The 72,089-nt window shown below is 45.2% G+C and overlaps 1 protein-coding gene across 1 annotated transcript; it reads left to right on the top strand.

Annotated features, from left to right (window-relative positions):
* Positions 1–19,471: 19,471 nt before the first annotated feature.
* On the top strand, positions 19,472–57,633 carry INF2 (inverted formin 2; the record flags this gene model as incomplete). Its single annotated transcript, XM_080345640.1, has 22 exons — positions 19,472–19,510; positions 38,448–38,856; positions 40,383–40,498; positions 41,036–41,195; positions 43,505–43,538; positions 44,596–44,737; positions 44,841–44,982; positions 45,507–46,358; positions 47,560–47,705; positions 47,792–47,853; positions 48,459–48,561; positions 48,646–48,731; positions 48,909–49,009; positions 50,295–50,365; positions 50,479–50,586; positions 51,566–51,636; positions 52,270–52,390; positions 52,957–53,121; positions 53,810–53,912; positions 54,759–54,917; positions 55,356–56,117; positions 57,575–57,633. The coding sequence occupies exons 2-22, from the start codon at positions 38,463–38,465 to the stop codon at positions 57,631–57,633; spliced, it is 3,957 nt and encodes a 1,318-aa protein (XP_080201766.1). The 5' UTR covers positions 19,472–19,510; positions 38,448–38,462.
* Between the last annotated feature and the right edge of the window lie 14,456 nt (positions 57,634–72,089).

Below are 72,089 nucleotides of genomic sequence, written 5' to 3'. Positions count from 1 at the left end.
ACTTCTGGGTTATAAACAGGTTTTCGTAGACCCATGAAAACCCACACAGACTAGCTGGTTCACAGGTTACCTCCTGACTTTGCTGCTGCTTGCAGAAGGACAAAGAGACTGCAGGAGGAGAGAGGACCGCCCCTCATTAAGCATTTGAACACTGTTCCCAGGAATTAGCTTTTCTCCATCCCCTAGCCATGCTAGGCCACTGAAGCACAGCTTTCAATGAGTAGTCACTAACTGCACATCCCTTCTTTTCCGGGTGCTGCCTGGGGACCCTGGAGCCTGATGGGCAGAAGAGCTGAACGCTCGCAGCTGTGCTCTGCAGCGACGCCAAACAGCCCAGCCAGCTGCCAGGCTGCCCTCCAAGCACAGACACGCTTCCAACAGCAGAATCCTTGCAGACAGCTGCCTCTGAGCATTTTGTATTGGAAACCCAAAAATAAGAGGTTTTAATCTCCAAGCCTCCCTAGCCATTCAGCCTTTCCTCACTCATCATTGTAGTCCCTCACTCTAAGCAACCTGCTGTCCAGAGGGAATTTCAGCCTAAATTAAGCTCCCAGATTCACAAGCTGACCACAGAGTGGCCTAGGTTATTAAGGGCAACTCAGTGAGAAAAGGAGCACTAGGCTGACTTTGCAGGGTAATGGCAGTGAAGTCTTGTGCTGCCTATCAACAGGTTGCTGGCTTCCCTGGGGAAATTCTCCAGGTCACTGGCCTTATCCCAGAACTATTCTTTGCTTGCCCTTAGAGCTTCTTAAACCCTAATTGAAGATGCAGACACTGCTGGATGGATGAAACCTAAGTTCCTGGCTAAAAAGATCCAAATTGGCAGGATGGTCTGTAGGGATCTGGAAGAAAGCAAGCAGATTAAAGACCTGAAATCTCTGCAATCTCCATACATTTAGGAGGTATTTCTGTTCAAAGAGGAGACAGCAGAAAGCTGAGGAAATGTTATTACTGCAGACAGAGGGGAGAATCTGAATTAATTGCCCAAGCACTCGCAGTGAGCTGTTACCCTCACTTTAAGCAACCCTGAGAGGTTTGGGATGTCAAAGAAGCAAAGAGACAGGGAAGTCTACAAAGTAGGAGCTATTAGCAAGAGCAATCAGCGACCAGATCTTTTCTTCCTCTCACCCCCCAGGAAAATGCAGTTTATTTACCCCACTAATCCATATTTCCAAGTAGGAAAAATGTCTCCCCAAGCAACTGAAAGCTTAGTTTACACAAGCTGGGCACCAAAGCCAAAGTTTTATTAGGAATCTAATCTAAAAGCTGAGCACATGCCTTGTTGCTGCCGATCAGTTTCTGGTAGAAAGACAGAAATGTAAAGATATATACATGTGTAAAATACCTCCTTACTGAAGTTCATATATTTGTTGCACTAAGGGTACATGCACCTAAATAGGAGAGAGTTTGGAGGATGCATGTGGGTAACACAGGGAGGACTGATCCATCTCTGATGCCTTTAGTTCCTCCTTCTGTGTTCAGAGGAGTGCAGATCAGGTCTGATTCATACCTATTTCAAGTGAATACCGATTGTCCCCAGTGCTGCCTGCACAGGAAGGACATTTAGCTCGAAGGTATCACTTCTCTAAAAACCACCAAAGAACACAGAGCTATATCTGTGATTCTCAAGAAAACAAAAAAACAAAACAAAACAAAACAAAACATGGAACCAGAACTGTGCAATATGAAGGTGGCATTTTGTCACCAGGCTGACTCACAGCAAAGGCTGGTCACCAGACCCACCCACGCACAGCTCAGAGCAGAACCTGACATAGATCTAGAGGCTTCTCATTCACCCTTGTCAAGGACATTTACACTGTCAATGCCCAAACACAAAAAAGTCTGAAGCTTGAGCAACAAGTGAGGACTCTGAAAAAAAATGGAATGTTCCTGTCTTCATATTCCAGGAGGGAAATGCTATTTTCCGGAGGCCCAGCTTTCAGTGTGTGTTCATTTAGTATTTCTAGATAAATGCAAAATGACAAATGCAGTACTCACAGCTCCTGCTCTGTATGTCTGCAAAAGGCACATCCCTTGCATCTGATAGACACTGCCTGTTCCATAAGCCTCCCTTGGAAGGCCCTTACAAAGCTGAAAGCTTGGTCTTCTGCCAGTGCAAATACTCTTCAGCATAGCCTGATTTGTGTCTCTTCAGAGGATTTGGTCTGGTGAAATCAAGCAACAGGATGAAATGCAGAAAAGGTAAACACAGTGGCTGGACTAAGTAGTGTAAAGGAGCAATGTTCTGATCATTATAAGGAGTATATGGTCTTGCATGGTTGTGGTGAGTTCATTGGCATCCAAATGGCCTGAGAAGAGGCAGAATAAGTGTTACAAGCCTTGTTTAAATGGGATCTCAGTCTCAGTTGGGGATGCAGACACTCAATGTTGCAGACCACCTAAAGGAATGCAAGACAGGCAGGCAAAGCCCATCCAACACTGATAAATCAGCCCCTACAAGGCAGGCCATCAGGGATTAGAGCCTCATAGCTGCATCTCTTTGGGATTCAGAGGAAGCCACAAAGACATGGTCAGAGCAATGCAGTCTCCAATGAGGTCATTTCACAGACAGGGTGATCGGAAACGGAGCTGTTCCCCCATGGCTCCACCACGCGATTTCCCTATAAAGAGCAAAGAGTACATGGCAACTAGAAAATGCAAGTCAATTTATAAACTAGAAAATCAAACAGCAGTGTCATCTAGTGTGATCAGCGTCATTCACTCCCCATGCACCATCCAAGTGCAAAGGATATAGATGGTAAAGGTCTGTTACAAGATATTCCTATTTTGAAACTGTCCAGTTTTGATTTAAGAAGGGAAGAGATCATCCTCACCTACATGCTCTGCAGCACTCTGGGAAAGGGAGATGGTCTGGAGATGAGGAACACACTTGGTTCTTGAATGCTCAGCCCACTCAACCTGGGAAGTCTGGGGATGTTAATACCGCCCAAAACCTAAGGAAGCATCATCTTGTCCAAAATCAGCACTCTAGCCCATTGCAACAGAAGCCTGGGTAACTACCTAGACCTCCATTCATCACTTTAACAGAGCTGAGTTTAATGGATCTGTGCCAATTTTGAGGGGTTCCACCCTTCCATGGAACAAACACATGGCAAGCAAAACCTGAATGAGCCTCTATCTATCTGACAGACCAGGCACTTACTGTTTAATTATACAGATGAGTAACACCAATGAATGGGTGTTTTTTCTTTGTGAGTTTGTTGCAGGGAAATGAACAAGAATCAGGCTGTAAAACAAAACAACTGTGGTGTAAATAGTGTAATTGCTGTCTTCTCATCTGTGGCAATCAATGATCTGTAAGCCATTTTATTAATACATGGCTGCCACAAGCCATTTCACCATCTTGCAGTCTGGGGGCAATAAATAACTCCTTTGCAAATGAGAGAGAAGGAAGATGTACTCCAGTGTGGTACCCAGCAAGAGCGCTGCGCTACATCAACGGGGACACCAGCAGTGTGGAAAATGATGTAGGCACCCACTTGTTGACACAAAGAATGGCTGGACAAGTTGAGGCACACTTAATATGGGCAGGTCCTCATCTGTCAGCTCTACTTAGTAAAATGTCTGGAAGAGATGTTTACCAGAGGTCACAATTTGTGCAAAACTGCCATATATTTAGAAGACTTCATTCTTATCTTCAGCAAAACACTCCAACTCACAGGTATGACAATTAACCATGAGGCTGAAGTCAAGCTGAGGCCAACATGTTTTACTTGCTCGTGGGTCACAAGGGGACTTAGGTGATTTTCAGGATCTAGAGGAATATTTTGGAAGTGGAGCTGTTACTTGATGACAGAAAATCATCTGAAAATCCTGAAACCCCCAAGTGCCGTGTCTCTCCATGCAGCGCAAGATGTCCTGGCCCCGGCTGCCTTGTGGAGCTCTAGATATGCCCTAAATTGCAAGTGGGTGATTTAGATAGTGATTTCATGACCCCTTTAGTCCAAGCATTCATCCTGATTATCCTCAGTGTTTGCTGGTGAGTGGGGTTGGGGCTCCCATCCCTCTGGCACTACTCCAGTCCCCTCACACCTGCACAGCCACATCGCTGCAGACATGAGGGGAGACAGTCAAACCGAAACCCAGCTGCCCTGCAGAGCACTGTCCCAGCAGCAGAGAACAGCAGTGCTTTTTTGACTGTTGCCCCAGGGTTAAGGGACCTCACTTGGTCCTTCCTCAGAAAATGGGGAAATGAAATAGGGCTGTGGCTGGTTTGTCCCATAGCGCTTTGAGGTGACAGTGCTGATCCAGACCACAGAGCAGCACCAAGGGTCCCACAGGACCAGGCTTTCGTCTTACCTAGTTGAATGTCTGAGCCTTTCCAGTCAAATTAATTGTCCCATGCAACATAATTTTGATTTGAAAGCCTATGCACGGTTCTACCCGGGCCAAGGAGGTGGTGCTGTCACACCGTCAGCATCACAGGCAAGTGTTCAGTCATTCCCATTCAGGCCTAAGACACCCCGTCCTTCATCCCCATCCTCGGGGGAGGAAGAGTTTTCACCCAAAAGTGAGAGATATGGCCCTTCTTGCCAGCTACATAAGCACGGCCTCCTCCTGCAGCTCTGACTCCAGGTGCCCTTCCTAAAGGGCAGCTGGATCTTCTCAGGGTGCTCGTAGTCCCCAGCAAGGTCAGCCCTGCATGAGAAATCAAACCACAGTTGCAAAAATGGGAAGTAGAAAGAAAGCACTTGGTCTGTGGTCACTAGAGCACAGATGGGTAGGACAGTGCGGAATGAGCACCTGCACATCTCTGTCTGGAGGTTTCTCAGCCCAGACAGGTTTACCTGTGCTGAACAAGAGCCCTGGGTGTCCCATGCCAGCCTACGCATGCTGCAGTGACCTCACCTCCAGCCCAGCCCCATACACACTGGATCTGGCCTCAGGAAAGGCATAAACCTGAACCATGAGTACCCAAAGACAGGCACAGTTTGATGTAACTCACTCAGCACCTTCTCACCTTCACTCACCCCTCCAGCAAAGCACCCAAACCTGTGCATGAATCATGTGCTTCAAAGTAAGGTTGCTCTGCCTTTGCCACCCCTGAGTGCATGCACATGTACACACACACATATACAAAGCAAGTGTGGGCAGGAGCTACATGGCTTCACAGTGTGAGTCAGTACCTGAGACAGGTTACCGATCCTCAGGTCTCACCTTTAGCCTCTTTGCTTTGGCACAGCAATGTCCTCCAGGGTGCGACTGTATCTGCTCCTTCCACATCTGGACACACTCACCCCAGACCAGGTCTCACTGCTTCAGTGTCCATTTACAGTATTACTGGCTCCTGCACCATGACCACAATGAGAAAGAAGGAGCATCGCAGCCAGACATGCCAGTCTCCTGACAAGCCTGGCACAAGCCATCCTCTCCCAATTTTAGTGCTATTGATTTTGCTCCTGGCTGTACCTCCTGCAGGCCAAGCACTGGGCCCCATTCCCCAGCACCTGGGGCTGCCCTGTGGTTTCCCTGTCTCCTCAGCTGCCCACAGTACTTGCGGAGCTTTGCAGAGCAGCAGAGACCTGGAAGCAGAGAGGACACAGCTGCCTGCTCACCTCTAACCCCACGCAAGAGCTAAATCAGCTGGCAAAACACATTTTCATCTTGTTCATTGAGGACAGCAAGAGGAGGGGCTTTTTTCCTCTAAATTAGCATGAATTCAAGAAGGGAGCTCACATCCAGTTACAGGCACAATAAGTTCATGTTCTTGCTTCTCAGCTCCAAAGGATGGCCCAGCTCTTCCCAAGCTCACTTTTCCACCTGTGTCAAGAAATTCCCATCTGACCTGAGGCTAACCAGCATGGCTGGGGTTCCTGCTGCTTTCAGATTGATCTCAGAGGGGAATTCAGTGGAGTCTCTGCTGATTCCATCACCTCCATCTCTGACCTGCACAGTGCAGAGGCTGAAGGTGTTGCTTAAGCTCTCCCTAACTAGTATTTGCTAAACACGAAGGGGGAAAAAAAAAAAAAAAGCTGTTTATTTTGTAACTGCCAGCAATCCTTTTATATCTTCCTGGAAATAATACTCATTCATTTGTCCAAAGTGCACTGCTCTCTGTGATCTTTACACCAGTGCCTGGTGCCTGGTTTGGCAGGGATAGATGCTCACACTCTCCCAGGGCCAGTGATGGCTTGAGCAGAGTGGTCACAGTCTCAAACAAGCCCCTTTCATATCCCACAGAGAAGCTGGCAGGGATCATAAGCCAGAGCTTAACAGCCCAGAAGATCTCAAAGCATTTAACAGAGGCAAATAGAATGTCACTCCTTAATGGAAGGGCACCGGAACAAAGATACACATCTCCAAAGGCTTTTAGGCACATAACGGGCTCTGAAACCAGAGTCACACCACCATCCAGGTACAAAGTATGGCCAGATGTTGACTCTCTGGGTTGTTTCCTGGTTGTACCCATCATTTCCGCAGTGGTTGCACCACACTAATACCTGCTACAGGAAGGAGTGTGATAGCGCTTCCTCCACACAAGGTGAAAACCTTGAAAAACTTCTTAGACTTCTCTGCTTTTGATCACTATCGGTGTTTTCTTACACCCTCTCAGAGAGCACCACAGCTTGCTGGCAGTGCACTCATTTCAAGAACATCCTGTCATACCCCTATCTCTGGGTCACCAGCATGTCACGTACCTGAGTGTTGCACTGAGTCCCTGCTCCCACAGGCTCTGCAATTCCCTGGTTTTAATCAAAGCCCAAATTTCCTCCTCCCTATACTGACTTCTGATTCTAAAAGTGGTCAAGATTCATAGCTTCCTTTTTGGCTTCTCAGGGGTATAATCTCAGCCATGGCAGAGAAATCTAATAAACCTCATCAACCTCAGTGCAATGGCATTGCCTTTACCCAGTGGTAACTCCAAACATTCATTGCATACCATGTTTCAGAAACTTCAGCATATATCTTTGTTTCTGCTTCCTTTTTTTTTAATTATTTGACACAAATTAACCTTTTTTCTATGTCCTGTTCACACTAAAATGTGAGTTTCAGCAAAAAAAAAAAAAAATAATAAAAAAAAAAAAAATAATAATTTTTTTTTTTTTTGGCCTGAAGAAGGCCAAAAGGGTTGAGGTCCATGATTCCACCTCAAGCTGAAAACTGGAGCCCTCCACAATTCCCCTGACCCTGGGGTGGCAGTGAAGCCTCCCACACTGCCTCCCACTCCTCGCAAGCAATCCCACGGGCTTTATCTGCCCCCTCCCATTCCAAGTGCCTGACTCCTCGGGCATTTCTGCTCACCTCCCACGTTACAGGCGACGCAGACCTTTCTGCGCTGTCCTCGTCTGCTCCCGGAGGGAAAGGCAAGACTCTCCTTTCTCCATCAAAAAAGCACAGCCTCCACCTCTGGTCCTGAGGCTTTCCAACCCCCCAGCCATGGACTTCCAGGACATACATAACAGCTCCCAGCCAAAACCCTCTTGTCTCCATGCTGGGTATTCAGAGCACACAGAACCCTGCTGAGCTCCTGTAATCAAAAATCACTTGCCTTCTCTCCCTTCTCCCTTCTTTGACCATCAGAAGATCCCACAAAAAAACCTCCAAGACCACTCGAAGTTATCAATTTGGAGATCATCCTTGTAAAACAGAGGTGAGACATCAACCTAGAGACCTCCACCAGCTTTAATCCAGCTTTCTGAGGAAGCAGCTCACCCCACAGCCAAGCCATCAGATCCCACACTTCATCTGGCTTGTGCTCTGTGGACAGTGCCTCGCTGTGTCTTCACAGCTCACTTGACTGCCACTAGATGACAAAAGCTGACCAGTGTAGATAGGCACATTTGCACACTGCTACACTGGCTCTCCAAGGGTCCAAGGCAGCCCCCTTGCTGGGGAAAGCCTCCAGCTGTCTCACTTGGGCAAGGGGTCAGGCCATGCTCCCAGTAAACTGCAAACCTGCCAACTGCAAAGGGCTTCTCTGCAGGTGAACATGGAGCATTTTCACAAACCGTCAGAACAAAAGCCAGCACCTCAGTAAGAAGCTTTGCATGGGTATCTCCAGCAGTAGCTACCTGGGAAATACCAGCTATTTCCAGACAGAAGGCTGAAGGCAGCTATCACTGCCAGCTTGTTATCAAGTTCCTTTAGTGCAAAGAGACTGCAGTAGTTGCATGTTCCTGATGGTCTTAATTTTGATGAGGTAAAAGAAAATTATCTTTTTCTTCTTTCTCTCAGGCCCACAGGAAGCTGAGCTCAGTGCAGGAGCGGCTTTTGCTTCTTTAGTTATGAGTAATGCAAGTTTAAATTCAGCTCTCAAAATATATGTCTCACCAGCTAGGAGCTGCTAGACTCTAGTTATTCTTAGCCCCTAAGTCACTGTGATAAGAAGCTAAATGAAAGTGATTCCCAGCCAAAAAAAAACAACAACAAAAAAAACCATATTGAAGTGAAAATATTTATTACACTGCTTCTGGAAATGAGAAAAGGCTCTTCATTTTGAGGCAAACATGCTAATCTATAGGAAACCACTCCAAGGCTCATCTGGACTTTGTGGAGTGAAAGATGAGTGCAAGGCGTTTGCAAGGGAATTTGCCTCCATCCTCCCATCTGGGATATCCTCTACACATTTGATGGGGAATTCAAGTGGAGGAGCTGCATCAGGCACATGGGATCCCAACACAGAGGAGCTACCACAGTACAATACTGCCCATGACCATGCTGCATCTGCAAGTGAGGGAATGTAAAAAAGTCGTCAAATGAGTAAATCCCATGTTCAGCATGTGAGATCAGACAAATGTGCTGTTCTAACCACCTCTAGTAGGGTGAGCTCAGTGGAGAAACAGTCTGTTTTCTGGCAGAGATGTTGATGCAGGTAGGAGATGTGAGCTGCCCTTTCCCCATTCATTTACAGCTCCATTCATGGAGATGGAAAACAGAGCTCAGCACCTACACACTTCCCTCTTACAAATTTGTCAGACAATGCCAAGCTGAAGCTTTTGGGCTTATCTTTTCAAAAGCTGATGACAGATTTAAAGACCAGTTTTCCTAAGCCCTGCACAGATTTCTTAATAAATAAAAGAAAACTGAAGTCAATATAACAAAAGATATCTCTCTCTGCCTGTCTCACACTGCTTACATCCTTAGAGCATCACAGCTACAAAAATGCTTTGCTGCATGAATATTCAGGGAGTCTGTGGCAGCTTTCAGCAGCATCGGCAGGATCTCGTCTGTCTTCCTACAGGATGGCCTTCGGGATTCAGGTCTTCCTCTGCTCTGGGGAAGAGTTATTTGTCTCCAGCTTTCCCTAATCCAGCTCCTACTGCTGGTGAGGCAAGGTGCAAAGCTCCCTCAGCATCCACAGCCATACTACTCCCTCCTGTTTTCAGAGCCCCCTGCAATGAACCATCTTTCATTCTGAGCCTGGCCTTGTGGGGACAGGACTGATTTGTCCAGCCTTGAAGAAACATCAAGGCCACCAACATGATTTTCACTCTTTATCAAAACAGTGGCATGAAGGACAAGGCAATACAGCACAAATGAAAGAAGTACAAGGTAGCACAGACTCTTAACGGCAGAGTAATGACAGCTAGGCAGGGACTTGAAGGCTTGCCATGAAGTAAGGGGTAGGGTATATCCTGCCCTACCCTAATATAACCCGTGCAAGCCTCATGACTCAGAGGTTCACCATGAATCACCACTCCCTTTCTGGTTTCCTCCTTCAACGGACAGAAGCATTTACTGCTGGCCCCTGGCAATGTTAAATAACAGCCTTTCCCATGCTGGCCTGGCTGCCTGTGCCCATAGACATGGGGTGGAGACATGGCTTGTTCCTCACACAGCCCACCTAGCCACAGGAAGGAACATGTCAGTCCACACATGGTCGAGAACACAGGCAGGCAGGCTGAATACACTGCTTTCTGAGGTGAACACAATCCCTTGGGGCTCAGTGCAGCTGTTGTGTGGCTGGAAGGAGGGACAGGTTTATTATGAAAGCAGAAGCTCTCACCAGCACCATGCAGAAAGGTGGCGGTTCTCCTTACCCCATCTTACCACTAACCCCATCTCTGAGCCTCAGCCCCAGCTCCACCATTCAGACGTTTAATCAAATTCAACTCAAAATTAGTCTCTTCTTCAAGTAGCTTTCTGATGAGTAACCAAGTCAGACCAGTGGCTGAGTCATAAGAAGCAAACCTTTGTGCGGCGAGAGCAAGCCATGGAAACTCCCTGTCACATCAGCTTTGTGATTGCTGTCTTCAGATGTTTTCAAAAAAGCAGCTTCTCTGTACCACAATTAGCTCAAAATCTGTCAGTGGCAGGGGATAAATGTTTTGAAAATGATAGGAGATGATTGGTAGCTCAGTTGCAAAGAACAAAAGCAGAACTGTACATGAGGAAGAGGGCTGGTTTGTCTCGTCTTGTGGTACATAATCCCATGGGGACATGGGACATTTGAGTCATCCGTTGCCATCTCCCTCTGTAACCTTGGAAAAGTTGGAGTTTCAAGGTCTAGCACAAATCTGAAGGTCAGTTTTCCAAAGAAGCATGGCACTGAGTTTACTAAATTCCTTACAGCTTAGGGAGAAAAAAATGCAAGAACACTTGTTGTGGGACCACACATGCCCCAGCTATGGTAATGGGACTGTATCTCACCTTTGACAGCAGTGAACAGTTAAGCAGCGATAAGGACATGACATGTTAATCCAAATATTTTCTAATCCATGTGCAATTTATGGGCTTTCTGATCCACAGTCTGTATTGGATCTTTATGATGAATAGCCTCAATGGCCTTTTCTCCCTTGAATTTCTCTAATCACTTTTTAAAGCCCTTTATTCTTTCACATCTACAGCAGAACAGTGAGCTATACAGTTTAATGCCAGACTGTGTAAAAAAAGTACTTTATTTTGTTTGTTTAAAAACTGCATTACTGAAAAAAATGAGTTCATTTTAAGACCCCAGGTGCTCACTTGGGGTGAAAAAGTGAATTTTGCTTTCTCTTCACCTTCTCCATTGCACTAGTGACTCTGCAGCCTCAATCACAGACTCTTTCAATCATCCCTCTTCCTAGTCAGTAAAACGTCTTCTCATGAGAAGCAGTTACATTCCTTTTACTGTTCCTCTTGCCTTTCTCCACATCCTTTCTACTTCAGCTAATTTTTTTTTTTCAACAAGGTAGTTAAGAACGAAATACGCTCCCCTGGGTGTGTGGCATCCCAGCCATGAGTGCAAAACATTTCTAGAGTAGCTTGTTATGTTTTCTCTTTTATGCTCTTTTCCTGTTTGAACAATACCTAACTGCTGATTTGCCACTTTCCCTCTGCTGAGCATTGAGTTGACATTTTCATAGAGTTATACACGATGAGTTTATGAGTGGCAATAGCTAATTTTAGACCTCACCACTGTGCATGGTTAAGATTGTTTTGTTTTCCTTAAGTACATGAATTGCATCTGCTATTCTACCATTCAGCCAATAATCATTATGAGATCCTTCTGTTAATCTTTCCTGTCAGTTTTAATTTTTATTATTCTCAGTAAACTCTGTATCATCAGGAACTGCTGTCACTTCCTTATTCATTCCTCTTCCAGATCACTTATGAATACACAGAAAAGCAACCAAAGATAAATCACTGTAGCAGTCTATTAGTCCATTCCTCTCAGTTGTGAAAGGTTTTTCTTTCATTTACTTTAATGAGTCATTAATCAATGGAAGCAGCTTCTTTTAATAGGTTGGTTGATTGTTCCTTTTATATTTACCACTTTTACCAGTAATTTAATCTTCTGTTATTTTTTTCTGCTAATTTTCCAAGGGTAGTCTGAAGTTTCCCGTGTAGATTTCCTATACTTTTCTAGATCTCCATCCTAAGGGACCTGGCTGCTGAGTTCTCCAGAATATCTGCCCCTTCATCACCATGTGTCTTCACAATACTTGAGGAATGCAAATAGTAAAGAAAAAAGAAAAAGTAAATTTAAAGGAATGTCACAAAGCCTCAGAGTAAAAGCTGCTGGTAGTCAAGTGTTTATGTATTTAGAGGTAATGCCATGTACTGAGTCACACATGCCACTAGCTCTTCTGCTGGAACAGATCTCTGTGTTCTTGGCCTCAATACTGAAACATACACAAAGATTTTGATGTTATTAGAAAATGTTTATGTGTTGTTATGCCATGTGACATTATGCCATAGGATATGAATCATTCACACCAAGCTCTGAAAACTGCCACTGCAAAAAACCCTTGCCTAATGCTAATCAATGAACTAAATGTGATCAAAATGTCCAAGTAAAAATTGTTTCGCCCAGTAAAAAACTGATGACTCTGCAAAAGTCTCATTCTGGTTGCTTTCTTCTCCAGTTAGTCAATTACATTAACAAAGGCTCAAATGTTTACATTGCAAACACACTGTGGTTTAAGCCAGTGATTTTTTATGTTTCCAGTACAGCAACTCAATTTTTTCTTGCATTATAAGCGTAACCACAAATTGAACTGAGCAAATATGTTACATTGCCACAGAACTTTGAGGACAACTTGTAAAAACTATCACTAATCTGTATACTGCCACTGTTTTACATGCTTCAGCAAGTGTCACTATTCTGTTTTCAGAGTATCTCAGGCATCTGAGGATCAGCTGTAGAAGTTTTATCTTCCTTCTTTTACACATGAGGAACAGGAGTGCAGAGAGTTAGTCTACACCTTTATCACAGCATGGGTCTCAATTTACCTATAAGGCCCAAGTTCTTTTTGCACTATTTGTTTGTTGGCCATGAATTCAGCCAAAAAAAAAAAAAAAGATTCTCAAGAGAAATAGAAGTTACAGAGTTAGGAGACAGAAGTGATTAATCAGTTTCTCATCACTAAAGGACTTTCCTCTAAAATGTTGGCAAAATCTTTTGTGTCTTTGCTACTGAGCTTGAAATTGAGGTCCTTTGGTCTCTGTAGCAAGATGGACTTAGGTTGGCCAGAACAAGGCAGAAATGCAAAAGCAGCGTTTCCTTGAAACCAGAATGGTAATGGGAGACAGGCTGACTATATCCTCATAGTGGATCCAACCATGGCCCTATTTATTTACAGCCAAGCATGATGTATGCATGTACAATAGCCAAATTATCAAATATCCCAAGCTACTGTTGAGTACAGACTAGGGTATCAGCCTTTGTTCTGCTGCATGCAGAAACAGCTTTGAAAGAGAGCCTTTGTCCAGGAAAATGGGCTGCTGTTTGTATCAGTTTCCCTCCCAAAATGAATTCTGCATTTCTCACAGAGGCACACACTAGGTCTAAGTCTCACTGTCACAAAAGGGCTCTGTCTTGGTGCCTTTGCTAAGAACACAGGTCTTATTTATCTAAACTGTGCATGAAATTTGTTGCCATGTTGATACTTAACATGCAGAAAATGCTGCTTCTTGGAAGGCTAGTGATGATCCTAAAGAAGCAGCCATGCCTTGCCCTGCCATGCCACTTCCATCCTTCCACCAGCTTAAGCAAGCTGGCTAAATCACTGGTAGTTTAGCAGCAAACTGACCCTGCAAACAAAAAATCCTGTGCTTTGCTCAAAGCCAGAACAACAACCTTCTGGAAAGAAGCAAGACAGACTTTTGCAGATGTCATATCTTTTTAATTAGTCTTTGACTAAGTCACTTAGCTAAGACTTTTGCAGACATTGTTTCAAAGAATGGATAGTGAACTGAGCTCTGCAGATCATGGAGAGCTCCCTCTACCTATGAGGAGCAGGGTAGAAGAAAGCCCAAAAACATAAGATCATCTGTACTGGGCCATACCATAGTCTTCATCCAACTAGCCCCACATTTCATCTTTGTAAGTGGCCAAATCAGATGTCTCACTGTTGCCAGCCCTGTCTAAGTGCAGCATATAATGACATTCACCCACAACACCTCCTCAGCCTCCAGCATTTTGCATCTGAGGAACTTCCAGAGCCACAAGTATTATCTTCATTGCCCTCAGTCTATTTTTCTTCCATTAATTTGTCCCTATGATTTTTAACGTCCATAACATCTTGCAGGAGAGAGTTCCACAACTTATGTCACATTGTGTGAGGAATCATCTCTTGCCATTTGCCTTGAAATTTTCTCTACTAGTTTTTTCTAAGGTTCTAATTCTTTTGCTGGAGAAGTCACTAAAAAGCTGTATTGTGTTTTGCAGGATCCAGCCATAGTGCCCGACAACTTGTAGGGCCCAAGTATTTGTAAAAATTCTTTCCCAGAAATGTAACTGTATTTATTTTTATTCTGAATCTCCAGTATTCCAAAGAAGGGGAAGAGGTAGGAGTTGTGTCATTAATGTAGTAATTTGGCTATAACTAGCCCTGTAACACACATCTTAAGTTGGATGCTCTTTATTCCTGTGGCTGTGGTCATCCAAAGATTGATGAAGGATTTTCCATTACAGAAGACAATCAAACCTACAAACCTCAAAGTACATGAAATGCACCAGGCATCCAGGGTGTGAAGGGAGGAAGCCACCAGTGAACCACAACCAAGGCGTGAGATGTTGGCTAAGCCTGATGTGATTATCTGAGGAACAAGGAGGAACCTATACAAAAGCACCCCACCCTACACTGTGAGAGCAGTTATCCCTGATCATTACCCAAAATGGGAGGGCAAACTTGTCTATCACAACCTTTCTTCTTTCCTTCAGTCTACAGAAAGATGTTTAAGTAAAAGCAAAGGAGAATTTAGGACCAAACCCCTTTTGTGGTCACTACAACTGGAATCTGCTATTGCAGGAAAACCCCTCTTCAATCACTTTTCATAAAGCAATGCTGGTGCCTTTTAACTCAGCCTAGGATTTTTGGCCTTTCATCTCCTGACAGAGATATGACTTTTTTGACCATTAAAAAATCTGTTTTCTTCCACGTAAATGTGTTAATTTCTCATTAACACCCATTTGTTCTTGTGCCAGTATAGTTCACACGCTTAAACAGCTTGGTGGATTTTGCTTCTATGTGGCACTGACACCTTTCCTGAAATACTCAGAGACAACCACATCCCCGCTTAACCCTCATTTTGTTACGCTATATCAGCCAAAGTCTTTTAATCTCACGCTGTAAACCACCACTAGCATTCCCCTTCTCAGCATCTGTTCCACTTTAAATCCATCATTCTGGGAATTATTGAGAATTGCACACAGCATTTCAAAGGATGCTCCTAGCTGAGTTATTAGCAGTGGGGACCTGAACTCAAGCAAGTTCAACATAAAAGCAGAAGGCTTTCCTGCCAGAGCTGGAAACATTTCCAAGCTCTGGCAGACTTAGAAATCTTCTCACCATCTGGACAGGAGATAGGGGCAGGGAGCCACACATCACATGTACCCCCAGGCTGGCTGACAGATGTTTATCCCACCACTGAACACGATACCTGGATTAATATTCTCTCCTGAGTTTGTAACCAGTTCCTTTCTCCATGGCAAAGGACAGCAAGTGTGGCTTTGCTGTGTACCTGGAAGAGCAGCAGGCAGACTGAGAAGCGAGAGATTGATAGAAAATCCAGAGCACTGAATCAGTACAAAATTACGTCCCGTTAGTCCATGCTTTGAGTGTGCTGAATAATCAGCGCAAGAACTACAGTGCTTTAAAAATCAATTACACAGAAAACACAGCCATTAATCTTACATTGCGATTAGGTAGAAATCTGCGTGTGAGGGTAAGGAGACTTCAGCTTCTTCTTTAAATGCAGTGGATGTTTGTTTTGGAAGCTTTTAGCATCTTTGAAATTGTGTTTGAGATGCAATCACTGTTGCTGGGGAAATAAACACGATGGCATATGAAGAAAAAACCACTCTCAAGTGGGAAGTAGGCAAGAGGCACAGATGAGCCCTTATGAAACAAAGGACTCTCTTGCTTTCCAAGTGTTGTCTCTAACAAAACAAAATATGAGGCAGAGAGACTGAAAACATCTTAGAAAAATTGACTGTGCTCAGCTGCATTATATAATAGGACATCAGCAAGTCTTTATCTAAATTACACAGTCTGAGGCATTTCACCCATTTCATGTCTCTAGGCTTCATATATTTTTTTTTAATCTTCTTCTGATTACAACAACTGAAAATGTGTGTCTGAATCCTCATGTACGTATGCACCATTACTGACTTACAAACACTAGATTGCTCCCCAGTGTTCTTACTTAATCTCTTGTGGTTCAGGGAACGCTAAAGCACAAATGTGACTGTGCGTTTGATATTACAGATAATATCCTCATCTTAGAGGTTCTTAACTTTCTCAGGACCCCTCCCTCAGGAAAATTCAACTGCTGCTAGCGCTTTGTGGCTCAAAACTAAAAAGCACTTTCCTTCTGTGTTCTGACCTTCACTGTAAGCATTGCAAAGGGCTGAAGTGAAGAAACAAAAGATCAGGAATCCTTCTGTGCAGTACATGCCCTTCACCTCCACCACTGCTGGAAACGAGTCCTGATTTAATCCAAGCAGGGACAAACACAAAACCAGCTCTCGTCATCAGACCTTGGGACAACAATTGCTGCAGCTGTGCAGTAATGACATTCTCAGTATGGCAGATCTCTATCTAAACCCCAGCTAATTGGTAGGAAGAGGAATGTCTACACAAACAGTCATGTCTCTCAGACATTCCTGAGCTCTACTGCAGCCCTGCCTTCGTGTCATAAGCCGCAAATAAAGGTTTTTCAGTCCCCCTGAGGGGCAGGGCACAACTGTAGGTAAAATATCAGGAACCTGACATGGATCCCAATCCCAGGACAGGAAAAAAAAAAGAGATCAGAAGAAACAAACTTTGATCCAAATATTTGGCATTTGGACTAGATGATCATTGTAGGACCATTCCAAATGAAATATTCTATTCTATATTGGTGAAGGTAGTGGCAACATAGACTAGTACAAGCTAAGAGTGATTTGGAAGTAGCTTGTTCCACTGAAAAAGTTGCTTTTGAAGAGCTCAACCCAGCCAGAGAAGCAGTTCCACCAAAATTCAAACCCCCATCTTCCAGCTGCAGTGATGTTTCTTTCCATCCCATTTACTGTGGGACTGAGCAACCAAGGAGCAGCACAAGGGTGGTGTTGAAATAAACAGACTCGCCATCAGCTCTTTCACCTAAACCAAAACAAAAAAGGGGCCAGCTGTGGATTAGAGGAGAAAAAGTGGCTCATGATGTATCCAAAGAGTTTGGTCCATCTGGTGGACTTTCATTTACGCATTTCTGATATAATTGGCAGTGATCACACCAAACAAATGGCAATTCAGACATTCAACAGCACCTTCAGTGATTACACCCCCTTCAGGCAGACAGATGAAGAGCCCAGGGAGAGCTGAGCCTGCTTTTCGAGGAGGCAAGGTGTGTGCAAAGCACATTGCAGACACAAGTCCAGGGAAGAAAATCAGCTCCTGCGTCCTCTCAGCCACATCACGTGCGCATCCAGCTCTGGACACACATGCACAATGTGGCTTTATCCCAACAAAGAAGCATTTGTGTGTTCGCTGTTCACCCCCACGCTCATATCTACTTTGGTCAAAAGGGATCTGGGTGAAAATGAGGGGCATTTACACAGAATTTCCTTTTCTTTACTTGCCCTGTCTTTGCTGAGCTTTGCTCCTTACTCCTACATGATGCTAAGAGCCTTCATAGCCCAGCAGTTAATTTATCTTCCATAAGCAATTTTTAGGACCATGTGTACTATCCCACTCATATCAAGGTCAGGCAGCATGACTGACAAGTGTCAAGCATTAGGCTAAGGATGAGTAAAGCAGTGAAAAATGAAGGAAGGGGAAGAGCTCCCTTGCTGTCTTTTATCTGCCCCAAGTACAAGGTCACAGCGAGGTGCAGGTGCCCTGCAAGTCACACAGATCCCCAGCCTTCCTGCTACCCCGTGGTCCTATGGACATAGTTGTTATATGACATAGATTAAAGGATCCACTGGCCAACCACCCCAGCAAAGAGTCACCAAGTGGGAAATGAAAATGCCTGAAATGGGCTTATTCGTGAGGCAGCACAAGATGAAGCCCCATGGATACCCTCATGGCCAGGCACAAGGTGTCCTATCTGCTTTCCACATGGCCAACCCTGCCCAAGTGCCAGGGCTGCCCCAAGATGAAAAGGGAACAGACAAAAGCAAAGACGAAGAAAAATGCATTCAAGTAGAAAAGATTTGGATTCCTTGTTCCTCTTTACACACCAAAGTGGCAAAAAACTTGCAGAGAAGGGGAAAAGGCTAAAATGAAACTAGCAGCATAAAACACAATTTCCTTCAAAATCAGGTTTATATCCTCAGAGAAAGATTCCAGAGAACACATCCATTTATTTTTCCTTCTATGTACATTTGTAAAACAAATTATGTACCTACCTTAGTATTGCATAAGATACCAATTAGAAACATTTATTTTGAGTAAAAAAAAACTGATGAGCCAAGCCACACTGGTTAACTGCCATCCCTGAGACATGCAGTCTTCTTCCATTCCTCTCCTTTTCCCCTAAAAACAGAGGAGTGTTTCACAAGTAAACAGTAAAACCTCACGACTCATTTTCCAATTTGAAGTCTCAGAGATGCTCAGCACTGCATTCCTACCCAGTAACTATCCTCCAAATGTCCTGTAATCACACTCAGTGGTCTCAGATCGGCTCCCAACAGCTTGCAGCAGCCCTTTGCAAAACATTTTATCATGATTCCTACATCAGCTATTCCCCTCTCCCCCACTCATGATTTTCCCTGTCAGGTTTTCTCTCCGGATGGCGAAGCCGAGCGGCTCTGCCTGAAACTAAAACCGAGTCTGGCCCCTAACGCCTATAGGAAACATCACTCCTGACCCATGAAGGGAAAGAAACTTTTGCACCAAACTCAGCCCACTTGAATGATAATATGTAGACTTAGCTCCATCATTTCACTGCAGAGCTGACATTTTTTGCAAAAGGCAAAGCCATCCCTCTCGTCTTTTCAGAAAGATGCAGAAAGTGAAGCGCTTAAATTGCAGAGACCAGGGCTCAGGGTCCCTAGAAGAGGGCGCAGCTGCTTTGAATCTCTGACCGCCTGGGTAGCCTGTCCCCAGCTTTTGTGACACCACACTCACCTCCCAGCCCCGGGCCGTGGATAGAGAGGGACCCTAGACCAGGCGCGGTGTGCACAGGTGGGGCAATGAGCAGCTTTTGCAGCGCTGGCCTCCAGGATGCCCACGGGGGACAAAAGGAAGAGGAATCCCCTTCGGTGGGGGGCAGGACCTCTCTGCCGAGAGGGGGAACCTGCATGTAGCCTCCGGGCAGGGCCCTTCCTACGCGGAGGCTCTGCCCGGACCTCTGCTGGGGCGAGCGCGGTGGAGGGGCCCGGGGCCGCCGCTGGGGCTGCCCCCGGCTGGGCGCCGGGGCGGGATGCGGCACAGCAGGACCCATTTACCGGGCGGGGAGAAACTTCCCCGGCGGGGCCGGTCCGGACCCCCCGCCCCGCCGCCCCGCCCGCGCTCCGCCCCGGAACCGGGCGCGGCTCCTGCGGGCGGGCAGACCCGGCGGCTGCGGGCGCCGGCGGAGGGTCGCTGCCCGCCGTGCTGTGCCGCGCCTCGCCGCCCCCCGCCCGCAGGAGGCCGCCGCGGTAAGGCCGAGCCCCACTGGGGGCGATCGCGGGGTGGTCTCGGTCGGGAGAAGTTGGGCTGAATCCTGCCCCACCCGGCCCCGCTCCGTACTGGGGTTGCAGCCCGGCTGGGCATCCTCCCTCCGGCTTTGCCCCGCTCCCAGGCGGTGAGATGGGGTTGGTGTCAGGGGAGGGAAGATCCCCGGCGGAGTCCAGTCCGCCGCTCCGCAAGCTGCTCGGAATTGCCGGGCGCTGCAGAGAGGCGCTGGCTGAGCGGCAGGAGGGTGGCAGGTGCCAGGGTGGGGAGGCGCAGGTGGGACCTGGGCTGGACTGCGGGTGTGACAGTACAGCGCATCACTGGGACATGGTCCTGACTGCTGGTTTGACAGAACATCGGGTAGGTGGGAGTCGGTCCAGATTGCAGATGCAACAGTACAATGTATAGGTGGGACAAGGTCCAGATTGCAAGTGCGATGATGCAACATACAGGTGGGAGTTGGTCCGGGTTGCAGTTGCGAAGATGCCATGTATGAGCTAGATGTGGTTCTGATCACAGGTGCAACTATGTAATGTATAGGTGTGACATAGGCTTTGCTGCAGTTGCAGTTGATGTGTAGGTGAAACATGGTCCAGATTGCAGGTGTGACGGTGTGATGTGCAGGCAGGATGTGGTCCTGCTGTGCCTGGATGTGACAGCCCATCTGCTAGCATGCAACATATGACTGCTGTGTCTGTTCCTGGGGCTGGGCCACTTTCAGACTTTTATTTTGAAAGATTCTGTTATTCAGTGTTTTTTGGACAAGGTCTCCCAAGTCCTGCCGGGGTTTACTTACATACTTCTCTCGTGCCTCATCCTCCCTTTTGCCCAATAGCACTGCAATGATGAAGTGGCTTCTTGCAACATCAGCACCCAGAGCTGAATTCCAGAGCTTGGGGGTGGGGAAGGAGTGCCCAGATACACTGATCTTAGGAGAAATGCCCCCAAATGGTGTTCATGGTCCTCCCTCCTCATACCAGATCGGCATTGTGAACTGTACGTTGTTTTTCTTGGATCCCTAAGACTGGGGAATTTCTCTGAGTAAATGTGCTGCAGGCTGCGAAACACGTCAGGCTCCCTGGTAGAGTACGAGGAAACTTCTGGCCCAAGTCAGTTAAAAGAAAAGTTGTAGTCAGCAGAGTTACAGTAAGGTTGCAATTGTCCTGCTGAACTTGCTCAGAATTTGGGCTGTCTGGCCACTAATCTCGTTTCTCTTCCATCCACTTAAGCTTGATTTTCCACTACACAGAGGAGCAGTGGCTGCCAAAATTGGGGGCGGGGGGATGGGATGGCGGATTGCAGGAACCTATGAGCATATGTGATTTTTTTTTGTCCTGTTATAAGTTAATAATCCCATTCTAGGCGGTTGTCCAAGAATTTTGCTTCAAAAATGCAAGCAGTGTGCAAGACCCATTGTGTAAAAGAAATCTAACTGTAGGACAGGAAGGGACCTGGCAGGTCAGCAAATCTAAGCACCGAATGACATTACGCCTTATTGCACACCACTGTAATTCATTTGTTCCTGGACTCCTGGGAAGGGGAAGTTTCAGAATGTTACTGAACTGATATTATAGTTCTTTTTTTCTTCAATATACGCTTTCTCTTCCTTTGTATTTGCAGTATGATTGCTTAGTTCTCCCAGTCTGATGCTTTTCTCTCTTATCAGTATAGAAATAGGAGTTGCATGCTTGTTTTTTCACTTTGCAATGCCAAACAAGCTAGAATTTGCTGTCTGCTTTCGTGAAGCAGGCTCCGGATTCTGCTGATCCCCAGCAGTCCTGCGCCGAGCTTCTCGCCCTCCAGCTTCCCTGTGGATGAGCAGAGCTGCAAGGCTCAAAGGTCCGTCCGGTGCCTCTCATGTTTGACACCACACCTAGAAATAAACACCTCACCTGGTAGGTGCTGCTATTAACCTCCTCCTCAGACTCCTCCTGTTCAGTGATGGGGGTGGGAAACTGGGACTTTCACTCCCAGGTGTCCATCCAATCCCATTTTTATCACATATCCTTGTGCTCTGTGGTGGCACGATATTCTCCCAGTTTTCTCCAAGTGACTCTGTCGTGAAGGAAGATGTCAAGTAGGATGGGGTCTCCATCACTTTCAGTTGTGACCCCTGCCAAACTCAGACTGGCCCCTTCCATGGGACTGGCTGTCTGATCCTTTCAGGTCTATACCCAGTTTATTACCAATTTTCATCTTTTGTCTTAACTCCCGGTTTCACGGAGCAATTTGCTGCACTTCAAATATGTTGAAAGCTGAATTCTACCCCTTTCTCATGTGCCAGATATGCTGGATAGGTTTTCCAGAGCAAATTGTTCTTATGAAAGCAAACTAAGTTATATTTTGTCCTTCTCCCTTCCCCCCGCCCCCGCTCCATCTACTTCCATGTCTTCAGCTATTTTTTTTTCTGCAATGATTATTCTGTTGACGAGGGATTTTTAATCCCACCATTGTGCCATAACCAGCCATGAGTAGAAGATGGGAGTAATTCAGCAGTGGGTAACAACACAATGCCATAGATTAGACAGCGAACAATATTCATAGACCTGAAACAGTTGGGGGAATTCCAGACAAACTCAGTGCTCATGTCTGAGCTCAGATTGAACTCCCAGTTGGATATCCTTGCTCTTAATATTTGCAATAAGGTCTATCAATAATGATTCAGAGGAAATACCACCCACTGAATCAACAAAGTCAGCTCATAGGATCACACAGTGGCACTGAACAAATCCAGCTCTGCTTGGTGCAAAATACTGCAGCTAGTAGGTGCAGACAAACAGATCACCAGGAATTATCCCTGTTCCGTTCATTAACATTGTACATGGCTTTTTATCTAACTAGGTGAAAAAATAGCTACATATTTTGCAGAAGCTGGATACAGCCCTGCAGTGTGATAACCCCTGGTGTTCAGTGCAGGAGGGAGGCTCGAGAATGACTACGTGCTTCTGACCCAATATATTATAATCACTTTGGTATTATCCACCAAACTCAAGTTTATTCCAGTGTTTTTCAGCATTGTGTGTGCAGCAGTTCATTATACAGTGGTTGTGCATGTTGCACTGCCTAGGCTGCCTTCATCTCCCAGAGGCCAAAAAAAGCACTGAGAGCACCAAGTGCTACAATAGAACAGGTGAAAAATCTGTATTTTAGTTATACAGAGGGTTCTTGGGTCCCATGATGTCAACCGAGATACTAAGACCAAATTGGGAGAAGGAAAAAAGTTACATCCAATTTCAAGCCTTGGGTTCCTACTTCTAATGGAGGGTGGCATTGTGCTGGTAGGTCTGGTCTGGGATTGTCACAGCATTCCAGTTGTTCCAGTTCTGCAGGCATGCTGTACAAACTGGAGCAAAGCGCTTTTTGAATGCTTCAAAAAAGGGGTCGCTATGTTTGTGTGGCTTTTCAGTGGCACTCAGGATCCTCATCAAGGGCAAGTATCGTCTGGTTCCTTTTTCCTAGGGAAAAAATAACTAGTGAGCAACAGCTGAGCCTTGTGATTGCTACCAGATGTCATCAGTGGTAGACGAGGAGACAATTCTATGGAAGTGAATGTAGAAACAAATAGGAAGAGGGTGCGTGGGGCTCATGAGCCCCTGAGTCATAGCCTGGCATCTACAAAAGTGGCTGCAGTTAAAAGTAAGTGGTTGTACAATTTGGCAGGTGAACGTTTGTTGCCATTTTGTCAACCTAGCCTTTCACATCTGCAGAAAGCATCAAGAGAGGGTCTAACAGCATGATGGTTTTTCTGTTCGATATAACGAACAGTTATTGTTCACAGATTCAGCTGTTTCTGCTAGTTTGATACCTGAGCTGACATTTCAAAAGTGCTGGGAATGCTGAAGCCACAGATCAATGAAAATCTTAAGCAAGCAGTAGTGTTTGCAAAAAGCTCTGTAGGATTTGACGGTGTACATCAAGGTGCTCTGGGAAATGTACTGAACTGATAAAGGAGGCTGGGCAAAGGCAGAATGAGGACTGAGAGCCAGCAGATGAAGTCTTCATCCCAGCACTGGGGTCATTCAGCCAATTCCAAAATGTTTATATACCCTAAAAATAACAGCTCGCTTCACAAGAGACATCGTTCCAGCACTATGTCCAATTAAAAAAAAAAGTAAAAGGAAGTGAAGAGCTGCCAAATTTTGTAGTTGGGAGGGTGTAGTGTTCAACTTGGCGTGGTTATTGTAGGAATCACCAGATGGGTGCTATTTTGCATTGACTTCCCATTTGTTTTTCTTACCATGGCCATTATTTTGCCTCAGCTGAGGTATGTGTGGCTTTAATTTGGAAGAACGTCTGAGGGAAGAGGAAGAATTTGCTCTTTGCTGTGTTACTCCATTAAAGTCTATTGTGCAGGTGTCCTTGGTCAATCCTTGGTGCTAAGTCCAAAACCTTGGACTTCCCCAAAAAGGACATGAGATAAACCCTAGTTGATAGGTTGTGTAACTGCTCACAAAGTATCCACAGGTTCACTAACACTGATTTCTTCCCAAATCCAACATGCAAAGCCTTCTGTTGCCTCTGCCTGTCTTGAGCTGATGGTTAATGCCGATGCAGGACACATCTAATGACAACATGCAAGGCCTTCTGTTGCCTCTGCCTATGTTGAGCTGATGGTTAATGCCGATGCAGGACACATCTAATGACAGCAGGCAACCTTGGGACTGTGTTGGTCTCCACTTTTGCAGCTGGGAGGGCTGAGTCACATTTTAACGAGTGAGCACAGCAGAGGAATTCGGATATCACTCCAGGAAAGTGTGGGAAAACAGGCACTCTGCAACTATAAACCCTCTAAATTTAGTTGTAGTTCAAAATGGAAAATGTTGGTGATTTTGCCCTTGCAGAGGTCAGATGGATTTGGAGAGCCGTGGGTCGGCTCCGCTCCCATCTGCTCTGCAGCAAGTCCCTCCATGGGGAGCTGTGGCCACCTGCTCCCCCTTGCCTCCTGGCAGGGCTGGTACCATGGCAGGGACACATGCCAGCCCTGTCCCTGTCCCAGGGGCTGCTCAGTGAGCTCCACCATTGCTGGAGACACGGCCCCTCTGCAACTGCCCTGTCGGGCAGGTGAAGGGAGGGAAGCAACAGCAGCAGAGCTCCGTTCTTTTCCTCAAATCAATGAATGAGGATGGCATAATTTCTGTTTATTTATTTATAACTGTGGTGAGTGGCTTTGTTTGTGTTGGTGTAGCTAAGGAATAACTTTGTTACCGTCTGCTCTGTCAGTTGAATTGCATTATTTTTAATAAGACGGCTATCTCTGTGCTGCTTCTGTTGTGCTGGTTTCCCCTATCTGGGAACTGTCTGCTCTTCGAGCATCCTGCTTTTCTGTTAAGTCATTGCATAGCGTTCACCAAAAGCAGCGAGCTAAGAATTAGCATTATTTTCTGACAGAGGCCCCAGGTGGAAACAGAGGTTCCCATAGTACAAAGTAGCAGCTTTTTGTGAGCGATGCTTTTCTTCCCACCCCCTGCCAAGAAACCAAGCCATGGCAAAACAGCTCTTTCCAGCACCTGGCACAGATCAAGGTACTTCACCTCAATAAAAGGAAGGTCTCCGCTGCCAAAGAGTTTACTCTGAGGAGTGGGTGCACCCCCCCATGGGCTGGATGCGGGACCCAGGGTGCTGCAGGAGGAAAGGCAAAGCCACACAGCCCTCCCTGTACCATTGGTTTTGTGCTGGCCTGTCTCCTCCAGCCACAACACAGCTCTGCTGCCCAGCACCAAGCTCATCTCATTCCCTTGGGTGCAGGGGGTCCCTCAGGTGCACAAGGTAGCACTGAGGGTTCTAGGGTCCGGCTTTGGGGTTTTTCCCCCTTTGCTGCCCACAGCTGTGGTACCCAGGCAGCTGCCTCCACCGCGGTGGTTGTGTGAGTAAGCCTCCCGCCCGCCCCAGAAACAGCCACAATCTCCTCCTTTGTGTGTTTCTAGCTCAGAAAAGGCTGATTCATTCTCTGAAGCAGATTAATTACTTCTGCTATTAAAAAAAAAAAAAAAAAAAGAAAAAAGAAAAAAAGAAATCCTTTCGAGTTGGTCGGCTTAACTTTCAGCTGCGTGTACAATGCAGTAAAGCAAATGTGCTCTGAGGCAGAGCAAAAAAGTTTGCATGGAAAAAGTAAGTGCGGGTTGTGTTATTTAGCTGGCAGTTCAGCGGTGGGCTCTGCAGTTTAGGAAGTATTCATGAATGTGTCTTGTTATTGACTTACATGACAAGTGGTGCAAATTTGAGCCCGCCATGAAGGTGAACTGGGGAACAAATATTTTATTCCCCGATACATTGTATAACTTATTTCCTTTCTGGTTTACATCATGCTGATGTGGCACCCAGCTCCCTGAGTAGCTTGCATCCGAAGCCTGGCTGAGCAGCTCCATTACTTCCATTTCTTCCTCGGAAAGCTGCTTTCCAGCCTGCTTGGCTCTGCTCACTTGTTTATGCACCGATGGGCTGTAGTTCCACATTTCAGAACAAGCTGTCCAATATTCATAAGTTATTTTGTATTTACTGAGTCCTGAGGCTTCTTTTATAAGCCTGGGGATAAATTCTGGGTTTTGTTATTTCCATTACTGGAAATGTACTGAACTTCCACAGCCATTACCAAGCCCTAAATATGGCCTCTATTTATCTAGAACAAAGGAAGGGGAAAGGACTGTCACAAAGCTAAATTGATTTACAAGTGTGTAATTCCCAAACCTCTGGTCTGATAACACTTGTAAGCAAGTGTTGGAGCAAGCCATATGTGTAGAGATGAATCACTTATAAAATGATATCCTAATATTAGTTTTGTATTTATTTATCAGATAAATATAGTGATTTTTCTCTTGAAGATCAATGACAGCCACATGCTCAGCTGGCATAAAGCACTGCAGCTCTTTAGACTATGAAAACCTGAGGATATAACTGAACAACTGATTTCTTTGCAAAGAAAAAAAACAGTATCAACTACTTGTTTCTAAAGTGATTTAAATTATCATGCAGGAAAAACTAAAAGAGGTCAAAGTGTTGGTATAAGATATCCTGCATGTAAGTTGGACCTAAGTATAGGAAGATCATTTTGCCCCAGCATGAGAATTTTCCATCATAAACCTCCAGCTGGTCGAGCGGTGTTAAAATCACTTCACATTAATTCCAATACTGAGTTAGAACTGGAAAGATAATTGTAGAATCATAGAACCATTTCAGTTGGAAGAGGCCCTCAGGATCACTGAGTCCAACCATAACCTAACCTAACTCTGGCACTAAACCGTGTCCCTCAGAACCTCTTCTAAATGCCTTTTAAACACCTCCAGGGATGGTGACTCCACCACTTCCCTGGGCAGCCTGTTCCAATGCCCGACAACCCTTTCTGGGAAGAATTTTTTTCCTAATATCCAATCTGAACCTTCCCTGGAGCAATTTGAGGTCATTTCCTCTTGTCCTATAACTTGCTACTTGGGAGAAGAGACCAACACCCTCCATGCTACAACCTCCTTTCAGATCTCCCCTCAGCCTCCTTTTCTCCAAGCTGAACAGCCCCCATTCCCTCAACTGCTCCTCATCACACTTGTGCTCCAGGTCCCTCACCAGCTTCATTGCCCTCCTCTGCACTCTCTCCAGTATTTCGGTGTCCTTCTTATGATGAGGGGCCCAATATCTAGGAGGACAACTTTAGGTCCTCTAGAAACAGCTGGACCAAGTACCGTAGGAATGTGAAGGGTTAAGATGGTCAATGTTCTGGGATTACTGTGTCATAAAATAGGGACTTCAATATTTTTCACCTAGCAGTAGAGAAAATAGTCTGAAGACTTTGGAGTGGATTAGTTCTGAAATAATGCTAAACCACTCTTCTGCAAGAACTTATTGGAAACATCTCGAAAGCTTGACTTCTTGAATTAGCAGATGAGCATGTTCTGTGGTTACTCTTAGTAACGTTCATATTCAGACAAACTCGCAGGAAAGTGCCTGGCAGTGTCTGGGTCTGTTCTCCTTAGCGTGTGCAGTATGTACTTTGCCTGTGCCATTAGGAATCCTAGCTATGCTTAGCCTTATCTCAACAAAATGTTCAGGATGTTTGCTCTGGGGCCGTTCACCAGGTGAGATACCAGCTACCATGATTCATCAGCAGCTGAATGGAGAAGCTGATCTTCGTAGGAGGGAGTCGTGTCTGCAGCCTGTTTGGAGAACAGCTAGGAAAACACTGCTTCTCTATGTACCATTCCGGTGTCTCGGTAGCTTTTTTCAGCAGGGACGTCCATAAATGATAATGTGGATCTGAGTAGCAATTTAGCTTACTGGTGCCTACAGCCTGTGGACCTCCTGCATCGTAGTGGCTTTTAGGGAAGAGCTATTCCCTGACTGAAGATCTTCATCCTTGTGCAAGCGAGGAGGGTTTGTGCCTATGTCAGAGGAGTACAGGTAAAACCTGCACAGGAGCTGCCTGCCTCTCCCTCTGGGGCAAGGCTCAAAAGGTCTTTTTTCTGTAATTACATCTTCTCATTAGTGCAGCACCAGCGAGTGTGCAACGAACAGAGTTCAGCCGCCTCGGCAGCCTTCATCCTGGCAATTCCTAAGAGGACCCCTGCAACCATAGCATGGGTGTAATATATGTACGCAGGATAAATAAACTGAATAAATATCAGGCTCTTTACTCAGCCTGTGCTTAGGAGCACATACATCCTTTAGAAACCCGTGCATGGGTCTGTGCCCTTTGCTCTGGGTAGAACTGCTGGTGCAGTCTGGGGTTTTGGCAGAGAATTTTGTCATCACCTCTCCAAAGAAAGCACTGAATTCCCCACGGTTAATGGTTTAATCTCCCCAGCTGGAAGCACCCTCCCCAGAACAGGATGTTTTTTTGTTGCAGAAACTTCCTACCGGAGGAGCTGCAAAATGAATGTTTTGGATGTACAAAGTAGATTGACCCCATTAAATGCAAACTTCCTGGAAATATGCATGTGCTGGCAGTAGCAGAGTCCTTTATTTTCATCATCTGAAGTATCCATCAGATAAAGACTACTTCAGAAGGCTTTTTTTTTCTCCTTATGACTAAGGTGAAAGTACCCAGCAGAAAAGCAGTCAGAGAGCTGATCTGCTACCAGAGGGCTGGAGTCAGTCTCCGACTGCCCGATGAGGGCAGAGAAATTCACTATGCAGCTGAGCCAGCAGGCAGCTTTGCAACTCCCGTCTTGCTCCCACGACTTCCTGAGGATGCTCAGATGTCTCTGCTCCCCAAGGAGCGACCAAACTGGCTGTGTTCACTGTGTTCTCCCAGCATCTGGGAAGGTCATCACTGGTCCATTCCAATTGCTCCCCAGCAGTTATTTTGGCATCTTCTGCCATGCCTGTGGCACAAAGTCAGGCTGCAAAGGCCAGATGCTTTCCCTTCCTTGTGGGCATGGGGAAGATTGGGCTCTCCCCTTAAATTTGCATGTCTTCACCTGACCAAACTCCCTTTTAGTGTCCTTGCAGCACTCTTAGACACTGATCCTTCTGGTAAACAAAGACTTCAGTTCTCAAGTGAATGAAGGAGTGTCATTGAATTATCCAGATTTCTTCCCAGTGCCTTATTTTTTGCCCTATAAACATGTGGTTGTCTTCTCTCGCTCCCTTGGAGCTGCATTACCCAACCAACAAGCTGATCACAGAGATGGGGAGGTGAATATTACAGCTGTAATTCTTGAATACTGGCTGTGCTGATGTTTAGTAATTTAGTAGCTGGTGATACTAGGTGTTTTAGACAGGATCACCTAAAAAAAGCCATCACAGCAGACTTCTGGCTGGCACCTGTCCCTGCCAGCCAGAAATGAACTGGGTGTCTCCTTTCCAAAATCCTTGACACAACTTACAAGAAAAGCTATGGGCATTGGAGCTGATTTGTCACATAAAAGTAGAGCAGTGAGAAAATGCTGATTGCTGTAATTAAGAATAATCTAATTCCTATGGGCAATGGTATGTATTTATTTCTGTTTAATTGGATTCCTGCGTTTTGTTGACTCTCTGTTTGGGCAGAGGAGCCACCACACTGCGATCCAGAGGCAGCTGTGCGATGCTGGATCCGTAGAGGTTCTCAGCTCTTCCTAATATAGGACTAAACTTTCAGTTCTTGATTTAGTCTGTCAGATTTTTGATATAATTACTGTTGAGAGGATTATAGAATCATCTGCTAAAAAATTGGGGTAAAACAGGGCTGGTTTGCTAGGGGAAAACCATTAGCCCTTTCTGAGCAACCTGAAAGCAAAGTTGCTGAGACAGAAGCTCAGATGTGAAGAGATGGTTCCCTCTCCAAGCACATCTGCATGGGGCTGCCGCTGCTTCTTCCAGAGAAGGAGGAAACCAGGGGTGCCAAGGAAACCCTCTCCCCCCAAGCGATGCCCAGAACATTTGGTTGCGGACACAGCCCATGCGTGGACTCTTTCTGGTTGTGCTGTGGAAATCAAACACCTTTGCTAGGGCCAAGTTACGGATAGTTGGGCTGATGGACCTTGGCTGGGGGCTGAGCTTGCTAGGATGCAGAAAGATCCATCCATGCATCCATGAGTTATTCCTGCTCAGGCTGGAGTCAGAGCATGGCGAGGGTTGCAGGCAGCTGCCTGCAGCAGGCAGGCAGGGCTGACACACCTGGAAGCAACACGAGTGATGCAGGAGCTGGGATCCAAATGCTCTCATTCTTCTGAACTGCTGCCCATTGCTGCTGCTGTTCTTGTGCTGTGTGGCCCACAGAGGGACACTGCAGCCCTATGGCTGGTTTTAATGCTCTTTAGCCCCATTTCTCTGCTTCTGCTTATTTTTTATTTGGGAGACTATGCAGCCTTTCTAAGAACACAAACATTTCTGGTGTATCTCACAGATCCAGCCTTCAGATGAAACCTGATGGGAGCTGATAGCCCTTTAAATTTCTTCCATGGTTGCAAGGACAGGAATTTACAACAGTAACAAACCTTTCTTTGCAGGATTTTTTTTTTCTCTTAACTTTTTATTTTTCCCCTAAAACCTGCTGTGAGCCCCATTCTGCTCCCAAGAACCAGATTAGCGACTAATCTTTTGAGGACCTGAGGATTACACGTCAGGAGTGCACGTAATGTAAAGTGAAATTCATTTGCTGATGTAAAACCTGTCATGAATTAGTGTTTGTCTTGGATTGTATAAACACGCCCTCAGAAGCTTCCTACAACAGGATGGGGATCTGTGCAAAGTCATTTCCCTGGATTTTGAATTGTTATGGTCAAACTGCCTTAATTAGTAAGCATGTGGGCAAGTTCATCTCTTAAATGCTAGCTGAATTTGGACAAAAAGGCAGACAGATCAGTGTATTTCTAATATTGGTGGAGCTGTGGTCATGTACACAAGGGCTGAGTTTCCCACTAAGGCAGGAAAACCCTTGCCATGGGCTCCAACTTTTGATCTAAGGGGTTCAATTCAGGGTAGAGGCCTCATGGAGTAAGAAAAAAAACCCAGTATTTGAAGTCTAACTGCTATCCTGAGCCAGCCAGGAGGCCTCTGCTAAAATAGGCAATGTTGAAATATTCACAATTTAATAACTGACTTTCAGTTAACACCTCCCGAGAGGCTGAATGGATGCTAGTTTCCACGTGAAATCTCAACCAGAACCGTGCAGAGATGTTTCCTGTTAAAAAGAGCTTTTTGAAGTCTTCAGAGCATGCTCAGCCCTTAAAAAACAGGCTGGACTGAAGATCAGCAGACCTTAGGGGTGCCCTGGTGAGAGCAGGATCCCCATCACTGAGGCCCTGCCCAGGGGACACTGCCTGAGCCTCCAGCCTTTGCTGTGCCATCCCTCTCCTACCTGCCCATCCCATGGTAGGCAGGCTTGGGTCAGACATACTCATTATTTTAAGCTGTCCTGGCCCTCCCAGCATTTCAAAGACCTCTGAGATCTTGCAGTGTTTAAAGCCCCAGTGCCTCAAAGCCAAAAATCCCCGTGTGGCTGACACAAGGTGCAAGGGGCTGTCCCCACTGCCTGCCACCCCCACGCTCTCCATCCCACCCACCCCGGGCCATCCTTCTTCCTCTTTTTTTCTTTCCTTTTTTTCTTTTTTTTTCCAATTTCCTCTGCCGGATCATTTCCCTGCTCTGAGTCACCCCATGCCAGGACTGCTTTCTCATGCTGGCAGATGGATGTGCGGTGCAGTGCAAGGCTCCCTCCTTCCCAGCCCATGGGGAAGTGTCACCCTCCCAGCAGCCAGTGCAGAGTGAATGAAAAGGGTGATAAATGACATGCAAATGCCTTCCCTGGAGGCTACAGAAAAGTCACTTCTTTGCACTTTTCTGAAGACTGGTATTTACATACTATTAGACGCCGACATCCTGTTGAACTTTCTTAGAGCGTGTGATTTGCAGACACGCTCATTTGGGGATTTAGGCTGCTTGGCAGAGAAGGAGAAAATTAGCTGGCTGGGGGAAGTGAAGGCTCATACAGCTGGTTGAGAAGGATCCTTCCATGCGAGAGAGACAAGGGAATAATTTGGCTTCAGCTCCGAGGTATGAATTCTTCCCTCTGCCCATTTTCTCTGTCTTCTTGGCATCCTGTGGAGGTGTTTAAAAACAAACAAACAAAACAAACAATAAAAGGGTTTTGGCACTGATAATATCTGTTTATGCGACAGCTTCCCACTAAGTGGGAACAGAGAGGGTCTTAGAAAGTTACCAACCACCCCACTGTCCATGTTGCTGGGTAACAATTTCTGCTTCTTGTGTAACCCCCAAGTCTGGCTGGGGTCATGATGCTTGGCTGGGATGCCCATGGGTCTGCTAATGATGGCAGGGAGGGAGCTCTGGTGAGACCAGGGCCAAGCGTTTGCAGCTCCATTTGCTGCCGTGCAGTTGGGAGCAGGCACCCTCTGCATGGGGTGAGTGCTGGCTACTGCCTGGTGTCCCTCCAGCCCAAATTCTGCTTGCCTCTACAGGCCTGTGGTAGCACACGAGGATGCCATGGGGCTCATAGCCACTGTGGAAAGCTTTTTACATTGGTTCAGCTGATTGGGCACTCAGATAGGGAAGGCTGGTGCCTTGCTTCTGGCCAGGTCTCTCTGGTAGCAGTGGCCTTTTCTGAAGTGAAGGTCTGACAGCAGCACCAACCTGATTTAAACCTGGCTTACCAGGTTAAGGTAGATGGGTTATTGAGCATCTCAGACTGTGTTACTGTTGTAGTGGAGTGCTTTTAAACCTATTTAAAGCTAAGCTAGTGCAGCCTTTAGGCTTCAGATGCCACTGAAGATCCTAACAGAAACATCCTTGAGCATCTCACTTGAGCTTGATTTGTATGTAGTACCTGTAGCAGCCTGATGATTTACTTACTTGTTTATTTACTGACGAGGAATAAGGCACTGGTCATTATTTTTACTGGTGTAGTTAATCATGGTGTTACTCCACTGCTACCAATGCATATGGAATGGACACATTTACCACTTGTGCAAGATATGACTCGATATCAAGGCTTATTTTTGCACAGGACGGAGAAGCTGTGCTGGCACACAGCATCCTAATAGTGGTGCATGGGCCTGAAACAAGACAACACCTTTTTCCTTTCTTTGCAAAAGAATAAGTTATACTGGCATAGTGCATATACATTTATACCAATATTGCCATGGTCCTTTTAGTCAGTTCACTGAAGTTCTTTTTTGGGAGTTCGCTGCCAGAAGAAGCTGTGGCACAGGTCCTGCACGCTGGCCACAGTGGGCTGCATGTCCATGCTCCCTCATTTGCTAAGGACTAAATGCTCCCTGTAATGATGTGGTACCTCTGAGGACACAGCCCACTTGGGCTGCTTTGTGGGAGCTCCCCTTTGCCTCACATATGGGCAGCGCCAAAGCAGAGCATGTGCCGGAGACTTAGTTAACTTCTTCAGTAATGCAGAACAAGGTTGGGTGCTTATTCCAAGCCCTTTTAATTTTTAAATCATAAATCACTCCTTCTGGCCTCTAGTACAGCTGAGGATCAAGACTAACTATATCTGAAGGCAGCTGAGGCTACTGGCTATGGCAGTACAAGGATGGAGCAGCATTTGGTTTGTGCACTGAGGCAGGGTCTGTCGGGCAAACTGTGCCTTTTGTTTGTGCACCTCTATTTCCCACCATATCCTTACTGTCAGCGCCCCTGGGACACTGAGTACACTGCCCGTTCCTACCAACACACATGGGCCCGCACCAAGGGATCAGGTTGTTTTCTAAAAAAGAGATTTGTAGTCCCCCACTCAGTTCTTTCGGTGCGTAGGAGGATGATTTCACTAGCCTGTATGTACATGAGCTGTTCAGACGCTGCACAGGAAAACACAATACTACGAATGAAAGCAAGAGGAAGGGAGGAACAAACCCATCACACTTCTTGAAGTGGTTTTGGAAAGCACAAAGCCAGGATGTTGTTTCTTTTTAGTGAATGAGTAGTCTGACATGTTGCAAAATACAAAGGCTTGGTGTATTCCCAGCAGCAGAGTGAAAACTGGAACTACCCAGAAGCAAAACCTGTCGTTAGCCGTCAGCCCAGCAGAACGGGCTCTGGAGTGCCAGGAACGGGCACGGAAGGGAGGAGGGGCTGAGCAGCCAAAAAGAGGTTTTCTTAGGGGCCAGCAGTGTGCCTCAGCAGCCTTGTGGAGGGAAGCAGAGGGCTATGAGGGCGATCAGAATCCCTCAAAGGACAGCAAGGAACTGCTGTTTCCCCTCACACCCCTCCATCCTGCAGCGTGGGCAGTGGGTCTGCTCCCAAAAAATCAGGATAGTTTTGACCTGTAATTGTTTTCCCTTTTGGTTTCACTTAGTTATACTTAGCTGCCCTGAGAAATCTCTTTTTACGTGTCGTCCCAGGTCCTTGCTGTGATCCATGTCATCCTGGAGGCATGTAATAACTTAGACTGAAAGCTGTGCTGTGCAGCTCTGTTCTTCACAGCTTCACAGGATGGAGAAAGTATTGATGTGCCCTGATTTATCTCCCACAGATGTCATCTCCCTAGGAGCTGATTTGAAGGACAGAGGGGCACAGAAAATTGAATCAAAAACAAAGGAGGAGGAAATTTTATAAACTGGGTTGGATGGCTGCAGGGAACATCATAGCTTCGCAGACTCAATGATCCAAAAAGTTAGCACCATGAACCACAATGTTGCTGTGATCAGGTGCAAGAGGACAAGACTTCATGATGCCTTTATGCTTCCCAAGTGAATCTCTTCAAATTAAGAGTATTTTTACACTGATACTTCTTTAATTGTCATTCCCTATCAGACCTAACCAACCTCTGAGGGTGAGAAGCAAGATGAGGAGAAGGTTGCATTGACCATAATGAGTGTTATGGGCTGTGGGTGTCCCCATGGCAAGAAGCACAGATGCGCTTTCAGGATGTGCCCCGGAGAGCAGCACCCAGCACTGATGCTGAGCATGTACCTGGGGAGGGCAGACCATGGGTGCTGCAAGCACGGTCAGACACAGAGACTGGGGACATTTCTTCTCTGTGACCTGGGCAGCAAATCCAAAGCTCCTCATGCTCTTCTGCCAGGATGAGGCAAGATGTATTCAGCCTTTTAGCTCTAACACCTTGTCTGTTTTTGTCAGGGGACTTTGGTCAGCCAGTATAGTCTAAATGGCCTCTATGAGACAGCCAGATAAATGTGTTCCATTTTAATCCCTTATGTATCTCACTCTGCCAAGATTATTTACCTGCTAATAAGCTCCTGTGCTTAAAGATAAAAGGTGAAACTACAAGCCCTTTCAGGATGTGTCTGAGTGGCTTTGCAACACCATGCTTTATGGAAAATATGGAAAGATGTTGCATTCATAATTTATCACTCATATCTGTGTTTGTAAACAGATTTATCACACCATCTGCAGAATTGTACTGCAGTCTCCTCCATATTTATTCCCTTTCCATTTATATAGTACAGCTCTGATTTATTTTATTCCCTTTTTACAATTAGATACATTAGCCATCTTCTTTCTTACAGAAAGAGTGCACTCACTGTGACAAAGAATATTTAATCAATCCAATTTGCTCAGCTTAGTGCATAAAAACACAAGCTGGTACTCTTTGTAGAGGTACCTGCCTGGGTTTGTTTCTCATCTCTTCACATCTGTGCGGAGCAGGTGGGGAGGGAAGAATAATTCAGAGCAAATCCAGCAGTAAACAGGATGCCCTGTCGGTATTTCCTGTCTCCTGTTGCACTGGTTAAGCTTAATTTTCAGAAATCAGCTAAGTCTAAAGTCAATAATGCTATCATAATCTCTCTGACTTTCCATAGCTGATATGATATATAATAAAGTATTCATACAACTAGGAGCAAAAAGCCAGCCCGCTTTGTTATCTGGTTTGATAAGAAGCATTTTAGTCATATGCAAATAAAAAAAAGCAATTTGTTGAGTATAAAAAGTCACACCAAGAGAGAGGGAGGTTGCAGTCAGCAGCTGCTTCTGCAGCCCCTCGGCTGAGCAACACGAGCCCTGGCACAGCTCTGGGCAAGGCAGAGCCCGTCTGTGAGCTGGGATCACCATCCTCCTCTAATGGCCACTCCTGCTGGTTTCTCACCTGGAGGGACCACCAGGCTCTTCTGTGCACACACAGGGCCACGAAACAGATTCTGTGCTTGGTGCACACTTTCACTCTGTGGAGGGGAAGGAGTCTGGGCTACAGCAGAGCCAAGAGGAGGGATGGGTCCCAGCAAGGTTGGGTGGTCCTGAGCACTGCCCTAGGCTGAAGGTCTGGCCTTGACCCCAGGCAGTGGAAGAGGACCTCTGGGCTCAGTGCACAGCATGGGGCAGGATTTGACCACAGCTCCTTAGAAATGCCTCTCAGCCCCATGACTGTAAATTTGGTGAGGTGAGAGTGTGGGACACTGCCCCATCACCAGGGCTATGACCCCAGGACAGGACACTTTCACTTCTCTCTCTCTGGGGAGGGAAGATTTCTTTTCTCCTTTGCATTGAGCCTAACCCAAATTCCTGGGCTTGGGTGCAGCAGAACAACTAAGAGTGACTAACTCCAACAAGAATTTTACCAGGAGAGGGTAGCAGTTCTGGGCTGCAGACAGTGATGACAAATCTTAGAACTCAAGGCTGTTCTTTAACAGGAGGGTTTGTTGTTTGGGTTTCGGATTTTTTTATATCGTCCTTTTTATTACTTTTCAGCTGTACAGTGTGTTCTCAGACACAGATTCGCACTTTCATGGTTTTTTATAGTGACCATCATTTTTTCAGATAACAGGACAGTGAACAACTGGGCACTTGGCCAGCTCTTTCCCCATTGAAGCAAAGGGAGATTCTGCAAGAGGGCTTCCCCAGAGCTCTCTAAAAGGATTTTCTGTGACCATATTCCACTGACTCCACCACCCCTCTGACCCTTACTCAGCACAGTCTTTGATGCTGTGAGCTGGGACCTGAGTGGCCTTGCCAGAGTCCCACCATCACCTTTTCCCAGCAGAATTGTTCGAGTTCTCTCAAATATCCCATCCCATCGCACCTTGCGTCTTTCCAAGAGGCATGTTTAGTCCTATACTATCATGCCTACCACAAATTAACGAAACAACTTTTTGGCTGTATATTTGTCAAGGGGTGACTGCCAAAATGAGACTTTTGAGTAAATCAGAAACTATGCAGGTCTGCTCTGGTAAAGCAGCCAGGACCTTTCTCAACAGTGCAGCCCACAGAAAAAACCACGAGGCAGGCTTTAAAATAACAAGATTATTTCCAACCATTGAAAATGGTCTGTCCTTTATTTTGGCTTTCTGGCATTAAAAACTTTCAGAGATTCCTCAGTTTAGATTTTTCAAGCCTTTTCCTTGTGTGCTGCAGGGCTAGAAATCCTTGTGCTGGAGCTGGTGAGGGAAAGTGAGACTCTCCTATAGTTTCTTCAATCCCCCAAGTGCTTGGTTTTGTGGGCTAACTAGCTCCCAGGTTATTTAGAGCCTCGTGTGGGCTCACCAGCCCAGGGAAGCAGAGGTCTTGGTGGCATGGCAGGGAGGGGAGGTAATGTTAGTGGCTGGCTTTGGGTCCAGCAGGTTTATCCCCCTTTTGTCGGACAAACTGGCCTCTCTGGGAGCAATTCAGCTTTAAAACGATTGCATTCAGCTTTGAAAAGGACTTGCATTGGTTAACTTAATCACTGTGGGTCTGAAAAATAGTAATCCTGCCTAAAAACATAAAATTTGGCACCAGGTATTAATTAGACTTTGCTTTTCTGTTTCTCTGTGCTGAATCAGCTCCTCGCACCCCTTGCTGCTAACAGCATGGCTGAGACAAGCTGTGTCCTCCATGGAGAATGGCCTTGAAGACATGCTCCCCATCTCCAAAAGGATGCACTGCTGTTTCCACAGCCTCCTGCTGCTGTCCCTCCACTTGCAGCCTTGTCAGGCTCTCATGTTGTCACGCACAAGCACTGCATTTTGCAAGCGTATTTGCTATTACAGCAGACAGGAAGAGATTAAGTGAGTGCTATAAAACTAACCTTTGCATCAGTCAAAAGAAACAGAAGCAAAAGTTAGCAGGGTAATTGGATGCTCTTATGAGCAGGATATGCTCAAAATGACTTCTCTGACCCATTACAAATGCTTAGAAACTGCACAGCCTCTCCAGCGCAGTGAGATTTTAAAGTGGTTTAATGGGCATAAAGAGTTCAGAGCCGATAATGCCACGTCCAACCTTATCCTTTTGCTGCATGAAAATAGGTAGTGGCTATTGACTGGTCTAAATTGGCTACTTTTAAAGCTATATTTTCTGGCTTAGATGTGGTAAAAGTCTCACTACAGAGTTTTCAGGGCCTGAATGTAAAGCGTGTGGTTAAGGAGGGAATGTATTGAGTTACTTCAGCAGGGGACTGGTTCCAGTGTGTGCCGTACGTGCTGGAGAGCTGGGGACCTCCTGCAGTTGAACTTTACATCCTAATCGCTGGGAGAAAAAACAGGACTGCTGAAGAGTTGTTGGTCAGTCTGGACAAACTTCTCACTTTGTGTTTTCTTTTCCTCTTAGGACAAATCATTCACAATGTCAGTCAAAAAGGAAGGTGCCCACAAGAAGTGGGCTGCCCTAAAGGAAAAACTTGGACCCCAGGAGACTGACCAGTCGGAGGCCAACCTGGAAAATGCAGAACCGGAGCTGTGTATCCGTCTCCTGCAAATGCCATCAGTGGTGAATTATTCTGGGCTGAAGAAGCGGCTGGAGAACAGTGATGATACCTGGATGGTCCAGTTCCTGGAGCTGTGTGGTCTGGACCTCCTCCTGGAGGCCCTGGACAGGCTGTCTGGGCGAGGAGTGGCCAGGATTTCTGATGCCTTGCTTCAGCTCACCTGCATTAACTGTGTGCGAGCAGTCATGAACTCACACAAAGGCATCGAATACATTGTGAGCAACGAGGGCTATGTCAGGAAACTCTTCCAAGGTGAGAAGACATCTTCCTGCTTCACCCATCACATGCAGCATGGTGGGGGACTTTCCCATTGCTTGTCCTCCTACACCATGCTTCTTACAAGTTGTTGGTCACAATTGATTAATGAAAGAGATTGTTTTATTCTTTAAAATTATATTGCTTAGAAATGGCTTTGCCTTTGCCACTTAATGCTATTTAGATGCTATTTAGGTAACAGAGCACTGGAACAGGCTGCCCAGGGGGCTTGTGGAGTCTCCTGCTCTGGAGACATTCAAAACCCGCCTGGACACGTTCCTGTGTAGCCTCATCTAAGTGTTCCTGCTCCGGCAGGGGGATTGGACAGAATGATCTTTTGAGGTCCCTTCCAATCCCTAACATTCTGTGATTCTGTGATCTCCACACAAATGTTTTCATAGTTCACTGAGAGGCCAGGGATAAACCCAGCCTTAGCCATACGTGGGCATGAGAAGCCCTTGACCCTCCAGTTGTCAGCAGACATTTGCTATTTAGTCTTTTTGAGCTTCAAGGACAGTGGGAGAGGAATTTAAAGGGCTTGGAGAGTTGTAGCCTGTAAAGAGGAGGGAAGGTGACATGTTTTAGACTCAAGAGCCTGTTCTCTGCACTGCTCAGTCTGTTCCTTCTAGAAGATGGTGGGTAATAACAGTCACTTTCTCTTGCCATTCACTTGGCTCTTTGTTAGGTACGACACTTGTCAGGGCATCTCCTAAGACTTATTGTGCATCACTTAATGATGCTGGGGCTGGTAGGATAACTGTGCTGCTCCACAGAGCTGAGATCACAGTTGTGCTGAGAAACCCTTGTTAATTACTCTTTAAAAGGCATTTAGTCTGAAGGCTAGCTTGCTCCCCTCTTCAGTTTTGAAGTCCTCTTCTTTCCTCTCCACCCTGTATTTTCTTAACCAGGGTGAAATACAGAGCTGGCATTTTTGTGCTGTGAAAAACAGTGGCGCAATCGGGGCTTTTCAGTGGTCAAGCTTCTTTATGCACTAATAAAGGAAAACTAAGATGGTCTAATCCACTCCCTCCCAGCTCCCAGGGCTCACAGAGAAAGAGTAGAGGAAAGAAGAGAATATATGAGGATGGGTTAGAACAATGTGGGTACTTAATATGCACATCGGATGTTTCTGCACTAAAAATAAGACTCATTAATTGAGCAAAATGGTTCATCTGCTGTTCTAGAAAATACCCATATGTGTAAATGGGAAATAAAATGTGTGACTGTGCTGCTCTTGCAACATGCCACTGCTACATGGAAGAGATGAACAACTCCAAGCAGCACCAAAATGCCAATAGGGTACCTGTAGCATTTACTGTTCCCACAAGAAGTTACTATCACATAGCACTATCAGGATGGGGTATCTATACATTGGGATATTTTGCTTTCCATCTTCCATGTAGTGGCTTCACTCCTTCAGTCTTTTTTTTTAACACTGGTCATAAGCTTTGTAGCAGCAGACACTGAAATTTAGAATATTAATGTAATTATAAAATCTTGTTTTGTTTTGTTTTGTCCTCCAGCACTCGACACAACTAATGTCATGGTCAAAAAGCAAGTATTTGAGCTCCTGGCTGCGCTGTGCATTTACTCATCAAATGGCCACGCTTTGGCTTTGGATGCCCTGGACCATTACAAGGCAAGTGTAGGGCTGCAGCAGGAGGTACAGCTCTGCTCTGCTCTATGCAGGTAGATCCGTGTGCCACAGAAAAGGACTGGGAATGACGGTCATTTTGCATCATTTTGATAAGAGAGGCAGGGATTTATAAGGTGAAAACTGCAGGAAATTTGGCCTGATGAGCATAAGTCCACGATACTGCTCTGTGAGTTGACTGGACAGATGACTGCCAGCTGCAAGGTCATTTCTGGCAGGAAAAGCACTAGCAGATTAGCAAAACAGATGATGCCGCATCCGTGGGTTTCACTGGCCACAAGCTCAGGTAGGTGCATCAGTTATCAGAAAGCGTAAAGGTATCCAAGAGGAGTTTCACTGACTTCTCTGCCAACCAGACACTGTTCTGTAATGGAGGAGTGCTGCTTTTACCTGTGTCATCCTGTCTTGTGCACAGTGGGATAAACTGAGTGGTTTTAAGATGCTAATTCTATCTGAGACTGCACCAAAGTGGTAGACATTGCTGAACTATCTGAACAGAAATATTGCTTGTGTTGTTAACAGAGTGTGAAAAACCAGCAGTATCGATTCAGTGTCATAATGAACGAGCTCTCCAACACAGATAACGTGCCGTACATGGTGACACTGCTGAGTGCTATCAATGCCATCATACTGGGGAAAGAAGAACTAAGAACAAGGACACAAATCAGAAACGAGTTCATAGGTAAGAACGGTTGTTGCACTTAACTTTCCCTGGAGAAAATCAGTTGCCAAGAAGTTTTATTTTCAGATATATCTGTAAGGTGACTAAAGAGAACTGGGGTGCAAAACTGCAAATGTTAAAGTGTTTTTTTTCTTTTGGTCTCTATTATCTTCAACAACCTTTCTGTAACTAGAGTTATTTCACTTTACTGCCTCCCCATAGCTTTGATCCTTTCTGGAATGTCAGCAGCTTTGTATTCCTTGAGCTTGTTCAATACATTTATATAACCAACCATCCTACGTAGCCACATTTCGTTATGTGGCAATGCCTTATAAGAGCAGATAAGGTTTTTTTGCCCTGCATCTACTCAGTTGAGCCACAGAAGCTGTCCTGTGATTCAAAAATACTTTCCAATACTTGAATACCAGGATCATAAGTACTGTTGTTAGAAATCACCTGATGTGTTGTGCACACCTGAGCTGGCGAGCTGGGGCTCCATTTCTTCTGTGGAAAGCAAGGGACCTCTGACCTCACTGTTCATCTGACTGATTTTGGTTTTAGATGTCTAATTTGGAATGAGGTGAATCATGCTCCAAAAGTGCCTGTGTCCCTCAGTAACTCCAGGGGGATGCTCACTGTCTCATGCAGCTGCAGACATGTGTACTATGGGTCTCTTACCAAATGATGCTACCCGCTTTGACAGATCCATCTGAGGATACTTTCACTTTTTAGATCTGGAAGAAAAAGGATGTATGTGATTAACATATAAATTATAGAATCATACAATTATTTAGCTTGGAAAAGACCTTTAAGATTGAGTGCAGCCATTAACCTAGAACTTTCAAGTCCACCACTAAATCATGTCCCTAAGCACCACACCTACACGTCTTTTAAACACTTCCAGGGATGATGACTCAACCACTTCCCTGGGCAGCCAGTTCCTATGCTTGACAAACCTTCTCTGTGAATAATTTTTTCCTAATATCCAATCTAAACACCCCCTGGTGCAACTTGAAGCCATTTTCTCTTGCCCTATCACTTGTTACTTGGGAGCAGAGATCAACACCCTCCATGCTACCACCTCCCTTCAGGTAGTTGTGGACAGCGATTAGGTCTCCCCTCAGCCTCCTTTTCTCCAGGATAAACAGACCCAGTTCCCTCAGCCACTCCTCATCAGACTTGTGCTCCAGACCCTTCACCACCTTCATTGCCCTTCTCTGCACTCTCTCCAGCACCTCAATGTCTTTCTTGTAGTGAGGGGCACAAAACTGAACACAGGATTCAAGGTGGGGCCTCACCAGCACCAAGTACAGTGGTACAATCACTTCTCTAGTTCTTCTGGTCACACTATTCCTGATACAAGCCAGGATGCTCTTGGGCTTTTTGGCCACCTGGGCACATTGCTGGTTCATGTTCAGCCGACTGTCAATCAACAACCCCAGATCCCTTTCTGCCAGGGTTGTTGTGACCCAAGTGAAGGCAGAACTTGGCCTTGTTAAACCTCATACAACTGGCCTCAGCCCAACAATCAGCTGGTCCAGATCCCTCTGTGTGGCCTTCCTACCTTCCAGCAGATCAACAGTCCCACCCAATTTGGTGTTGTCTGCAAACTTACCAAGGGTGTAATCGATCCCTTCATCCAGATCATTGATAAAGAGAGTAAACAGAACTGGCCCCAATACTGAGCCCTGGGGAACACCACTCATGACAGGCCACCAACTGGATTAGGCTCCATTCACCACATCTCTTTGGGCCCGGCCCTCCAGCCAGTTCTTTATCCATCACAGAGTACACCCATCCAGGCCATGAGCTGCCAGCTTCTTCAGGAGAGTGCTGTGGGAAATGGTATCAAAGCCTTTACTGAAGTCCAGGTCAACAACATCCACAGCCTTTCCCTCATCCACTAAGCAGGTCACCTTGTCATAGAAGGAGATCAGATTAGTCAAGCAGGATGCACCTTTCATAAACCAATGGTGACTGGGCTTGATTGCCTGGTTGTCCTGTATGTGCCATTTGATGGCACTCAAGATCATCTGCTCCATGACCTTCCCTGGCACCAAGGTCAGACTAACAGGCCTGTAGTTCCCCTGACCCTCCTTCCAAACCTTTGTGTAGATGGGCATCACATTTGTCAGCCTCCAGTCTACTGGGACCTCCCCAGTTAGCCAGGACTGCTGATAAATGATGGAACGTGGCTTGGTGAGGAGCTCCACCAGCTCCCTCAGAACCCTTGGATGAATCCCATCCAGCCCCAGAAACCTGTGTCTGAGATCATAATAAATCAGTGCCAAGTAGGTCACAATGCTAATATTTTGTTGTTGTTCTTCTAGGACTTCAGTTATTGGATATTTTAGACAAGCTAAGGTAAGGATCACTGTTTAATTTTTCTTTATAAATGACATTCATGTTAATGTGAAATTCACGGAAACTTAATCCTTATCAGGTGTTAGTTGTATGAAGTGTACGCAGGTGGGGTGGACCATGCTAGTGTGCACCCGCTACACAGGAATCGGAGGCATCAGGCCATCATTAAGATGCTCTCACCAACCACAGTGTCACGGGACAGCTGTTGGTGCAGATGTCACTGACAAAGGCCCTGAGCACAGATAGAGCAAGGCTCAGCAACATCCTCACTGAGGCTGCGTTTTACACTGAGCCTGAAGTGATGCTGTGGCATCACTGAGCAATTTGCTGTATCCAAACCCCTTCACTGCTGGTGTTGGTCCCAGAAGCATCCAGCTAAGACACTTTACTAATGCATATCTGGACATACCTGTTTTTTCAGTTTCTTAATTTAAAAAATTATATTCTGTCAGAAATACCCATGATAAATTCTAGAATGCATTATATGTGAGTTGCAGTTTTCCATGTAACTGGAATTGCTCCATTCAACCCCATATAATTAGGGAAAAGAAGATCCTTCAATACAGCCAACTAGCAAGGGCAGAGTTCCTGTACTGAGTGATCTCGAGAGTGCTAAAAAAGTTTGCTTTAGGGTGTTTGGGGTTTTTTAATCCAATTTTGAGTAACAGAGAAGGAAGTTTTTCAAACAGAAACATCACTGGAAAGCTTTCAATTTGTCTGACTTTCTCAAAAAAGAGAAGGTGGCCCAGTTTCAAAAGGTGGAAATGCCACTCCGTTGCTTCAGCTCCAGGGAAAAGTTTATACAAAGTATATACTGGGCCAGGTTATGCCTTGAAAGGTCCCATTCGTTTGTGTGTGCTGACTGTAAAGGGGTATATTCAGTTCAAGAAAGCATGCACTGATGGTATTTGATCCATTATAAGTAAGGTAGAGTTGGGGTACTTTCAACACTGACTGGCTGAGTCTGAGAGGCAAAGAGATAAAAGCCATTAAAAAAAAAAACATATGAAAATTGTTGAAGAGCTCTCCAGTGAAAATGAATGCTGTAATATTGCAGAGACATAGAGGAGGAGGATCTGCTTATCCAGTGTGACACATTTGAGGAGTTCAAGACAGAAGATGATGAGGAATTATTAAAGATATGTGATGGGATAAACATGAACGATCACCATGAAGTCTTTTCATCTCTCTTCAATAAAGTAAGCAGGCCCTCATGTGGGGTTCAAAGTCATGTAATGACCAAGTTGACACACTTTGCTTGGAACCAGCCTTGCGATGATGGAAAGCTGCCTTGTCTTCCAGGTGAGCCGCTCTCCGGTCTCCATCCAGCTGCTGTCCATTCTCCAGAGCCTGCTGCACTTGGAACCATCTCATCACTCCAGCCTCCTGCTGTGGGAGTCCTTGGACGCAGTAGTGAACAGAGCCCTTTTGCTTGCAAATGACAGTAAGAATGACATTTTCATCCAGCCTTGCACTCTCCTCTCGTTTCCCTTTGCCCCACCCAGTGCCCGCAAAAGTCCTTCCCAAATGCACAAGAAATAACCTGTGGGGCTTTCTAAGAGCTGAACAAAATCTGGGCCATAGCTACACCTGCTGCACAGGGTCAAGTCTTGATGCAAAACTCCAGCCATGCAGATGCCAGTGGGAACCGGTCATTTAGAAGTGGGCTCAGGATTCACCATTTATCTTACTTTGAGGGTTGAGTCCTGAGCTTTGGGTAGTGGAAATCCATTCTCATTGGCATCCTGACACTGGTGCTGGCTAGTCTTAGGGGCAGGCATGCTCAAAACAGCATTGATGGGCCAAGACCGTGGGAAGGATATTGCCTGAAAGCTAAAAGTGCAGTTGTGTAAAGTGACACCAGGAAGTGAGCACTGTGGCTCCAGATCTGCTCCTTGGTGGCTGTCAAATAGCATGAATCAACCTTTGGGCCCCATCCCCTTCTCTGACACTGGCTTGTTTCTCTAGTCCAAGCAAACACAGTTGAAGAAGTCATCGAGAGGCTGCTGTCTATCAAGAAACATCCAAACAAGCAAAAGAGAGCTGAAAACCAGCTGTCTGGGAGTGCAAATGGAAGCATCCAGGCTGAGCTGGAGCCATGTCTACGTACATCTCGGACCCCAGCAGGATCATCAAACCCCACCAAGACACCAGCACCTTCCTCAGGGCCACCTGCCAACGAAAATAAGATCTCATCCTCCCAGTTCACAGGCTGCTCTGTTTTGCCAGAGACATCTAACCCTCCACCAAATGCTGCTCCTGCCCAGGCACCTCCACCCGCACCACCTCCACCCCCTCCCTCTGGCACAGCAGCTGTGACCCCCACATCTCCCATGATAAATGCACCTCCAGCCCCTCCACTCCCTGGCATCCCTCTACCCCCACCCCCATTGCCCAGCATGGCAGGTATTCCCCCACCTCCACCCCCCTTGCCTATCATGGGGGGCATCCCTCCTCCTCCACCCCCATTGCCTGGCATGGTGGGTATCCCTCCTCCTCCACCCCCATTGCCTGGCATGGGGGGCATCCCTCCCCCTCCACCCCCATTGCCTGGCATGGGGGGCATCCCTCCCCCACCACCCCCATTGCCTGGCATGGGGGGCATCCCTCCCCCGCCACCCCCATTGCCTGGTATGGGGGGCATCCCTCCTCCTCCACCCCTCCTGCCCAGCATGGCAGGAGATCATATAGAAGCCGTAGTGGCCTCCCAGGTCAGCTGCCCGCTTGGCTTGGGCAGACCTCCTCGTAAGGCAGTGAAGACACCAACGCTGAGAATGAAGAAGCTGAACTGGCAGAAGCTGCCCTCCAACGTGGTGAGAGGTGGGTGCTTCTGGCATAATGTCACTGCTGTTTTAGGGGTGATCCAGGGCAAGAAACACTCTCTCTGAATTTGTCAAGTGTGGTTGACTCCATTCAGATACAGAACTTCCCTGATTTCTATTACATCTGACCTGCAGACCTTAAATGAGTAATAGTAGCACAAAACTATTAATATAATAACCATTCCAACTCAGTAGTTAGGAATAGCTTGTTTATAACTAACATTATTTGAAATTAAAAGAAGGGAATATTACCCTAATCCACCTGACATGCCTTAGGCTTGAGTTCTCAACAGGCTCTGATCTGGGTTCCTAAAACTTCAGTTCCCTAGTTCATCTATACTTGTATCTGTCTATATTAAAGTAATGAGTAAGAGTGCAGGTAAGGATCACATCACAGTCCAAGGACATTGAAAGAATTGGGGAGCCATGAGAATCAATTACTTGTCTCTTGATTTTTGGATCACATTTCCATCTCCTAGTGAATCCAAAGAGCAGCATGAAATGTGAGGAGAAGCCAGGACAGGCAATGTCAGCTTTGTCCTAGACAAGCAAGGCATCCACTGCATGGAAGCTGGCACAGGCGAAGTCTAAATAAGGCTTGTTTTCAGTCACGAGAACAGTTAATTGTTGGGATTATTTCAGCAGAGACTTTTACAGGCATGTTTGGGTGATTTTTTTTGTTTGTTTGTTTTAAAAAGATGTTTAAAAAAGTGCAGTGGTAATTAATTCAGGGAGTCCTATAGCCAGCATTATACAAGGATGCTTGGTTATAAAATGAAAAATAGAGGAAGGTAAATGTCAGAAAATGTTCAGGTTGTGGCCAGTCCTTCAGCCAGGATGCAAGGAAGTAAAAATCACCTCAGCCATGGGACTAGAAAAGGCCGAGGTCCATTTTGCCTGCTCCAGCGGAGAATGCAGTTGTATAGGGATGGATGGGGCTAGACGACCTCTGTGTGCCCAGTGTTGCATCCCCTTTCCAGCACATCTTGGGGTAAAGCATCGGGTTTAATTACTCTTCAGGCCCTTTGGATCCTGCCTGTGGGACTTGTTCCTTCTAATTATCATTTGTCCAGGACTTATATGTCTTTTCTTATTTCATCCATCTGAGAAGTGTCCCGTTGAGCAACTCACATTGCCCCAAAAGCCAGGAGATTTCAGCCATCCCTGTAGCCAGCCTGAACTCTGTGTCTTTTTTTCAGAAAGTCACTCAATGTGGGCTTCAGTGAGCAGCAGCAGTGAGGAAACTATAGAGCCCAATTACACAAGCATTGAGCAGCTGTTTTGCTTTCCACAACCAACTCCCAAGGAGAAAACGGCTGCACCAGTGAAGGCAGAACCCAAGGAGGTGAGGAGGTCCCTCCCGTTCTTTCGAATAAAGATCGCTGCAGACAGCTCATCTAATATGAGATATCTTCTTTTTCTTTAATGAAGATCACATTTTTGGACTCCAAGAAAAGTCTCAATTTGAACATATTTTTGAAGCAATTTAAATGGTAAGATTTGGCAAATTTTTGTGACAGTTGACAAAACTTTGAGCAGGTTTTGTATAGTGTCTGGAAGGTCCTCATGAAATCTATTCTAGCCAATCTGCTTTGGTGATCTGTGTTACTGAAACATCTGAATATTCCCAGTTTGTCCTATACTGTCTTTAAAATACTGGGTTTAGTATTTTACCTTCAACATCCCTATAAGTTGGAAAAAGCATTACATCTCCGTATTACAGATGAAGTTGTGGCACAAACTCTTAAGGTGACTTCAGCTGCTAGATACATCTGGAGGTTGAACCCCTCCTCAAAACAGGGCCAGTGGCGGAGTTAAGAATTAAATAATCCATCAGATGTGCAGACACAGTCATCTAAGTTGCAGGATTGATCTCTGGCCTTGAGTAATTTGACCATGGCCAGAAACAAAATTTGGGCCATAGCAAGGATCCTGGTCCCAATTCTGGGTTAGTCATGGGGACACCTCTTTCCTTTTGGGTTATGGTGGCTCTCACTGGGGAAAGCATGGAGCAATTGCACAGATAAATCTTGGTACCATAGGATTGTGAAAGAGGGGTCTTTTGGGTGATGGCTGATTGTGCTCCTTCTCCCTGCAGCTCCAACGAAGAGGTAGTTGCCATGGTGCAGAATGGAGACCGGACCAAATTCGATGTTGAGGTTCTCAAGCAATTGCTGAAGCTGCTGCCTGAAAAGCATGAGGTCAGGAGGAAAAATGATACCCTTGGTTCACAGAGCAGAACATGCAGTGCAGTCCTGCAGTCTTGATTCTTTATTTCTCATTAGATAGAAAACCTGAAGGCCTTCAAAGAAGAGAAATCCAAGCTAGCAAATGCAGACCAGTTTTATCTTCTCCTTCTTCAGATTCCCAGGTAAGTGTGTTGGTCATGAAGTTCAGCCCAATCTTTTTCTTGGTTTACCTCTGAGAAGTTTAAGTTCATTTTAGTGATGTTGTGGGGTTGACAGACTTCATGGTGATGTGGGAAGAGGGCCACTGTGCTGGCCAAGATCACAATGCCTTTAAGCTTTGAATCAATCTCCATCCTTAGCTACCAGCTGCGCATTGAATGTATGCTGATCTGTGAAGAGACCACCGTTGTGCTGGACATGATTCAGCCGAAAGCTGAAGCCATCCGGAGAGCCTGCGAAGGTAAATTACTTGTCCTGATTTCTGGATCTTACTTATGATAGGAAGCTGTAAATCCACAGAAAACTCCCTTGGACTTCTGCAATGAGTCTACCCAACCCCCAGAATCTTCCCCTGCAGAATATGGGATGTAGCTCTAGGTATCTCCACTGATGGTCAGAGCCCTTCATGGGACTGGAGATCATTTTCCCTCACCCTCAGGCCTCTTTTTCTGTGGCAGCTGTATTCCTCTGAAACACTTTCAATGGTAAAGCACTGGAAGCTTGTCAGCCCTTTCAAAGGAGCTGAATTTAGGCAGCAGAGCTGGCCCTGTTATAGCTAATTCATACAGCATTATTTGCCACATTAAGACCTTCTCACAGCAATTTGCTGCCAGAAAAGCATGCCCCAAACTTCCTCCAGAAAGTAGTGATGCTTTAGTTTTTCCCTGCCTACAAATGGAACCAGAAGAGAAAGTTTTTTATTATGGGCTATAAATCGCTGATGCTCCGATTTTATGAGTACGTGGAGAGATTATGCAATAGGTTTCAGCTTCCTGTGAAAGAAACCTCAGGTCCCACTTTGCTGAGATCAGGATGCTCTTCTTAGAATTGTCAAGTGGCACCTGTCCTAAAGAGGTGGTTCTCCCAACTCCTGCTGGGGTTTCTCCAGATGGAATTACAACTGCCTGCTGCAATTAATTGAAACTTCCACCAATAAGTGTCTTCCCAGCAGCCCGCTTGTCTTTTTGAAGCTATTCCTGCCTCAAAGCTGAGTGCTTCAGAAAGCACATCACTGCAGCACCCTGTCGTAAGAGCAAGGACAGGGACTGTGCCCTTCATGCCCTGATAATCACCTCCACCATGCAAGACCAGGAACAGGGTGAGCATGTCTGGTTTTAGCAGCGGGCAGGTAATCACAGGGCTGTCAGAACTGGCTTCACTGCACAGCTGAACAGTCTCTGCAAAATTAAAATTACAGCCCCGTTACCCTCACCCACACCAGGGTAAATCAGTACTTCTAAGGAAAGCGGTGAGTTGGTGGCTTTTAGCAAGTCCAACTCCACGTTATTTTCCATTAGGAATGAGTCTAGATGTAAAGAAAGAAAGAAGCGTAAGTCAACAAAAACTTTTACAACTTGTGGAACTGACTGTATGTAGAATCAATTTCTCTGCAGGTTGAGCCACTGGGTCCAAAGCTGAAAAATCAGGTTTGGTTTGTTGGAATTCAGAATCCCAATTTCAGTGCAGTTTAGGAAATGTTCTGGTGTAACAGAGGCTTTTGTTTAAAAGTCCTTTATTTTTTTCAGATCTTCTGAACAGTCATCGCCTGCCGCTTTTTTGTCAACTGATTCTCAAAGTTGGAAACTTTCTGAACTATGTAAGGACTTCTTTTGTCATGTTCTCCTGTCATTACAGTATGTGCATGATCTCCTTTAGGGTTTTAATTTGGGTGGACATGGGAGTTACATCTGCTTTCTTTCTGTCTTGTAGGGAAGTCACACAGGCGATGCCGATGGGTTTAAAATCAGCACTTTACTCAAACTAACAGAAACCAAAGCAAACCAAACCCGCATTACGCTGCTCCATCATATACTGGAGGTACCACTGCCAAGCCCTGGGTGATAGGGAACGGGGAGGATTTTATCATGGATTAACTATTTCTCCTGTTCTACTCTCGGTTAATGCCACACGAGTATTCGTGTTCTCCCTGGCCAGCTGCAGAGTGTCACAAGTTGGGAGCCTCTGATTCACTTGGGCTGATGGAGGCTGCTTGTGGGCACTACTCAGGGAGCTCTTTATTTGAAAGCTTGTTCTATTTTCCTCTGGCATCTTTTCCCACAGTGGCTGGAATGTCCTTTTTTCATATTTGTGCAACTTGCACATCATCAGCTGCAAACCACAGAGCTACCAAAGCTGTCCTGGCTGGTCTGTACCCATTCAGCCTTTCTGCCTTTCCGTGGCCTCTCCCTTTTCCACTAGACTATACTTGAGCTTTTCATGTTCTTCCCCAAGCCCCCATTGCTTTCTTCTTCCCTGAAATGCTGGGGTTTTTTCCTTTTTTCCTCCATGCCCTGCCACTTTCATTCACCAAGGTCTCTCCATTCCAATTATACATGTTCAAGCCCTGCTTTAGCTGGCAGCAGCTTCAGCAAGCACAATCATGAAAGTAAATTATGCAAATAAGATTCAAGCCATTTTGATACCCTCCTGGGACCACAGGAACTGTCAGACTACATCAAATCACAGTCCTGCCTCCTCCCATGGCCAGGAGTAGGTGTCTCAGAAGAGGGTAAGAAGAGCTCAGCAGCAGGTCGACTTTGCTTTGAACTATTCCTCAATATTGAGCGCTCTTGTATGTTTTTATAGCCTGGAGCAATGCCTTCCCTTTTGGAATGTGCAGTCCTGTTTTGAATGCAGCTTGGCTGTGCAAGGCAAAGCGAACTGAAGAGGGGTGGCAGCAGCAGGACATGGCACAGTCGTCCTGCCCAGGCATTTCTGCCCATCTCTCTTCCCCCCAGCTTCCTTTCTCAGCTCCTGCCACACAGCAAATAACGCTTCTTTCTCTCTTCCACTTCAGGAAGTAGAAAACAGACACACGGACCTACTGGAACTGCCAAAGGATCTTGAATATGTATCAAAAGCAGCAGGGTAAAATTGTGTATCATTTCCTTCGAATTAAAAATAAATCCCATACACATCAACAATGTACCAGAAATTAGGACACGCGCAGCTGGTATAGCATATTAACAAGATGGCATTTTATTTAGTTTTAACCAAAAAGATTTGGTTGATGAATGTTGAAACCCCTTTAATATATAATAGTTCTACTACAGCTGGCAACACTTAGGGCTGAAACTTGCAGAACATTCAGTTAATTCTGCCTCCTAGGCCCTTCCAAAATCTGCACTGCCTTTGTGGTAGCAGGAGCTCCTGATAGCCAGCTACCCAGAAGCATTTCTGAAGGGCCTTCAACCAGAGGAAATGCGCTAATGCTGAGCTCTGATGGTGAATGAGCCTTTTGAATGAGCAGACTTTTGAGGCAGGGGGCATTCTTCTACTCAATACACAAAGTTGTAGGTAGACCTGGCCACTTTTTCAGAAGCCCCGTGAAGAATGCTGTTTTTCATGAGCTTGCACTGTACGGAGTTCAGAACTCAGGTTTCAGTTCAGTGCAGTGGTGAGAAGCAGAGGGACAATGAAACAGCAGCTCATACTTGTCCTCTCTTTGGTCAGCATGGGATGCTGAAATGTCAACTAACAGGAGGTTCTGTGTCATTTCAGAATTAATCTTGATATTATACGCACAGAGTCCAGCACCAATTTAAAGAAGCTGCTGGAGCTTCAGCGAAAAGTCTTATCATCAAGCGACAATGTGAAACAACAGTATGAGAAACATATACAGGTCAGTAATGGAGCTCCCTCATGTCTCCCATATTGCACACGCAGAGGCAGTGCATGGTACATATGCAGGCGAGGAGCCTCATGAGGGGATGGAAAACATTGCCACAAGACATGCTCTCAGATTTGGAAATAGACTGTGATGCCACACAACTCATCAGTGTTTGTTTACCACCTCCACCCCAAACCTAGTTACCATTGTCAGGGCCATTTCTTAAGGCCCCTGTCCCAACTGCTCTCTCGACTCTATTGTGTGACTCCTCACTTTAAGTAAGATGTTCACTCTCTGTGTGAATCACCAGAGTAAAGCCCTTCTCTCAGGATTAAGCTTTGCATTGAGCTTTCTATGTCTTGCTCAAGCCACCCCTGTAAACTGGCACAGCATAGTCACCAGGAGCAAAAGTCATCTGCAAAACAGTTTCTTCCCACCTTATAAGCTCTGCTGCAGTTAAAAGCCAGGACCCAGGGTCTTGCTCCAAGCTCTTCATGTTGATATCCTTTTTTCTTTATGTGTACTTCCCTCATTGTCCTCTGGATGGTGCTTTACTGTGTTTACCAAATGCATTTCAGGATAGCATTGATGCCTCCAGAAAGCTGGAAGAAGAATTTGAAACTATTGAGAGGAAGAGAGAAGAACTTGCAAATTATCTCTGTGAGGATCCAAGCAAGTTGTCCTTAGAGGACATATTCAGCACCATGAAGACCTTCAGAGACCTCTTTATCCGTGCCCTGAAGGTTGGTGTCTGCACACATGACACTGAGCATCCCTAGTTCTGGTACACGCCTCTGTTCTGATAGACAGGAGTCTATCAGACAGGCACCCAAATTTGGTGGGGGAAAGGTGCTGGTTATGGCCTTCTTTTAGCACTTGGCAAGAGGTCACCTGGGGAAGGGGTGTCTGATCCCTGCTCCACTGCATCCTTATGCAGTGCTGGTGCTTCTGGCCTGGTCCAGATTTGTTATTTCAGTGCAGACTTGCAAAGATGCTTTGGAGTCAAGTTCATAAGTTTTAGAGGAACTGGCTTACAAAACTTAACCCTTCATTCCAACCTGAACAAACAGGCTCAGAAAAGGGATGGATAGTAAAAAAGCCACCAGTTTGGAGGAAGTCGTGGCTTCAATACCTTCCATTTTTGCCTCACTAAAGGTCAGGCAGATCTGCACACTGGTAGCAGCTGTGTTAGGCGGATCACTGCTGCCACCTCCTACTGGGACATGGCAGAGTCCTGCCCAAGCCAGCGGTCTCCCTCTCACCCTCTTGGCAAGACAGGCCTTATTCCCCATGCCACTTTTATTTATTGCACAGGATAAGGCCAGAATTTCTCTTCCTGCTTTGCAACCATCTGTAGATCATGTTTCTCTTCATTGACTTTTCTAGCGGACATTTAGCCAACTTTCTTATGTCCCTGTTACCTCACTGCAGGAAAACAAGGACAGAAAGGAGCAAGCTGCCAAAGCAGAGAAGAGGAAGAAACAGCTGGAAGAGGAAGAGGGGAAGAGACAGAAGGGAGAAAATGGAAAAGTCAGTGAGTATATGAAAGGGCTTCAAAAAAGAGAGATGAACTTGCAGTCCCAAATTGGCTGGGAGAGCTGACAGGAGCTCTCGGCTCACCCTGCTTTAATGGACCAGTAGTGGTAATTTATTTTGTGGATTTCCAGGTGTTGGCTGACTAAAGGCTTTTAGATGTCTCACAGCCATAGCTCAGATGGACTTTTCACAGTTGCAGCTGGGCAGAGAAGTTAATTTTAGGTTTGCTGACTGAACAGCAGAGAAACAAAAATCAAATTGAAACATTTCTGTTTCTAAACATAGCTTTTGAATCCCAAATCTAACAAGCAACATTTGACTTCTCCCCCCTCTCCAAAATCCCTATATACACTTGAATAGTCGCTCTTTACCACAGACTTCTGATGTCTCAAAAATCTTGCAGATAACTTCAGTCTGCCTTTCTCTAGATCAAGATGAAAGGTACAACTGAAAAGTACAGTTGAAAGAAGATGAGACGAAAGCATTTTTTTCCCCTCTATCCCTACCCTCCCCCCCAAAAAAAGGTCTCCACCAACATGGATAGCAAACAGGAGCTGTTTCAAGGTCATGGTACAAACAGGTGTAAGTCTGGGCAGAGCTGGTGCCACTCATGCCAGCCCGTAGCACCAGACTTTGGGGTAAATCCTTTGACTTCAGCCAGGACATGCTGCTGTGGGGCCAGGGAGCATGGGCTGCCCCCAGGCCTGGCATCTGAGCCTGGCTTTTGCCCAGTGGTTGCTCTCAGTGGGACAGCAGTACCCACCCCCAAGCTATAGCCTCACTGCAAAGTGTCCTTCTGCCCCATTTTCTGGGCAGATTTAACACCCATCTCTCTCTATCCCAGTTAAGAAGGGGATGGTGAAGCAGGAGGAGGTGTGTGTCATCGATGCACTGCTAGCCGACATCAGGAAAGGGTTCACGCTGAGAAAGACAAAGAACAGACACGAGTCGGATGCAATTCCTAAAACCTTGCCTGCAGAGAGCGCGGAGGAGAACCAGTCTGGTAAGGACACAGACCCGACTGTACCTGAAGCTATTCTTTCCCATCTGCCTCTGAGTCTGAGCCAAGCCAGCAATCCCAGCTGGTTCAGGACTTTACAGGTGGGTTCCTTTCTCCTGCCATAGGTTTTCAGGCACCCTTGCAAGTCTGAGGACTTCCATGGAAGTCAGATGGTTGGCAGCAAAGACACATGAACACCTGCTGAAAACAGAGCAGGAGGTTGGGCTGGAGGTTGGAGTCCACCTGGGGTGACCACATGGGGTATGAGGAGAGGAAGCATAAGGTGGATAAAATGGTGCTGCCTTAGCATAGCCACTTCAGGGTCATTTATCCCTCCGCAGGCACCTGCTTGCTTGTAACCTCTCCCAGTGGCAGAAACACCTTGGTGGATCCCAGCTGCAACTCTGCAGCTGTGGCTAATTGCATGTTTTTTGTTTAAAGGAAAGAGCATTAAGGATCCACAAGCAGCAGAAAAGCAGACTGATGATAAGGCCAAACCAAATGATAATGGTCATCCCTCAGAAAGCACTCCCACCTCAACCACTGCCCTGATGGAGATGGGTGAAGTTTCAAATGCCTCAGCTTCAAACCATGTGTTATCTAAAAACAAAGCTGGAGGAAATTTGCCACCAGAGTCCCAGATGGAAATCCCCTCAGCAGGTTTGGTGGAAGCTGATGGGACCAGTCAGCCCATGTGGGGTGCCAGGATGGAGCAAGCAGAGAGCTGGGCAAGCCTCCAGCCGAGCACAAAGAGCGGATCCATTGCCTTCTCTGCTGCTAATGTAGGCACCGGGATAAGGTTTGTGAGCAGTGGTTCGGGTGCTGCTCTAAAAGACCAACTCAATGGATCCATCCTAGAAGAGCAGGGCAAGGAATACCCAGCTGATGGGTCAGAGAGTGACAGGATGGTGCAGGAGCCAGAAACCCAGGTGAGCAAGGCTGGAGCTGACTCTGGCAGTGCTCAGTCTGCTCCCTGTGATGAGGCTCATCAGGCAGAGTTGAGAGAGATGGCAAAGGAAAATGAAGACCCTGGAACAGACTCACTGTTGGACACCTCTCAAGAGAAGTCCTTCTCAGAGGAACCAGCCACTGACTCCTCGTGTTCAGCAACGCTCCCCCCGGAGCACACTCACACCGACAGGGAAAAGCAGAGGCCACCTGGAAAACGGAGGAAGAAGAAGAGGCACAGCAAAAACTACTCAGGTAGCCTATTTTGTATGTAGTCCTTGGGAACTGAGTTAAACTGGGTAGGCTTCCTCATATATTTGTGTCTGTTTCTCCCCACTTTGAGGTCCAATGCCCCCTGCCCTTAGAGCCACACTGTTTCATGGAGCTGTCATTTTTTAAACCCAAAAGAGATGTAAAAAGAAAAACAGTAGCATTGTTTGTTCTCTTGGCATTTATAAGTAGTTTATAAAGGGGTAATGATGAATCAATAATTAAAAAGCCCATTACACATATGCAGTAAAGATGGCAATAAGCACATCTGTCAAGTGTGCTGAAGACAGCTACAAGGCACGGTTATATGCAAACAAGAGCTCCATTAGGACTCCAGAGCAGTGATTAGGAGCAGTTAATACTGGGTACTTAATCAGCAATCACCCGCTCTCAACTACTTATAAACACATAAAACCAGCAACATCAGCACTGCCATAGGGTTGTTTGGTTTTCCCTCCTAAGCCTCATTTCAAGAGCATGTGTCCTGCAGTAACTTGACAGCCTGCCTCAGGGGTACTTGAGGTGGCTTCTGAACATCAGGCCCTGGAGCCATCACTGCAGGGTGAGGAGAGAAAGTCAACAATTAAAAAAGGATCATCTTGCTGATGCTTTTGCAAAGGATCATATTTGGCCGCATGAATTGGTCCCTCACACTGGGCTGGTGCTGGGAGAGAGCTCAGCCAGGAGTGTGGAGCCACCCTCACCCTCACTCTGCCTCATGGTGAATGTCCACAGCTGGCCCCAAGCCTGGAAAGTGCTCTCCCTAGCTGAAGCCACACTTGGGTGGGTACTATAGTCCCAAACTAGATGTGCCTCATAGGGAAGGCACAGGAGTCTGTCAGCCTTTAGAAAGGTGCAAAATACTGTCCAAAGCCTGTTTTTTTGCAAGATCCTGGGGTCAAGAAAATGGGCAGGAATGTGATGGAAGTCTGTTTTGATCAATGGTTAATGTTTTTCCTTCTAAGGAAAGTGGAGGGGAGATGAAAGGAGGTTTTAAATACCCACTGCTGAGAAAGGCAGCATGGGCTGAGCATCTTCCATGAGGGACTTACCCTTATAATGCTGGCACACCCTGGGGCCATAGTTTTTTACATTTCTAAACATACCACTTTTCCCTAGTTAAAAACTAAGCCACAAACCAAAAGTGGTTTCCCAGAGCAGTGGTTCCCAAAATTGCTTCCCAGGAGGCAGCAGGAGCAGCTGCATCACTTGGAGCACCCCGTGCTCCCAGCCATGGTGATGCTCTCCTCACACCTGAAATTAGTGTTTCTGGCTTACAGAACTGACCCCCCACAAAAGCCATGAAGCTCCCTGGGCATCCAGGGGTGGCATCATTGAAACCTCCCTGCTACTAGACAATGTTTACATCGTAAAAAGTTCCCTGTTGTTACATTTGTCTTGCTATGATCAGCTATATTTAGTGTCTCTCTTTTGTTTAAAAGCAGAGGTTGAGACTGATACTGGAGATAATAAAACAAAAAAAGGTTGTGTGGTACAATGAGGTATGTAAACTCACAAAGGTGTTTCTATGTGAACTAACCACAGCATTGGGACTTTACAGACCTAATCAGTATTCAGCATATCAGCTAAGCTTTTTGTCTTTGTGTCTAATCACAAATACATGTAAAATAAATTTGTTACTCTGATTTTTACTCTCCAGGGTGTTGATTTTGTGTTGAGTGGAGTAAGTGCTGATCTCCCTTTGACACAAGGTCGCAGCCCTCATGTCTGTCCTCTGTGTCAGCAGCAGCCGCCGCCAAACCTCCTTTCCTGCAGACAATTAAAAGTCATTATTCTAACCAAGTAAATCCAGCTTCATGTGATAAACAAAGTCCTTGCTTTGATACCATTATTTTCTCAAAAACTGTAAAAATGCAATTTCAGTACCTACTTTATGCGAAGAACAAGGTTTGTTTTGCTTGCTTTTAGCCACGTCTTACAGCACCATTTAAATACAGGTATCTGGAAAAGGGAATAAAACACTGGACCTGGGGAGGAGTATTAGTTGGGGCAAAATAGCAGCTCCAGCTCAAAGTCAAATTCAATTCCAGTGTTGCACGCAAAGTTTCACATTGTGCAAACAGACGGTGCATGCTTATGAGCATTCATACAGCTTTCTGGGATGGGGGTGGTGAGGTGTAATTTGGCTTTTGTCCGCCTGAAAAATAATACAGGTAAGCCTAACTTCTAGAGAAACTGTGTACCTACTTCCCTGCATCCTTCATGGATGATGGCAACATACAGTTGACCCTCAAAAGAAAACTTAAGGCGCTTCAGGATGAGACCTTCATTTGCAAAACTTTGCATGTTTTTACAGCAAGTGGGAAGAAAAGCAAGAAAAATAAACAATCGAAACACTCACTGTACTGAAATTGCATAGTTACACATTGTCCTTTCCGTGCTGATGAGTATCTCTTATGAACTGAATCAATAATGTCAAATCTCTCACTGTCTCATTTCCTGAAAGGAATGTATTTATTCTCCAGTATCCCCAGTGCCTGGGGCTGGAAGCCCAGGCAGGAGCCCTGGTCCCCACAGCCCAGCAGTCCCAGCCTCTGGGGTGGCAGAACAGAGGAATCTCTGCAGGATTTCCATACAGGGTTGCTTTTGTTCCTGTATCTGAAGCATCATTGCTAGCAAGAGAAAAGGAGATATGAATTGGTAGTCCTGACTGCTCCTGCCCTCCTCTTGGTTCTTTCCGTGCTGTACCACAGGATTATATCAAGTGGAAAAGGGAAGTAGCTCTGTTGGTTTAAAAATACTAAGGAAGATTTACAGCAAGAGCAGAAAATCGTAGCAGTGAGGCACGAGTAAGGAATATGTCAGGACCAGTCGTTGTGCTGCACAGGGAGGGCAGCTGAAAACATGAGTTAAGTGTAACTTGGATTATGTATATTTTAAGCACAGGGATTTCAGCATGCAGGCTTAAAAAAAGTCGTATTTGAAAAAAAATTAGAGGCTCAGACAGACTGGAATTCACCTTAGAAGACATAGGAAAGCAATACAGAGGAAAGCACGGACAAACAGTACCTTTATGGAGTGACCGAGTCAGGCTGGAGTTTCAGTGCATCCTTGGAAACTCAGCATGTGGCACAGCTGCATCACACCAGCAGTGCCCAGCTGTGCCTCAGCACCAGGGCAGAAACGAGCTGCACCTTGAAACCTGAAATTAATTCCCTTTTTCCTCTGCTCCCATCTTTGTGTCACTTGGAAAAGTTAGGGGAAAGAAAAGTCTTGAAAGCATAAGTCCATAAGCAACCAGGCTTTGGCCATTTCCCTGCTCACAGATATACCTGATTTATTCCCTAGAAAACAAAAGAACAAACCAAACCAGGAGCATAGGTCAGTGCTCGAAGACAGCAGCCTGGTGTCCTTACCTTCATGTCTATCATTAGAATGGTACTTGCTTTGGTTGTGGAGTGGGATAGGATCTTGAAAATGACAGTGTGACTTTCTGACAGTCCTGATAAATCCACTAGATTTGGTAAATTCAGCAAGGTAATATCTAGAATCGTATTTTGATATTCTTCTTGGAAAATACAAGACTCATGTTGAAGGACTGAACTGGCACCCAGCTTAAAAGAAAAGTTGCCCAAATGTTTGAACATCAGGATCAGTTGTGGAAACGTGAGTTCTTTGTTAAGTACATAAACATTTAGCTTTACCTGTTTTCAGGTTGTCTGAAGAATATGCAACTTGTTTCTCTAGTAGCACCCCAACCATTAGATATATACACATGCAAAAAAACACCACTTCTATTTTATAGCTGCAAATAGTTTGCATTTCTCCCTTCTCCTGCAGGTGTCACGGCGAGGCAGAAGATATAATGGAGACCCAGCAAACCTCTCCCACATCCACGGAGCGCTGCCAGCTTCTCAGAAGCCAGGTTCTGCATCTCCAAAACACCACCGCGGTCACCTCTGCCTCACCAGGACGCACCGCTTCTCCTCCCACAGCCTTTCGCTCCCCTCCCCAAGACGCAAAGAGCGTCCCTGGAGACTTTGGCCCCCTCAGCCTGTACCTTACGCCGGGTGCCTGTGGGGACAGGCACAGTTTTGCCTCTGGCGGCCTGAAAGGGTCAGACCTGCCACCTGCTGTCCTCAGAGCCAAGACTTTCCACCTGCTCTTAGGCCAAACTCCACTTGAAATGACAGCTGAGTGTGGCCCAAGAAAGGACCTCAGTGTGTAGCCCTCAGAGAAATTTTTAAAATAGCAGTGCCTCAACTAAATTAAGGGTATAAATTAAGCAGTGGCTGTGCCATCATAAGTGGAAGTTTGTTACTCCCTCTTCACATCACCCACTGATGATTCATATTGGACCAGGTCCAAGACCAAAATCAGACATATGTATTTTGATTATCAGTCATTTAAAGCAAGGGAAACTGGTTACAGGGGGAAAAAAAGTTGTGGGTTGTTTTTTTTTTAGGTATGTATTTTAGTGAGCATATGGCCATATAAACAGTGTCCAGTTCCTACATCATGCTTATGTGCAATTAAGTTGAAGCACGTCAGTAGCCTTGCAGCAATCTTCTCACATGCACAGATGCATCCACCAGCTTTTGGAAACTCAAGGCCCCAGTTCCTCTGATTAAAGCAACAGAAAGAGATTTATCCAGAATGCTCTATCGGACACATTTTCTTTTCAGCTCATCCTTTAGTAAATCTCTGGGTTTGGATTCTGTTGCCAGCTGCTTGCACTCAAAAGCCTCTGTGTTCAAGCTGCAGAAGGTGTCAATTCGTGTTACTTTTGCTTTAAAATTTGGAATGTGCAGTATTGTGTTTTTAAAATTCAGAGCTTTATTTCTCAAGTTTTATAACAATATTGTATCATAGTTTTGTACATAGCTGTCCATTTAAAATGATCTATGTTTGTTAAATCTATGGTGTGATATTTTACTGTAATATGAATCAAATGGAAGACTGAGTGCATTTAAGAATTATGCCTTTATATGGTAACTCACAGTGACTAGACTAATGTTCAGGTTAAAGCTTATTTTACTTCGCTTAACAGGACTTGTGATGTCCTTGTCGTACTGAAAACTTTGCTGGACTAAGTCAGAAGTTAAACCAAGAATTAAATCACTGGTTTATTTTAACCAAAGTATTGCTATGAGCATATTGAGAATCGGTTAACAAAAGCAAAGATGAGAGATGAGTGGGCAGCTTCAGTTCAGGGGACCCCACAGAGCTGCACAGCCCCACTGCAGCTGAAACCCTGTCCCCAGCTGGACAAAACAGGCAGAGCCCACTGATTCCTGCAGAACCACATCACCCACCCCACGTTTGACTTGCAGGACTGTCTCTGTCACATTTACAGGTTTCCTCTTGTTGTTTTCCTCCTCTTTTCCAGTCTCAGAGCAAATCACCCAAGCATCAGCCCTTTTTCTCTTTAATTCAGCTTCTCTGCTTTCAGATTAGACCCCCAGACTACAAAAACTTGACTATCAAACACATTTTCCCAGCAGCATTGCAACCTCCCTGTTTCCAGCAAAAGTCCGCAGCCCAGGCCAGCAATGAGCAACCAGCCTCTTCCTCCCCACTCCACTGCTTTATCAATAGGAACAACATCATTTGCAGATTCGGGACCCAGGAGCAGACTTTCTGGGTGGTACTTTACCTCCTGATGCCCCACAGGCTGCTCTCTTCAGATGCTGCAGCAAGTGTCCAGTTCAAGATCTGGGTCTTTCAGCTGCCCCCATTTCTACCTAGAGAGAACAGTTCTTTTCACAGAGCCAGAGGTTTTATCACTCTGCATTCTTACCTTGGTCTTCAAAGAGGGGGCATTTGGCATTATCTTTCGACTGCCATCAAGACTGTATGGAGAAATGGGTTATTTTGAGCCACTGCTGGTTCTTTGTTCCATAGTCATCTGTGAAAACTATATTAAATTATCTATACAATCACATCCCAATAAGCAGGCTGAAGCACAGCATTTATAATTTATTACTCCAGAGTGACTCTGCTTCCATTACAGTGATTATTTAAGAAGAACAGGGAGACAGAAACAGAGCAGTTCGAAGAAAGATGTTCAACTGGGATGTGCAGATTTGCTCCATTTGCGACCTTGAAATAAAGCTCATGATCATGAAGACTTTTCAGTGGTTGCAAGGCCAATTTAATTGCTGGTAAAAACAATGTCACTTGCACCTACTTCAGCAGATTTGTGGTCATTTAAGCCAACAGTGAGTTTGGACCTCAAAAAAGAATTCTTGTGGTATATTACAGCAACTGCACATAGAGTCCAGTATGTAAACCAGCCTGTCAATACTATAACTTTATTGCTGCCAAGTACCTGCAAGTATTCCTTAGTTAAGAACTGGCTATGTGATAAAATGAAGTTATGAAAGAAATCAGCAGAAATCTTTTCCAAGTATTTAACAGCAGAATTCAGATATGTTTAATGGGATGGATTTTCAGGGTTTGTTTTTTGCTGGGTTTTTTGAGTATTTCAAAGTTTAGAATAAAATAAGTACTTGACAAATTTGCTTTCTCTTGTGGGGATGAGGAAGGCCTGTGATTCACCAGAATATGTCCATCAAAGTCCTGTATATTCCATGTAGTTTATAAAGCAACTAAGCATATTGTTGTGTATGCTTAGTAACAATTATCCATTGTCTTCTCTCAAAGAAACAGAGGTGGATAAATGGACCTGAGCACCACCACAGTGATGCATTGTAGTTAGGGCATGGCTGAAATCTCTGTGTCCAAAGTTATGCCAGTACCTTTCACTTTGAGCGTACCATTTGGTCCTCTCTTACATTTGGTAGAGCGGAGAGGGCTGAGAAATTCTTTCTAACCAGAACAGAAGAGGATAAATTGAAATAAAAGACAAATGCATGAGCCTGTTTCAGCAAAAGTAACCAGTTTTCATTCTCTTTAAACATAAAGCCTGGATCTACAGCTTCGTATTTCTGGTTTTCTGTCCACAGTGGTCAACTGAGTACAATACACAAGCTTACCAAAACCAGAAGTCAGTACTGTACCAATCCTAGCTCACTCTTTCTATCTATGTGGTAATAGTCACAGCCATGAAATGTGGAGGAACACCTTAGTCATGGCGTTACATTCACATTGCATCTGGAAACAAACACAGTCATGAGCCAACTCCATCACAGACCACGTTCTGTTTGGTCATCTCACAACCAAGCTGTGGGCAGGATATGAAAAACAGCTTTTCCATGTCTAGAAGAATGACTGCAGAGGGTTAAAAATGAGGAGTGACAGTTAAGGGACCTTGCTGGGTGTTTGCAACTACTACACAGTGACAATATTTCAGAATAACTGCATTGTTTGCAGGATTTGCAATGGCAATGCAGGTCCATAGTAAAAAATGTTTCCAACTCCTCAGTGTAGAGCAGGTACCAGACCTTCAATACCAGTGGAGAATTTGACCACTGCAAGTTCATCAGCATACTAAGTATTATAAGTGTATCTCACTCCATCATCTGTGCTCTGCTAGCACTTAAATCACATTAGGGACTCTCAGCACTCTCTGTGCTGCAGCATGAGCAACTCTTGCAAGATCTGTGTGTGACAATTCATAGAGCGCCAGGTGTTGGTAGGAATTAGCAGGAGCTCTGCTCTTCCCTAATGGAGACTTTATGCAGACTCAGCTAACATTACTCAAAGTCAGAAGACAACAATCACCCTGTGACAGTCAGCTCCCATCAAGTCAGTTTAGATACACTCCCAGCCTGTAAAAGTAGTTTTTTTCTAGGATTAGAGATGACACCAACATTATGGCTATGGTTGGCTTGTCCTGCTCTGGTCAGGCAGAACCTGATGTGTCTATTTAATACTTAAACAGCTTCACACAACATAATCTGCAATGAGTTTAGTTATAAATGGGTGACAAGTAATTACTAAATCAATCAGTCAGAATAGACAGAGAAAGTCAGAGGTACCACAGAAAGATAAGGTTTGCCCAATGAAAAGGTAGCACAGGCAAAAGAGGTAACAGATCTATGTCTACTGCTATGTTCCTTTGAAACATGCTACTCACTTTGGTCATCTAAATGAAACCCTCAGTAGTACACAATTTCCAAGAGTGATCCTTTGAGGCCAGCAGATTTTTTTAAATACACTTTGCCTTGTTTTGTAGTCTTCATTATTTTTTTCACAGCTCAATTAGGCAAAACCATAGCTCATCTGATATACTGTGGTGGCAATAGTCCTCCAAAGGGAAGCTTGGACAAGACCATTTCCAAGGTCCCTCCCAACCAACATTCCTATGATCCTCTGTTCATCAAGAACCAGACACAAGAAAAGCAGAGTAGTTCAGAAAAGACAAGCATAGTAGAAGTCCAGAAACCCCTTCAGGTGTATACATTAAATCTCTTTGGTGAACTGGTATCATACACTCAGAATATGCCCCAGGAGTAGTGACTACATTCACCATAGCAGCAGTCTACAAACCCATCCTGAATCACAGACAAATAGTTTGCTTCTCTAAAATACCCCCTTGATTGGAGAGAGCCCAGGGAGAACAGAAGAGTTTTTCTCCCTCCAGGAACTTACAGCTGCCCTTCTTCACTTGCAGATGTCTAGAGAAGAGAGGAGTGACCCTAACCTCTAAAAGGCAAGTTCTGTGACACATACAGCTACCTGCAGAGTCTGCGTGCAGACCATAATATAACTGCATATCAATGAAGTGACAGCCAACATGGTAATCTCTTCCAAACCATCACCTATCTCAAGCCTAGCAAACATCCAAAGATTAAAGCTATTATATCTTGTCACTAATTCCTTCAGCTATACCAGCCCTAATTAAAGTAACTGCTGAAATTCATAGAATGATAAGAATCATTTCGGTTGGATGAGAAACTCAAGATCATCAAGTCCAACCATAACCTAACTCTGGCACTAAACCATGTCCCTAAGAACCACATCTATATGTATTTGAAATACCTCCAGGGATTGTGACTCAACTGCTTCCCTGGGCAGCCTGTTCCAATGCTTCACAACCCTTTCCAGGAATAATTTTTTCCTAATATCCAATCTGAATCTCCCCTGGCACAACCTGAGGCCATTTCCTCTCGCCCCATCATTTGCTACTTGGGAGAAGAGACCAACACCCTCCATGCTACAATCTCCTGTCAGGTAGTTGCAGACAGCGATAAGGTCTCTCCTCAGCCTCCTTTCCTCCAGGATAAAGAGTCCCAGTTCCCTCAACTGCTCCTCATCAGACTTGTGCTCCAGGCCCCTCACCAGCTTCACCACCCTCCTCTGAACTCTCTCCAGCATCTCAATGTCTTTCCTGTAGTGAAGGGCCCAAAACTGAACACAGGATTCAGGTTGGGGCCTCACCAGTACAGTGGGACAATCCATTTTGAAGAGTTCATCCTTACTCTCTACAAAGCCCTTAGTTAGTCCTACAGCCCACCTCCTCCAGCCTCCTACCTTTCACAGCCCACCCCTGTATCCTACACACACCTTTGCATTGTTCCTTGGTTGAGGTCCCTCACCGCTCTGCTGCAGGGCACAAAGACCAGTAAAGGGGTCTTAGCAGCAGTCTCCCCAATGTCTGCCACCCACAGCTGCTGCTGCTGGTCCAGGCTCCATCTCCAGCAGATCACAAGGCTCCTGCCTTCTCACCAGCTGCCAAAAAGCTCAGCCAGTTTCCTTAGAGGGCTTTTTCATTCACTCAATTGCTACGATTGAGCCCATAAGCGTGAAGCACGTAGACTTCACAGCCAGAAGCAGTAAGAGTGAAAAGTGCACATTTTTGCTTTGTTTCAAACTGCTTCCAGCTTTTTGGTATGAGAAAATGAAGGTACAGCAGTAGCTGGATCTTAATAAAGAAGAGGTGGGTAAATTGCAAAGACTATACAGGTTTTTACTGCCGGAGCACTGAAATGAAATGCCGGGGATGTGGGCTACTGGGATAACTCATTTTGTGCCACTGGCTTCCTGACTGGCTGTGGGCAAGCCATTTCTCCATGCCTCAGTTTCCACATCTGCAAAATGCAGGCAATGGTATGCTCTGAAAGACTTTGACAACTGTTGACGAAAAACACCACAAAAGAAATGTTAGCAATAAGAAAATAAATAAATAATTGTTTTCTTTTTATTTTTTCTGACATCATAACACACATTTGCAGTCATATTAGAGTCAAAACAAAAGGAAGAGGGCAACTTTCAAGGAACTACTGTTTCCTGAAGACCTCTCTGAACCAAGATTGCAGAAAATCCTTGGAAACCCCTAGGAATGTATCTGAAAGGAAGTCAGTGACCCTTATAGCAACAAGTTTGCTTGTGCAAGGAAGGATTAAGATCTCTCATTTCTTCTACTTCTTATTTTTATCCTTGTAAGAATCATAAACATTGAAAATCAATTACACCTGTTGAATAGTCAGCAGTGAAGAATATCACACTGGGAGCCTCTTCATGCCAGCAGGTCCCTGAATCCAAACTACACCAAGTGTAGTCCATTGGGAGGCAACAAACAGTAGCTCTGTATTAGTGAGGGACCATCTTTCTGCATAACCAAGGCACTAACCCTCTCACTGGCTGGATGATACATCCTGTAGCTCGCTTCCAGCCATCTGGCTAGCAGCACATCTTACCCTTGAAGATATCTTGCATTGCAGATATTAATTCTTGTGCTTACGCTTTTGTAGGTTACCTTGAAAGAGCCTAGGAACACAGTTTTTAACCAACTTCAACCCTCCTCCATCCCCTGCAAAAAATCCCCAGCCTTTGGGAATAGCGCACAAGGGGAAATACCAGGTTTTCTGAAGCATTCATTGAAATCCTTGTTTCTAACATAATAATGACCAATAAATGAACTTTCAGCTATGAAGACAATCCAAGTTTTACAAAATAATGCAGCCTCATATCAGCCCACTGGCAACACTAGAAATGAAAAATTGAGAATGCTTACATGGCCCAAAACACAGAGGTAAGATGTTTTGGATCTAACTTTAAAATCTAAAGCCAATGCCATCAAAACACAACTTATTTTTCTAGGCTAAGAGAAGTGTGCCTATTTTTAGCATGTCATTAGGCAGATGAAAACAAAAGCCTGTTTGAGGACTGCCACAATATATCAGCATTTTTCCCACTGAAACAAAAGCGAGAGTAGCAGAGCACTGAAAACAGCTTCTGAGTTAATTGCAAGTTAATTGATTTCAACTGGATCACTAGAGTTGGGCTGATGTATTGAGTCAACCTCTGTTCCCTGCCCAAATGCTGCCAGCCAATTTCTGAGCTTTGGGAGCTTTCTGCAGCATGCCAGCCCTTGTCTGGTTGCATTGAGATGTGTGTGTATACATGTGTATATTTACCAGAGGTGGAGTTTTGCACTTTCTAAGGAGAAATTTCACATAGAGGTTTTTATTAATTTTTTTTAAATATACCCACAAGCTTATTTGAACAGTGTCAGCAATGTAAGTTACAGCTGCCTTGAAGTTATACTGAAGCTTTAATCTTCCTAGAGAGCATGGATTTCTCTACACAGCCTCAAAAGTATAATCTTTGGAGGTACATTATTATAAGCCTATTTATCATTCAAAGCATATTAGCTGTTTCTTGTGTAGTATTCCTTGTTTATTAGAATTTTTAAAAAACATTTTCCACTACACAAACCCTGTAGCAATTCAGATGAGCACTCTGATTAAAAAAATGAGCTTCCTAATTAATAGTCTTTTACGGATTCCTCCAATAGCTTAATTTAAACAACAAAGCAGCAGAATTTTAACATGATTATTTCTAATAAGATTTTTTTTTTTAATCAGCTCATTTTAGTCCTAATATGTCTAGCAGAAAGTGGCTTATTTCTCATTAGGCTCTTTCATAGTGCTGAATCCCTCACTTGTCCTGCTAGGGCAATTACAGACATCTGTGCAAGTTTAGCGCAGAGACTGTGAAGTCCTAAAGGGGATACATTAAGTTGTTTACATAAATTAAATGTAAGCTTGTTTTACCTTTGGGAAAGTGTTAGAGCTTATTTGTGAAAAAAAAAAAAAAAAAAAATATCAAAAAAAATTAATTCAAGTAAACAGCAAATATAGTTAATTCTTATTTTCTACTATAGCCCTTTGGCTTAGCTATTTTAACTGCTTCCATTTTGTATGTAAATCAAGTGTTATATGTAAATCAAGTGTGATTTTCTGGTTGAGTTAACATTTAACATTTTTAATGTAAGTCATTCTTATTAAATTAAGATTTAAAACACAAATCAAAAGTTTTATTGCTTTCTTTTGCCTTGGATCCATGGGTTCAAATTTTACTTAGGCTATTGTAAGATCTGGATGCTATCATCAGTATGGACTGCTACATTTCGAAGTCAAACTGTTTCACATTGTAGGAGACACTTTAGAGCTGTACTATGGATTGAAGATGCATCAATCGTAGATTTTAATGCAGCTCCCTTTCAGTGTCCCGTCTAACTCATTAGTTAAAATTGCTGTGTGATGAGGAAAATGGTCATTCGTAAGTATTAATTTAGTCCTTTGGGAACATAAACATAGTGCATGTATCAAATAAGCTCCTACTCCTGCATTAAACATAAAAATCAAAGTAGCCTCCCAGGTAATTCCATTAAAACTGCTGATGCTACTAATGTACATTTTGTTAAAGACATGTGTAAGGGCTGGGATGACTGGGGACATAAGTTTCTTTCTGCATGCAGTCACTAGAAAGGCTGCATCTCCTGTGTCATTGCTAGAGCGCTGCTAGTCTGCTCATCTCTCCTTTAACATGTTCCTACTGTTGTTGATGAGCATTGCTATAGAAGTTAGCTAAAGAGAGAAATCACAAAACAGCCACTGCTACTGGAAGTAAGTGTCCCAGCACACCGTTCATCCACAAGAGATGCAAATATTTGCAAAAGAAAGGTTCACTCAATCTGGCAAACAAAGCCAAGTCCTAAGCCAGCAAGTAGCTCTGCTGATTTGGGTAGGTCCACTTCCATGTTTAAAAGTGGGCACAGGTACATATGGGGACTTCTGCATAGTTTCTTACATAAAGCTCTGAGTGAAACTGTATATTCACAGGGCAAATGTAAAGATTCGTCCTAGATTAAAATCTAGTTTAAAAAGGCAAAGTAAGACCATCTTACTCATTTTAATGCTTACCAGTCAATTCCCCATATGGTCACAGATCCCAAAGCAATTCAGCCTAAGTCTTCCTCAGCTGTAGCTTGTTTTATTCATTAGGCTATTCTGCAAGCTTCTCTCAAAATCCCCGCCCTTCTCTGCATTCAAGGTAAGTTTGTAGTAGAATGGTTTCTCAGGAATAAGCAACTGTCTTCCTGTTGTCTCAGAAGTCCCCTTTGTAGAGCACCTGTAGCAGCTTCCATAGGAGCGATCCATTTGTCCCATCAAAAGAAAAATCCCAGTGAATGGCTGAGCGACAAGGGGAAAAAAGCAACCAGGTAGAGATTTACTATGCTGATAGCATTTACTTTTCCTTTATGTGTCATAACAAGAAGGTAGAAGGATCAAGAAGAGTCAAAAAGGAGTCTTATGGCCAGCAGTACTGCTTTGCTCCTGACTCGCAAAGCTGAAACTACCATGAAATGTCTCTTGTAGAGCAGATAGAAATGTTTCTGATTTTTACCTTAGTGGGAAGGTCATTGTTACTTCTCTGTTTCTCTATGGGAGCCGGCAGTAGCTGGCAGTTGTGGGGAACTTTGCTAATCCATGCACCTCCTCCTTGTCTTGTAGAGCAGGAAAATGGGACTGGAGCAAGCTACAGAGGACCTGCTATCAAACCTGCAGTGCCTGAATCACCACAAAGTAGCATGCAGAAGATCTGTTCAAAAGGTGAACAAATGTATTCAAGCTGATATGGACTTGGAAGAGGGGAACCCCAGTGCAGACCTGAGCCTTTCTCCAACATCCAGCCTTTCCAGGAAGCTGCAGCAGTCCTCAGGGAAGGTGTCACCTTCCCAGCAAAGTGTTTCTTCACCCTCCAAAGGACAGTTTACTATGCCAGCTCTGCCACCAGCTCCTCCACCCCTACCCCCTGGGTGTAAGGTGCCTCCTCCACCCCTTCCCATGCCTGGCATAAATGTCCTGTCACTCCCACCTGCTCAGCCATGTAGTAATCCCGAGTGCAAACATCTTACCTGTGGATGTGGGGAGCAGCCCCAACCTAAGAAGACGCCGACACTGAGGATGAAGTTGTTTCACTGGCAGAAGCTCCCTTCTGATGTGGTGAGACGTACGTGCTTGTTTGTAACACTGGGCTGACTGGTTCATTTACTTTACGTCCAAACAAAGACACTCACGTTGGGGCACTTGGCCTTGACTCAATGAGTCAGGTCACACGGGTGGTTCCATTGCTTCCTCTCAGTCCTACAAAAAATTAGTAATCACAAATAAATATGGAAAGCTGGGCCTTTGCCAATAAATGGAGGAAATGGTAATTTGGGGGAAGCACTGAACTGAAGCTTTATGGCTGATAAAATTATCTTCTTCTATCCTTTCAGTCTTTGTTACTTGTTAAAGTGATGTTGTGAGTCTGCACTAATTAAGGTTTGCCAAACACTCTGATTGTGTTGAGTGGGAGGATCTCTTTAATACTCAGGCTCCATGGTTCTTCCTCATGAGCTCCTGGCACATCACTGGGGAGTGTCTTCTCAGCTGAAGCTTTGACTTTCATTTCCTTGCACAGCCAGAAGATACATCAGCCGAGATTCAAGACTTAAAACTCTTGTCAGCAGAGCTAGGGAACATGTACCCTCAGGGTAGGCTGAGGCCTCCAACTTCATTTCATACTGACCACAGCCACGTGGATTCTGTGGGTTTTTCTCCCCCCACAAAATAACACTAAGGTCTGTGGTTAACATGTGGTCTGCCAAAGGAGACTGCAAGGCCTGTTCAACCTTCAGCAAGGAGACTGTGAACACGTTTCCATTCATACTGCAGATTTTCACACTCAGTTCACACAACATAGAACTCTTAGGTGTTCTCCTTTGTGCTTACTCCCGAGAAAGGGGGGACACCAGGTGGCAAGAACTTGCTGCTGTGGTAAAATACATAAACATGCATGGAGAAAATCAGTCTGAGCCACATTCTGCCTTCTTGGGCAGAGATAGACATTTAGACTCAGAGCCAATTTCTTCAGTGCAAATGTTGCAATGTCTCCTAAAGCAAGAAGAGGTGAGATCCTTTGTTAAAAATTCCAGTGTTGTAAACAAGGCCATGTTTTGAAGTGCCATGTGTTATTTGGATGGCTTCTAATGATTTTGGTGATAATGCTGGGCTTGGGAGTCCTTGTTTACCTAATCAGATGCAATATCCTGTGTTTGGGTACCACAATTCTCCAATGTTTGGTCAGCAATAGCAAAAAGAATTTGGAATAGTCCATTAAGTTTCTCTGCTGTCTCAGTTCAGTGGAATTAATGATGTTGTAGTTTTCCAGGTTTAATTAGCCTTCAAACCTTTGGGATAGTGTCTGTGGGAGCTGCAATTCTTAAATAATTAACATTTGTCTAGGAATAATGAGAGTCATATTTCATTCATCTTCTAAAGTGTTTTCCCTTCCACAAATCATGCTACCTTGAAAGTGCTCCTCAACTTCCATAGTCCATCTTGAAGTGTTTTTCTCTTCCAGAAAGCCACTCCATGTGGGCTGTGATGCCAAGCAGCAGCAAAGAGCTCGTAGAGCCTGACTACGCAAGCTTGGAGCTTCTTTTCTGTGTCCCACCAACAGCATCTAAGGAGAAACCAGGGCCAAAAATGAAGAAATCAAAAGAGGTACTTGGACTGCTCACTCTTTGTAGAGCCTGGCATAATTCTTTGAAGTAACAAGCTTATTCACTCTTTACTGTTGTCAATCTTATTACAATGAGGTATAAAGTTTGGGGGTTTTGATATCCATTGCCTAAGCCTGCCTTAAAAAAAAGCACAGAAGAGGTTTAGAATTAAACATGTTAAAGTGACTCTGCTGAGATCTTCGTTTGAGAGAGGGAGGCTGTGGGAATTTCAGTACTAATTCGTATAAATTGGA

This window comes from Nesoenas mayeri (assembly GCF_963082525.1).
Source record: "Nesoenas mayeri genome assembly, chromosome: 5".
NCBI lineage: Eukaryota > Metazoa > Chordata > Aves > Columbiformes > Columbidae > Nesoenas > Nesoenas mayeri.
This window is presented reverse-complemented; position numbering and strand designations above follow the sequence as displayed.